Source organism: Chrysochloris asiatica, unplaced genomic scaffold (assembly GCF_000296735.1).
Source record: "Chrysochloris asiatica unplaced genomic scaffold, ChrAsi1.0 scaffold00105, whole genome shotgun sequence".
Taxonomy (NCBI): Eukaryota; Metazoa; Chordata; class Mammalia; order Afrosoricida; family Chrysochloridae; genus Chrysochloris; species Chrysochloris asiatica.
In genome coordinates, this window is record NW_006408623.1 from 1,357,749 (window position 1) to 1,429,837 (window position 72,089).

Here is a 72,089-nt window from a genome sequence, read left to right on the forward strand (position 1 = left end):
TGGAGAGGGAGACCCCACCATCTGACATCAGTTCTGGTACTTCCACCACAGATTGACCTTGGGGTCATGCCTGGCCCTGACCTCAGCCCTCCAGGGCTCTCTCTGGAATGTTCTGCATCCCTGTGGCTCCGCCTGAGGCTCTGTTCCCTCCCCGGGTCTTCTTGGAAACCCTTAGAGTTCAGTGACTCAGGATTGAGAAGCTGAGCTCAACTGAAGGGTCTGTTCTGACCAGCTGTGGGTCCTGGGCATGTCTCGATCCTTCTAAGCCTCAGCTTCAACACCTTTCATGGGAGTAACAGACCCAGCTGTGCCATGTTGAGGATCAAACAAGACCTTAGATGCTCTGGGCGGCGGGCCTGGTGCTCAGCCAGTGGCCAGTAAACAGCCAGCACTGCCCTGCTACCTGTCACTGTGGTGATCTCTCATCCGTCTCTGTGCTGACTACAGCCCCCACACCCCTTAAACTGCCTGCGGATGGCAAACACTAAACACTCTAGTAAGGATTATTTACCACTATGCAATTGTATCTATTCCCAAACCTTTTTATACCACTTGTTCTTGCTACTACTGTAAATGGATGAATTTTAAAAAGTCAACCCATTGCTGTTGAGGTGATTGCAGCTCATAACGACCCCACAAGACAGAGAAGAACTTCCCCATAGGGTTTCCAAGGTTGTTAAACTTCCTGGAAGCAGACTTGTTGTTGTTAAGTGCCATCAAGTCGATCCCAACCCATAGTGACCCTGTATAGGGTTTCCGAAGAGCAGCTGGTGAGCTTGAACCACCAACCTTGCAGTTCAAATGGCTTTGCAGTCAGGCGCATTAATCCACAGCGCCACCCCAGGACTCCAGAACCAGACTGCCACACCTAATATTCCTTCATGGCATTTTGTGACTATGCTTTAACTCTGGGTTCAAATCGCAGAGTGCTTTAACTAATGTGCCACCAGGGCACCTTTCGACGGCAAATGTGTATTACATAAGCCATAAGTTCTCGAACTTTAAAATGACAGACTCTCCCCAAGAGCCTTTGTTCGAGTGTTTTCTAGCTATTGGTATTTGCCATGTTAGGAATTAAAGCACAAATCCAGTGTTGATGGGGGCTGTGCTCTCTGGGAATCTCCTCATGTCCATCTCTGAGAACATGAACACCCTAGTGGGGATGACCAGAACATTCACTTTAGCTTGAAGATGCCCAGAAAGGGATTCCTGGATGGCCCCTGGAAGACTGGACCGTACACTAATGAGCTCAATGCACAGAGAGGGCTAATCTCAGAAAGGGAGGATGAGAGCTCTGGGAAGTCCTAACACCCTATGGGGGAGCGGCAGCAGACACACGTGAGGAACAGATGTGCCTGGTGATGAAGGCTCTGACAGTGCCACCCCCTCCCACCCCGCCCACCCCCGCTTCAGAGGCCAACACCAGAAACCAGGGTCCCTACATTGTGATGTGATTTACACAAGAAAGACGACCCAGAATTCCCACCAGCACACTCTTGCTCAGAGATAGAGGATTTGACCTGAGACCAAGGCAGACACACAAATGTTGGTTGTTTTCAGTAAAAACACAGCATCTAAAGAATGTGTAGGAGTAGAGTACCCCAGATTACTGACTGGCCCAATGAACTCAACAATCACAGACACTGGAGAACAGTGTTCACCCAGCCCCTGCTCTAGGGTCCAGCCCTAGACTTTGACCCCTCCCGTCCTCCTCCAGGTATTCATTCACAAGAATGGGTGAGAAGGCATACTTGCTGGATCCCAATGCTCTTATGGGGCTGTGTGACCTTAGGGAAGTTGCCTAACCTCTCTGAGCTCCAGTTTCCTCATCCGTAAATGGGAAGTTACACAGATGTCACATATCCTTGAGTTCTCAGCAGAAGTCCACTCACTGTTCTTACGATTGCGGAAGCTGCCCTGGTTACTAATGCCTCCAGCCCAGTGTCCCTAAAACATGTCCTGATCTGTCGTCCACCACATTCCCTGCCCTGTGCCCTTTCACCTTTCACCACCAAGTCCACCCTGGTCCTCCCCACCTCTGGGTTCTTCCATACAACACCAAATGAATGCCCCAAAGCTCTGCTCCCAGGCTTCCCATCGGATGCTCAGTAAATGCTCATGCTGGATGCCTGTTCATCAAGGAGGGTGTCCCCCCACCTTGCTCCTCTGGGTCCCACATGGTGCCCAGCCTGGCAGGGGTGAGGTCAACAAAGAACACAGCAGCTGCACATTCCCTTTGTCTGCATGGTCGGCCAGCTACCTGAGACCCCCACTTCTGTGGCCTTGCACCCACGTCGGCTCTTAGACAGCAGCCCAGAGCTGCCCACGGCCCTGTCTGCCCATCATCTACAACACTCTCTCTTTACGCCCATCACCTGAGCAGGTTTACAAAGGAAGAGGATGAGGATGGGGGTGATCATAGCAGGATGGCTGGACCAGGGGTCCAATCTGACAGACGAGATTCAGGAGGTTCAGCCAGGGCAGCCTGGGGCTGAGGACAGTGAGGTCTAAGCCATCACATGAGACTGGAGGATGCTCTAGGGAACAGAAGACCTTCTCTTGTTGAATGGTTCACAGGTTGCTCCCTTTGAAGTTTGTTTCAGCTGAACTTCAGAAACTCAAACCATCTGTGTGGCAGAGCTGGGTCTCCTGGGAAGCAGAGAAATTCTTCACAAGAAAGTAACTTGTCAGCACTCACAATCACTTCTATCCAGAACTGGAGACGCAGTCCTGTGTGAGGGGGCACTTGGCTCCCACTTAGAAACAAGATGATGGGCTTTAGGGAAACAACACAAGGGTGACTTGCAGCTCGGATTGGGAAGAGAGGTGCCTTTTTGCCTCACTCCTGCCCAGTTTCACCAATCACAGGGTCTTATCAGAATGGATTTGTCTAGAAGCCCAGCAGTCTGTCTGCCCCTTCAGATCTGCTGGGGCCACAAAGCTGGAGCTGCAAAGCACTGGCACGTGGGCACCCACTCCATCTGTCGGTGGCCCAACCTGCTCCCTGGAATATCCTCCTGGAGGTGCCTAATGTCAACCCTCAAAGACCTCCCGGTCAAAATTTCCAAACTCCAAATTTCCACCTTACTCTGGAAATGACAGTGGTGATCTAAGTGGGCCCAATGCCGTCACAGGGCCCGAGAAGACGTGAACGTGGAAGCAGAAAGAAGCAGGGAGAGACCTAAAGATGTGACATTGGGAAGGCAGAGGAGAGGCCACAAGTCAAGGAATGCTGGCCACGTCCTGAAGCTAGATTCCCCCCTAGAGACTACGGCAGAAATCAGCTGGGCTGACACCTTGGTTTTATGGCTAAGGAACTGATTTGGACTTCCAGGACCCGTAAGACAATGTTTGTACATTGTTTAAGCCTCTAACCACTTCACCCTCCCCCAACACCAAAAGCCCTGTTGCCCTTGAGTCTGTTCCAACTCACGGCGACCTCATGAGGTACACAACTGCTCACAAGGCTGTCTCCTTCACAAGGATTACCAGACTTTTCTTCTGTGGTACCGCTGGGTGGGTTCAAACTGTCAAGCTTCTGGTTAGTGACTAAGTGTGGACTGTGTTTTCTTTTACATCGTTAGGTTTGTGAGCCTCCTTGCAGTCAGCAGCCCATACCTCACAAGGATGGACTGCTGCTCTGGCCATGTGACCTCCACCCTATAGGACCCCCCTCTCAAGGATGCTCCACAGGGAACCATGGGTGGAGTTCTGGGGAATTGGATTCATCCCAGAGATGATGTCTAGGAATCTCGGCAGGATTGGCCTCACTTACTGGCAAGAGGCTGGCCCTGAGTGAGATTTCAAGATTGGCAGAAATGCCTCCCACACACTGCACCTGGTTGTGTGGCTCTTCCACCGAGCATGGCCTTTGCTTCCCAAGAAGGTCAAGACTTACCTAGCAAAGCACCATCATCTTCCCTGAGCTGGCTGCTGAGTGGGGTGGGCGGCCATACACCACAGGGCTTGGGAGAGTTTGGTGGTAGGGGTGGGTGCTGTCCTACCCCACCTCTCTTCCTCCTTACAGGCACAGGGGTTCTTGTTACCATACCTGGAACACCATCGGCCCCCAATATGTCACTGTGGAAGGCAATGCTGGGGAGCTGAGAAAGAAATGTCAAAGTCTCCCCCAAAGAAACGTGATTGTCCTTGCTCCCGTACTGTTGAACATGACCCTGTTTGGAACCCAGATGAGGCAGAGGTGGGGGGCAGTTTTCTTTTGTTATGAGGTCCTACCAGTGTGGTTGTTGTTGTTACATGCCATTGAGTCGGTTCTGACCTATAGCGACCCTGTATAGGGTTCCTGAGGAGCACCTGGTGAGCTTGAACTGCCGACCTTGCATTTCAAGCAGCTTTGCAGTCTGGCGCATTAACCCACAGCGCCACACCAGGACTCCTTAACCAGAGTGGGGATGGCACATCACTTACTTAGCCCCCCCCCCCCTTCGTGTCTGCTTCACTCATGCATGTGGCCTCCTGCCTGGTCCCTGGAGGCTATGGGTGAATGTCAGTGACCCCAGACACTCAGCATGCAGATGGCAGCCAGGCTAATGCTCACTGGCTGCCACTTGGGGTGGGGCAAGACTAGTGGAAGAAAGAGGTTATCTTAGGCTCAGGGATCTGAATCCCTGGACCAGCTTGGCTGGTGAGTGTCCCCTGGATTCTTGGGTTGGTCCCCAGTTCTAGAAAGAGACACACAGGTCTTGGAGTTCTGAGTTACACATGTAGTTGCCTCCTTGCTCAGGTGTCTTCTATCCCCTCCCCACCCAGTGTGTGTCTATCTGTCACACTCTTTTTGTAAGACACCTCTCAGAATTGATCAGGTTTAGGGCCCACCCACACGGAGGAGCAGTGGGACCTGCAGTACCTAAGCAAGTGCTGGGCCATCCCCTCCCCAACCTCCCAGCTCCAATGTGAAAACAATGCACCACGCCTGTGGGCCAGACTCACAGCCCCAAGTGCCTTCTGAGCCCTCCCTCTGACTGCCTGGTTACTCATAGAGTCCATAAGGAGGGATCGGTGTACATAGGTGAGACGTAAAAAACTTCTACCTGTCGCCTCACACACATCAGACCCCAGGTAGCGCTTTTATGGAAGAGGAAAACACCCAGTCTGTAGGCAAGAGTTATATGGATTCATATTTAATTATGTTAAATAGTAATAAAAGTACACAGAATCGTGGCGTGGCCCACTTAACATACCTCACACGACTAAGGGAGTACAGTTTACTACAGTCCCACGCACAGCTTCTGGGAACACAAAGTTGCGTCAATACCAAGTTGTGAGAAATGACCTGTTGAGCTTTGGTTTGGGAAGACAGGCAAGAGGAACGCTGCCTCACATGGCCCCCTTGTCAGAATCAAGTCTCTCGACAAACAGCCCTTCGAGAGAACCCGTGTCTGACGGCATTCATTGGCACAGAAGGGATAGGCCTGCGTGTATAAAAAGATCTGTATAATAAACCAAATAATATTGGAAAGAATACAATTCGGTAATACTTCTGTAAGAAGCAGAATTATAATCTCACATGTTATTCACATGCATAGGAGTGTGCAAGAAAGCCCCCTCGCGGTGCTTGTGGTTGGTGTAAAAGAGTAGAATATGTGCTTAAAATGACAAGTTAACGGGTAGGGACATTCAGCGATGAAAAGATCGTGTCTGGAGTGAAGGAGTCTCAACAGATACAGAACTGAACTGAAAGGGCCTCACTAAAAAACGTGCCCACATGTGCACACACATGCACACATCCCGAATATTGCAAATAAACACACACACTTCCACGTGAGGGCTCTCCCAAGCATCTTTGTGCTTTAGCCAGGAGTTCCCACTGGCTGTTGCTCCAGGGAATGACGACGTTGGGGGGGGGGAGGGGGAGAGTAGTGTCACTCAGGACATCACCCAGCCCTTCACACGCCTTCAAGTGGACTGCGCACCCCACCTCAGCTGCCCCATGGCTGGAGGGACTGTAAAGCCTCAAGCCTGGGAGCAGACGCGGGAAATACAGTTCAGCACGTAGACGTTTGCACTCTCTGACTTTGGTGTCCATGGCCTTGACCTGAGAGCTTTGGTTCATGGAAAGCCTCCCTCGACAACACTTGAGTACAAAGCTCTCTGGGGCTGTGTGCCAAATAGGTTTAAGTGTTCACATCACTTCCAACGAATGGCAAGACCTATGCCTGTCCATCGGCAAACCAAACTGCCAGGTGGCCTAGAAAGTTCCATGAAGCACAGCTCCTTCCACATCCAAACAGCCCTCGTTCCGCCGGAGCTGACCTCATGCCTCGCGTTTCTGGATCAGGATACAAGTATGCTGCAGTTTGGTAGTTGAGTGAGGACATTCAGCCACACCACGACGGAGAATGTGGATAAGAGACGTGTTCCAAGGGGTATGCTGGCCTGAAACCAGCCAGAACGAACCTGTGAAACCCACCCAATTCTTTGATGACCCTGTGCCTGTGCCAAGAGCTTCAGTTACTGGAGTTTCCATTAACAATTCCTGGGAATTGTTCTTTCTGGAACTGGCAGGCAAAATTTCTCTTCAGACTAGAAATGGAATTGAGAATACTTTTAAAGTGGAAGAAGAGCTCTGTGGCCAGTTAAATGCAGAGTGTGGTTTGTTTTAAACACATTCATTCCCCCGGGGTAAACACAGAAAGGCAACTTCAACACCCAGGGAGGGAAGGGGTTTGAGAGATGGACACACTTCCACCAACGGATTGACTTTTCCTCTCATTAAAGAGTGACATTAACAAGGCTGGATCTGAAGAGGCCAAAGGGCTAGCCCTGGAGTAAAAGGAAAATGATGAAAGCGTCTCTGCCCTCCACCCAAATGTGTCTGAGTTAAGCAAAGATGTGTTTCAAGAGTGCGTACAAAGTTTAAGTTCCTGGCACACTTCTAGGTACCACCTCTGGCTGCTTGATCAGATCCTAGAACCAGAAACCCCAGATGCGGCTCGCCCAAAGGCAGGCAAGGCTGCACCTTCTCAATACTTCCTTAGGTCTCCACACCAGCACCAGGTTGGCCAGAAGCATCCCACCCCGAGCTCCCTGCATTCTTGGGGAGCAGACAGACATGAGTTCTTGCAGAAGTGGGTTCCCAATGGCCTCATGAGGAGTCCGTTGCTGGGCTATTCAACATCTTGAAGGAATTCAATCCTAAAATGATTATAGTGAAACATGGCCATAGAGCGGGCAAGAAGCCTCGAGCCCTGGGGTTTTCACCTCAATGAGTAAACCGGTTCCCTGCAAAGGGAAACTTAAAAATAAGAGTGATAACTTTGTCGTCCTCTGGGACACAGGGTTGGCAGCAGGGATTCAGCCCTCATGTCTTTTTCCATGCAAACGCCTCATCGGCAAGGACCTGTGCCAGCCTAGTGTTGAACGGCCCATAGAAGTCTTGTAGTATCCTCTGGGTGGCGGGCCACATGGGCCCCAGGTTCCGGTCCTCAGGGCGCCGTGCATTTGAGGCGGGGCTCTTGGTCATCTGGGCTTCTTGCTTCTCACTCAAGGGCCCTGCAGTAAGAACAGAAGGTTGTGAGGCAGGCAGCAAGGTGAGAAGACACTGCAGAGACACCCTCTCTGTTGTGCTAAGACAGGAGTAGCCTTATGAAGAACGTGTCTGAGGTAAAAGTTTCTGAAGCTGGGTCCATTTCAGAGCAGCTGGAAGCAGAAGGAGAAAAGACAATCATCCAAGAATGGAGGAATCCTATCTCTAATTTTTAATGCAAGCCTTGGGGGAGCCCAGCCAGGATACAGTAACTCATATTTCACTGAGGCTGACCTTGATTTCATTTCCAACAGCCTTTAACGGGCCAAAGAGACCTGGGGATGCAGGCCACTGGTTCGAAACCACAACTGCTCCTCAGGAAAGCGGAAGCTCTCTGATGGTCTGGGAAACCCCAAAGAGCAGTCCCAGAAGGTTGTTGTTGTGAGTCGGAATCAAATGGATGGCACTGGGTTTTAATGGGCTGATGTTGATCATCAGCTGGCCCTCGGGCAACTGCGACACCTGCTGTGTACTGCCTGTTTAGACTTCAGACTAACCAGTCCCCAGGGTTCTGCCAGCTCTCTGTCTACTAAGAGGTGGCAGGTGCAAAGGCCCAGTGGTCAGGCCTTACTTCACTTTGCTCTGGGGCGGCTGAGGGAGGGAGGGGGAAAAAGAGGTTGTCCGGGACCCAGGAGACCCTTGGGTGGAGACCCTCAGCAAGGACGTAAGGAGAGGGACCAGGGAGCATCACCAGTTACCATACACTCTGTAACCTCATGACCCTGGAGTCACTACCTCCACCCACAGCCTCTGGGAAGGGACACAGCTGGCTCGGATCCTAGTTGACTCTGTGTCCACATGTCCCAGCCAATGGCACGGTCAGCAGCCTGGTCAGTCCCACAAACACCACTCAGGATGCTGGCGACTAGGGATTCAGGCTATGGGAAATTTCCTTAGCCCATCGGCTAAAACCCAACTACATGGCTCTAACGCCAGCGGTCCCCAACACCACCTAGACAGTGCAATGACTTGTCCACTCACTGCCCTGCCCTTCACTGGGAGCTTCTCCATCCTTCTACCCTGAGGTCTTGCAGAATCTCTGTGGCCACTCAGGATTCCACTCGGCTGTGCCCGTAGCCCTGAGGGGCTCACCTCTGTCTACGCCTCCACCTCCACCTCCGCCTCCCAGGGCTCTGCTGTCGGAGATGTGCCTTCCCCTCTCACTTCCCTGCAGCCTGATTTCACCCAGGAAGCCCACTTCTCCCTCCCCTGAGAAGCACATGCAGCTGAGACTTGAGAATCAGGTGCTGAACAGGTAAGCACAGGCTTACTTGTGCTTACTTATTAATCTATAGTGAGCGATTTCACGTGTTTTCACCACATTAAAGGCATCTTTCTGTCTCCCAATACCCCAGCACCTTCTTACAGAATCCAATCTTCTTTTCAAGTTGATAATCTCTAATAGTCCTGGTGTGGGATAAAGCACTGGCCCACAAGGTTGGAGGTTCAAACTCACCAGCTGCTCCTTGGAAGCCCTATACAGGGTTGCTATGAGTCAGAACCGACTCGGTGGCATTTAACAACAATCCCTGATCGAGCCCTGGTGGCGCTGTAGGATAAGCACTGAACTGCTAGCCACAGGATCAGCAGTTCAAACCTACCAGCTGCTCCATGGGAGAAAGACGAAGCTTCTGCTCCCACGAAGATTTACAGCCTCAGAAACCCTATACGGGGTCACCATGAGTCAGAACCGACTGGAAGGCACTGGGATTGGTTGGTATGGTGTGGGTGACAGGGACGGGGACAGTCTCACATGGGTTTCACCACATCTTTTTGGTCTTTGATGTGGTGAAAAATGTAAAACTGTTCACTATACATTGGTGAGTATCTTGCTGAATCGGCCTTTCAGTCCAGCCACTGTGTGCACAGCTCACACCAGACTCAGGGACCTCCTGAAGACCAGTGTCCACAGCCTCGCCCACTCCTGCCCACAGCATAGTACCCCTACCAAGATTCAGGAACTCGAAGACTCTGTGCATGGTGTACTTGACATTGGACGCGTGGTCCTCCAGGCGAAGGATGAGGAACTGCTCTTTATTGAAGATGCGGAACCAGTCCAGGAGATACACGGCGTACAGTCCAACCTGGAGCCTCACCTGGGACAAAGAAGGCAGAGGGATGACGTCAAGAATAAACCCAGTCCCTTGCACTGGAAGATGTTGTTTTCCCAAAAAATAATTGGGTATTTCATGATCAGACAATACAAAGGAGTTTGACTAGTGATCGGTTACTTTCAGGGAAGCGTTCTTGTTTTATCGTGCTGGCTTTGTGCAATATGTGGAGAAAGCGTTTGCACACATGGAACCTGTCGCCCCTGAGTCAACTCAGACTCCTGAAGGCTCCACGAGTGTCAGAGTAGAACTGTGCTCCACAGTTATCAAGTGCTTCCTAGGTGCCTCTGGGTAGACTCGAACCACTAACCTTTCAGTTAGTAACCAAGCACTTAACTTGAGCTACCTTGTTGTTGTTGTTAGGTGCCATCGAGTTGGTACCGACCCATAGCGACCTTATGCACAGCAGAATGAAACTTTGCCCAATCCTGGGGCAACCTCACTACTGTTGCCACGATTGAGTCCATCAATGCTGCCACTTGGCCAATCCATCTTGTTGGGGGGGTCGTCCATCCTCTTTTCCTCTGACCCTCCACGTTACCAAACATGATATCCTTCTCCAGTGACTGGTCCCTCCTGAAAATATGTCTGGAGTATGAGAGAACAAGTGTGGCCATCTTGGCCTCCAAGGAGCACTCTGGCTGCACTTCTTCCAAAATGGATCTATTGGTTCTTTTGGCAGCCCATGGCACTTTCAATATTCTCCTCCAACACCCTAACTCAAAAGCCTCAACTCTTCTATGGTCTTCCTTATTCACTGTCCAGCTTTCATATGTATATGAGGTTATTGAAAATACCATGGCTTGGGTCAGGCGCACCCAGTGGCATGTAATCCTCACAAAGACCCAGGAGGCAGCTCCACACCATGTTGGTATACCTTGGCCACACCAACAGAAACAACTGAAGTGGTCTCTGCAGCATCCCTGCCGGCCTCTTGGCACCCACTGCTACTCCTCTGGCCCCTGGAGCGCAAGAGACCATGAGGACACCCACCATTACCACTACCTCAGTCTCCACAGAGCCACCCACAACCAGAGTGTGCACTTCTGAACAGTAACTGGCTTCTCCATTCTACTTACACGGTACTCCCCCTTCTCTCTCAGGCCCAGGGCCAAGTACCCAGTAAGCTAGATAAGCACAGGCTTTCTTGTGCTTACTCACTAATCTCTAATGAATAAAGATTCTGCTCCTAGTTCTGGCTGGCATCTGTCTCTCTCCCAACCCCACAGTACCTTCTAATGGAACCAAAGCCTCTTTTCGTATTTATAATTTCTGGCAGGGACAGAGGACCCAGCCAACCAGGTAAGCACTGGCTTACTTGTGCTTACTAATCTGCCCTCCACAGTTTCATATGGGTTTCACCACATCTATGAGGTGGTGCCCAGGTCTACCTTGCTTACTGGATAGGAAGGTACTGTGGGGTTGGGAGAGAGAGAGAGACGTCGGCCAGATTTAGAAACAGAATCTTTGCTGTGGTCTACCAGAGACCTAGTGTGGCACTGTGGGTTAATGTGCCACACTGTAAAGCCATTTGAACTGCAAGGATGACTGTTCAGGCTCAACAGCTGCTCCTCGGGAACCCTATACAGGGTCGCTATGGGTCAGAATCGACTCTAGGGCACTTAACAACAACAACCAGAGATTAGTAAGTGCGAGTAAGCTTGTTCTGACCAACACTGCTGAGACCCCTCCTCCAGAGCCTCCACTCTCCCCACCTCTCCCCACACGGTCAAAGACTCTGCTCCACATGCCATTTCTAACCTCTCCGAATTCAGAGCTGCTCCCCTTGCTCAGGCCCCACCTCCAGTCTCTGCCCACACTGGCCCAGTCACAGCCTGTCCCGACTCCAAGCCTCCAGTGACTTTACACACAGAGTCCTGGGTCTGGCTGAACGAGCAACTCAGCCCTTTCCATGTGGGTCACCTCCCAGCTCCTAGCCTTCTATCTGTTTGCATACTCTTCCATCATATTATCTTCTCTTCTCAGCTCATCCTTAAAGGCAGGGAAGGGCCACTGCTTTGCTTTGGTCCCACCCAGCCCCAGGAGTTTCCTCTAATGCTCCATTAGCGATGAGACTATGAAACATGTGACAAAACACACGTACTTAAACGAACTAGTTTCACCTCTCACTATTCCTGCTCCATTTCATCATTTTTCTAACCACGTGGGAGGTTAAGGAGGAAGAAAAACCATTAGAGGAGATGTGCTACCTTCAAAATTCATTAGCTGCATCCAACCCACACTTCATAGCCTCACGCTAAAGAGAGAAGGAGCCCTAAAGAGAGAAGGAGCCTGTGCTGGTCGCAGAAACATGTCTGTGTGTTGCTGCCAATGCTAAGGAATCACTGACATGCATGGGGCAACCACTGGCCTGGCAGAACGTTCCCATGCCCTCTTTCCCTCTCGGGCTCATGACCTGGTGGGGGGACCAATGATGATGCTGCAAACTTGTTTTTGCAATTAGTTTGCTTGGATTTCAAATCATGTCACTTAATAATGCTCAGGAATTCCCTCGCTTTCTTTGCATAGAGTTTGATGAATGCTGGAGGATTCAACTAGAGCTTCAGTGCCCACAAAACTGTGATGTCAGGACCATCAGACCCTCCATCCACATCAGCCTCACCACTACACTCACATGGGACACATATGGAGACATGCAGGGACATTCAGGGGGCACCTGATGGCACACAGGAGATACAAGGGGGGCACAGGGAACACGTGGGAGACTCACACAGGACACACATGAGGACATGCAGTGGACATGCGAGGACATGCAGGGGGCACACAGGAGATACACAGGGGGCACAGGGAACACATGGGAGACACACACAGAACCCACACACGGAGGACACAGGGAACATGTGGGAGACTCACACAGGACACACATGGGGGACATGCAGGGGACACATGGGGACATGCAGGGGGTACCCGGATAGCACACAGGAGAAACACGGGGGACACAGGGAACACATGGGGACACAGAGGAGATACACAGGGGACACACATGCATCTACATTGAGAACAACCCAAGCACCCTCCCATGGGGTCCCAGGTCTGTCAGGATAAACTCTCTTCTTCAAGTTCATCCAGCTCCTGGGGATGGAACCCACTCACTGGCCCGTCCCTCACTCCTGTCTCCTCAGCCAGCACCGCACCTGCCACGTGGGTTGTGCTGCAGCCACACAAAATGCTTCCCTCTTACAAGCCTCACGACGCCTTCAGGCCTTGACAAGTGCTGCTCTCTTCACCTGGACACTGGCTGCCACCTCCCCTACCCCAGATTTCCCTGGTCAATTCATCCTCAGCACAGACAACACCTCCTCTGGGAAGGCCTCCCTGATGCACCGTCTCAGGTGGTCTCTGCTGCTAGCCGCAACTCCTGTGTTAAGTATACTCAACAGCCAAAACCACACCTGTCCTCCCATCACCCTGTAGCCCCAGAACATATACTGAAATCCCTGTGTGAATGAGCAAATCAACAATCAATCTCTAACCCTTACAACAACCTAGCAAAGCAGTATCATTACCCCCACTTCATGGCTGAGGAAATGGGGGTCTCAGAGAAACTGACAATGACCCAGAATCACCCAACGTCCCCCTTCCTGGGCACATTTCTGTGGTCATCTGTATCGACTGCGTCTTCTGCATCCTGCCCAAAGTTCACTCCCCCTTCCAGATAAGATGTCCTTGATAACAAGGAAGCCTAAGTAAAGCCTCTTGACCTTGAACTCCTGAGATATAGGACAAGAGGGCCCAGAAATCAGAATTAAACATGGGCCATTTATTAGTTGAAACCTTGTAACCGAAGTCTTGAAGAATGTTGAGGCCTATGACCCTCCTTCCTTGGGCAGGAAGACATGCCCAGGGCCAGAGTTGAGCACCTGCATCCTGGGACATGCCATTAAGAGAGACTACCCATAAAAATTCCATATTCTATGGGACTTGCCGTTAAGGAAGATCATCCATAAAAATTCTGTATTTTTACTTCCTAGTGAGATATTGCATAGTGGTTACGAATCGGGCTGCAAACCGCAAGGTCAGCAGTTCAAAACTACCAGCTGTTCCATGGGAGAAAGATGAGGCTTTCTGCTCCAGTAAAGATTTACAGCCTCAGAAACCCTGTACAGGGTCGCTATGAGTCGGAACCGACTCCACGGCACATCACCACCACAGTGAGATATTTGGAGTCCTGATGTGGCACTGTGGGATAAAGCACTAGACCCCAAGGTGTGTTTGAATTATGAGGTCTGCCATTCAAACTCACCAGCCACTCCTTGGAAACCCTACACAGGGTCGCTATGAGTTGGAACCGATTCTATGGCACTCAACAACAGTGAGATATTTTACAGGTTGGACTAGTTTACCTTGTGCCCTAGGCATAACTTTAAGGGTCAAACCTTCCACTGGGGAAAAGGAGAATGCCAGCCCCTGGGAGGAGTCTGAATTAAGAGTCCCGCATCTCAACATCTCGCAATAAGTTCTGTTTGCTCCTACCAGATTGTAGAAGAATTGATGCATTTGAATTATGGTGTTGGAGGAGAAAACTGAAAGTTCCACGGACTACCCAAAGAGCAAACACATCTGTGTTGGAAGAAGTGCAGTCAGTGTCCTCCTTAGAACCCAGGATGGCCAGACATGTCTCTCATAATGAACAGGAAAAGGTAATAACATTCATTGCCTTCTCCGCCCAGGAGTCAAACTAGAATGTTAATCAGGTTACTGAACGGAAGTAATGCTCTGGTTCCCTGCTGTCTTCAAACAGGTCTACAACCTAACCCCTCCCCGATTTTGACCCCATATAAGTCTACACTGCCCTATATTCGGGGCTCAGAATCTGGAGAAATTAGCTTCTCTGAGCTAGCTGGCTTAATAAAATCTGAAATCTGTTTCATCTCTCCGAGTTGCCTCGGTTTCTTCTACGAAGGATCAAAACTGCAGTGACACTCTGGAATCTAAAATTGCTGTAACAATACTTCAGACATATTATCAGAAGGGACCAGTCCCTGGAGAGGGACATCATGCTTGGTAAAGTGGAGGGTCAGTGAAAAAGAGGAAGGCCCCCAACCCAATTAGCATGGCCCCTCCTAAATGGACCATTTCCCAGAGACTCCCACCCATCCCTATGAATAAACATGATGTCTTTTGACTACCCAAATTTTTTGTTGTTGTTATTAAGTGCTGTTGGGTCGGATTGTACACATAGTAACCCTGTATAGGATTTCTGAGGGTTGTCTGGTGAGTCTGAACCACTGGCCTTGTGGTCCAGCGCATTGACCAGCAGTGCCACACCAGAACTCTCCTGATACTTTTTAAACCCCAGCAAAGTCTTTGTTTAGGGAGACAAGGTTAAGCGTTGCTTTAAGCCTTCCCTGTCTCTGCTTACAAGCCTCTTTCCTACACCTTTGCACCTACGGAAGTCCTACCTCCCCTGGCAATTCTTAAATCAGTAAGAGTCCTCGGTTGAAGCTAGAGAGTGAGCACTCCCTGTAACTCCCCAGTGTCCCTGGGGAGTCTCAAGCCTCCACCTGAAAAACTGTCTGTTCTTGTCTTGCCCATGTAGGCCACGCTGAGTGGCGCAGGGCTTGGGATGCTGCTCCAGGCAGGTGACAACATGGGAAGGCTCACTGGTACCTAATTCTGCAGAAGTATTTATAACAGTCACCCGCGATGGGGGGCAGGGGAGTGAGGACCAGGCAGAGGAAAAACCAGCCCCCAGGCCAACATGTGAGGAAGTTACCATTCACACCTTCTTACACAACAAAAGGAAACCCTACAGAGGTGGTGTGGTGCTAAGTGCAAGATTGGGGGTTCAAATCCACCAGTTGCTACTTGGAAACCCTACACAGGGTTACTATGAACCTGAACTGACTTGATGGCCCTTAACAACAACAACATGGGGTTGTTGTATGTCAGAACAGATTGGATAGCAATAGGTTTGGGTTTGAGTTTGTTTTGAGCAAAGGCAAGAAACTTACAGAGACATTCTTGAAGGGAAAATTAGAGAAAACATTATGGATAGTATCTTTCAACTGAGACTTGGTAGGTACTTTTTTTTTTTTTTTTAAAGTTTTTATTGTGAATTGAGTGATAAGTTTACAGGGGAGGACAGCAGCTTTACATTCATTCTATCATATTTCGTTTCATTGCAATGATTACAATCCCCTCCATGCATTATCATTCAACAGCATTTGCTTCCATTCCCTCTGGCGCTTTTTGAATGTACACCGAAGCACTCAGGAATATATAACCATTCAAACAACCAAATGGCATACCCTGCAAGCCTGCCCCCTGGCCATCAGCACACAGCCTCTCTCCCTCCTTGAGTCTAGAGTTCCCAGCTGCTCCATCTCTCCCCGTCACCATCTCTGCCCCCATCTCTGGCATCGCTGCTTCTCTGAATAAGGTACATTTTTTAAAGCCACAAAAACACTCCACCATTAGCTAGGATGTGCTTTATGCTATCTGAGAGGCGGGTGTCTTAGCAACTGCCAATTCTAATTGCCTGGTGTATTTCTCCAGTTGTACGAAATGGCAATTGTCCTCTAGGGCCCCCCCTCCCCCCCTTCTCCCTCCTGAGGACTAGGCAGCATTGTGATGGTGGGTGAGCAGAAGCGGGAACAAAGGAGGGAGGGAACCAGCTGAAATGGGCCATCTCTATTCCCATTTTTACATCTGTGAATATTTGGTTTTGCATTCACCACCTCTCAAAGCTGCATTTGCTTGCATTGATATGCTAAAATCCAGAGCCAGTTGCCACTAGCATAACAACCACCCAACAGTGGGTTAGGAGAGGGGTCCCTACCGGCATGGCATTGTTCAGGGTGTTGTTGTAGACGCAGGCACGTAGGGAGTAATCCAGCATGCAGTTCTCAAACAGCTGCAAGGCTTCGGCTACTTTCTCATGGAAGTCCTCTGCAGATTTATTGGAACTCGCAAAGTACAGATAGTCCGAGTACAACCTACAGAGGAGACAATAAATGGAGGCTTTTAGAAATCTACATGCAATTGCATTATCTAGTTTTCTTCATTGGTGGTGACTGTGTGCTGTTGAGTTGGGTCCGACTCATAATGCCCCTTTAAGGGATCAGAAAGCCCCATCGTTCTCCCTCAGAGTGGCTGGTAGATTCGAACTGCTGACCTTGGGGTTAGCAGCCTAACACATAACCACTACATTATCAGAGCTCCGGTTTACTTCATTAAAATGTGACTACTGCATTTGGTCACCTCCTGCCTCCCCATCCAGTCACTCTCCAGTGGCAGATTCCAACCCATCTCCAGGAATCCCAAACAGGCATCCAGACAGTGTTTTTAGTCTTTCAACAGCTGTTTTCACGGGCACAGTGAGCTTCCAAACAGCACCAGATCACAACAACGGGACAAAAGCAAAGAGAGGCCATGAAAGTTTTATGCATCTTCTGGTTTCTTTGTGTCTATTTGAGACAACACAACCAAGAGCATCTGTGACAATTCCACACAAATTTCCTGATCCTTTCCACAGATGTTCCAGTAAAAAATGACAATATATGCCTTCCTAGCCCTGCTGGAAGTGTGATGTGTACCCCCATCCCCCAACACGTGGGCAAAGACCTGTAGACTTCTCACACCTACTGAGTCAACCTCATTCATGGCCACCCCATGGGTATCGGAGTAGAACTGTGCTCCACAGGGTTTTCAATCATCACAAGTAAATCCACATAAACTTCAGAATGTGGTTCAGCTGAATGGTTCAGGAATCCTGAACAGGAAAATGTAGAAACAGTAACTGTCTCTTCCCCGCCAATACTATCAGGTTACTGAATGGGACCAACCCCCTAAGACCAGGAGACAAGCTAGACTGTTAATCAGGTTACTGAGCAGGACCAATTCCCACCCCCACCCTCCAAGCTAGAATGTTAATCAGGTCACCACCTAACAGGACCAATCCCCCTCGTTTCCCTCTGTCCTCAAATAGGTCAGCACCTTAGCCCCTCCCCGAGTCTGACCCCATATAAGCCTGTGTTGCCCTCCATTCAGTGCTCAGAATCTGGAGAAATTAGCTCCTCGGAGCCAGCTAGCTTAAAAAAATCTGAAACGCTGCTTCACCTCTCCGAGTGGCCTCGGTTTCTTCAACCACAGATCAACAGCTGCAGTGACACTCCCAGGCCTAGGGTGCCTAGGGGATGTCCCACTGGGCATTCCCTCAGACAGGTACCTGCCCTGGTCTCACCTGTTTCTAACCAATCCTACTGATGTTGCCTCTCAGTTCCGGGAAGTCTGTTGATGGGAAGTAACAAAGCTGCTCAATTAATAAGCAGTGTGAGCCCAGTTCTTAGGAGGAACTACAGTTCTTTTACATAGAAAGACTGCTAAGTGAACAGCCCAAGTCTTCCACACTGAGGCCCATCTTTGTGCTAACAAGGCTTGTCAGTTTGTGTCTCACAAGTAAGACAAAAATATCTGGGCTTGCCTCCATGTTAAAGACAGAAGAATTTCCAGAAGATTCCATGGGTTCTGTGCAGTTCTTCCCAAGAATGCATGTCCAAGAAAAAAAATCGGGAGCTGTCTTAAGTTACAAATAGCTAAGCCCACCCTCACCATGGGTGAGACTATTTTTATCTATTTGGGGTACACTGAAATTACCCTTTCCAGAGAGTACAAGCCCCACAAACATCTCCAGCTACTCTGGGTCTGTCCACAGAACTGCCTGCGGGGTGTGGGGTTCCCGAGAACTCACGTTCATGCCAGGATGAACATGTGCCTGCAGTCCTGTTGGCAAACCTATCAGGTTCTCTGTGAGCAAATATCTGAACCAGGACGCTAATTAGTGATCACCACCAAAGATATCAGGAGATGTGGCACTGTGATTTAATTTAATGTGGCGCTGGACTGCAAGGCCGATGGTTCAAGCTCAACAGCCACTCCTCAGAAATCCTATACAGGGTCCCTACGGGTCAGAACTGACTCGATGACACTTAACAACAACACCAAAGATACCAGCATCCACCCTCTGCCCCTCGCCCCAGGTCCAGCACCATGACAAAGACTATAGCCAATGAGGCCAGGTTTCCCAGGGAGACAGAAGGAGGACCTGAGTCCAACAGCACTCAGCTTTCAGGGGAGCCATAAGGCTCACAGAATGTCTCTAATACACCTTTCTATAATCCCTGCCCTCACCCCACCCCCACTTTTCTCTGGGGGGCAAGGAGCAGATTCATTAACATCACTCAGAAAACAGAAACTCTACCACAAATAAGTATCCAAATAGACCTCCAAAAGATGGAAAAGTCAACCAAGTTAAAATGTAAAGAAATAAAACCTCAACATCCACATGTTTGTCTTTAAAATCAACTGTAAAAAAAGAAAACAGGATGAAATACTGGAATGTGAAAGAGGCCAACATGAAAAATACACAACATGTTTTGTTCATCAGGAATCATCCAGAACTGCAGGCAGTCTCAGGATGCATTATCAAAGGTATGGCACGGAGAATGTGGGAGGATATTGCTGTGCTCCAAGCAGGCAGGTCACAGGAGCTGTTGCTTGGGAAGTAGACTCAGTGGGAAGGTCGAAAAGAATTCTGGGAGCTGGAGGACAGGCCAGTGGACAGAAGACCCAGAAAGACTTTGGTTTGAAGGGAGGTACATTTCTCAGCCAGGGTAGTCTAACATGAAGTAAGCGATCAGGGTGGCTGAGGCAGCATGGACTAGGCAGAGGGATAGGGAGCCCTAAGGTGGAGTGAGGTTCAGGTGACTCTGACACCCTCCCAGCTCTCTTCCTCTCCAAACACCTGCACAGATGGGTGGCACATTCGACTAAGGCTATTTCCAATGGCAATTCTAAATATAAGTCCAAACACACTCTGGGCCTTTTGTGCTGTAGTTAATTTCAGAGACTGCTGATATGTGGCCGTGAGGGCGGGCCATGCTCACAGAGGGACCGCCAGGCTGTGTCTCCTTCAGAATGCAGAAGTCCCAGTTATAACCCTGCTGGGAGGGGGCATGGAGTCTCGGAAAGAGACTGTGTCTCTCCCTATGAGGACAAAGGAGTGGCCGGTGGTGAACCTCAAAGCCACATGACACGAAATCCAGATGGTGTTCTAACGAGCTGAATTATGGTTGTGTCCAAGTCCCATACCTGTGAAGGACCTTATTTAGAAATAGGGTCTTTGTATATGTTAGCAAATTCAGATGAGCTCATACGGGATTTCTTTTTAGTGTTGGGTGCTGTCGAGTCAATTCTGGCTCATATCAACCCTACGTGGTGGAGTACAACTGCCCCATAGGATTTTCTACACTGATCTTTACAGGAGTAGATAAACAGGCCATTCTCATACAGAACAGCTGGTGGGTTTGAACCACAGACATTCTGGTTAGCAGACAAGCAGTGCATCACTAGGACTCCTATGTTCTTACTACCAGTCCCTGTGAATGTGACCTTGTTTGGAAATAGGGTCTTTGGAGATGTTAAGATGAGATTATACAGGATTGGGGTGGGGAGTGTTTCACTCCAAGTCCTGATGTCCTTGTAAGAAGAGACGCAGAACCAGAGAATGGCATGATGCAGCTACCATCCAAGGAACACCCAGGACCCACTACCAACCAGCAGAGGTTGACAGAGACAAAGGCTTCTTCCCTAGAGTGATAGTAAAACAGCCCTGCTGACGCCTAGATTTCAGACCTCTAGTCTCCACAACTAGGATAGAATGGATTTCTGTCCTTTTCAGTCAACCAATTTGTGGTATTCTGGAAAATCATATAGTTACTCCAAGACAACTACTGAATGAACCACTTTCCCTCTCCTAATTTACTGACATTTAGTAAGGGGTATACACTAGCAGCCAGATTAGTAAATCATCACTATGAAAAGCTACTAGTCTAAGGGCTCCTTATGTGATAAATAACTCTTGTGGGCGGCCTGGTCCATCTTCAGGACTGAGGGGAGGCTTGGGGGGCAGCAGGCTAACATAACAAAAGGAGCTCAGTGGAGGGGAAAAACTAGTTTGACCAGCTAGGAACTTTAAAATAAGAACACATCAAGGAAATAGGGGAAGTTCATGGGGAGGGGGTGGAAACTAACTTTAAATGAGAATTCTTCCAGCAAGGACTTGTAGGTGACCTTGGGGCAAACTGCAAATTCCATGTACCCAGTAAAAGGGGAACTGAGGGTAGGGTTTTTTAGAGACAGGGAAATAAAACTGTTTGTGGGCCAACCATGTAGTGCCACTGCCCGTGTCTGCTGGGTCTGATGCCTGATTTTGCAAATTGAATAAACAGGCCTCACTCTTACTAAAAGGAGTACAGATTGGATTTCTTGAGCATTTGTGGGTAAGCACCTGTGATAACCCATCGGTGATCTCATACAGGATAACGCAGTCTTCCCCAGTTCCCCATCCAAAGTCCCTTGGGGAAAGGTTCAAGTCAGGGGTTTATACTGATCCGCTAGTGCCTAAGACAGGCCAAGGCAGTGTCCGGGCGGGGTACTGTCAAAGTTTCTCACACTTAGAAGTCGAGATGGCCAGACTTCGTCTCCCATATTTTGGACCAGTCCCTGGAACAGGACAGCATGTTTGGTCAGAGAAAAAGAGGGAGGCCCCCAACAAGATGGATCAGCACAGTGACTGCAGCGCTGGGCTCAAGTGTAACAGCAAATGTGAGGATGATGCAGGACCGGATTGGAACCAACCCAACAGCACCTAACAACACTTGAAGTGGGAAATCCTTGGGTGATGCACGTAGTTAACATGCTCACCTGCTGCTAACCATAAGACTGGTAGTTCAAATCCACCCAGAGACACCTTGGAAGAAACACCTGGAAATACTTCTGAAAAAGCCAGCATTGAAAACCTTCCAGAGCACAGTTCTCCTCAGACACACATAGGGTCTCCATGAGTTACAGTTGACTCCAAGGCAATGGGTTTTGACTGTGAGCTGGGTTCCTCGGGGTACCTCACAGTTCAGTCTCCTGTGACCCTCTCCATTTCCATCTGAGCTGGACACAAGTGTCTACTCAGGGTTGACCATCCTTGGTACTCATGCCAAGTACTGTGGCCATTTTCTCATCTTGTCTTCACAGCTACCCTCTGTTTGCACGCTGTTTCTACCTCATCTTCAACCGGTATCTAGACAGGTTAAGGGGCTTGTCTGAGGTCACTCGGCCCATGAGGCTTCAAGGCTGGGGCCCTAAGAACCCAGGTCTGCCTGACCCCACACTCCACTGACCAGACAGTACATGGTCCCCACCTCACAGGACAGTTAGAGAAGGAGCCACACAATGACTAAAGTCAATGATCAGAGTTGGGGACTAGCCACCCGGGCTGGATTTTTTTCTTTTCCTTTTTCTGTAGGTGTGTTTTATTGTTTTAGGTGCAGTGTGATTCTGAGCCAGGTCAGTTCTGTCAAAGGATTAGTTCATGGGTTACAGAAGACTGACAAACAGCGAGCTATATAGAACGGCAGACCCACACTTAGGGCCAACAGGAGACTTCACTGTCCGCAAGGTAGGTGCAGACCACCAGTAGACAGTTAGGATCTGAAATCAAGCTGAACCACACTGCCTGGGCGGCAGTGGCTCCGTGGTAGAATTCTCGCCTTCCACGTGGGAGACCTGGATCCGACTTCCAGCTAGTGCTCCACATGCGTGGCCACTGCCTGTCTATCAATGGAGGCTTGCATGTGGTTCTGAAGAGGAAGCTTCCAGGCTACGAGAGACTAGAAAGACAGGCCTGGTGATGCACTTCTGAAGACAGATCATGAGTCCGGTTCACAAGTGATCATGGGAATGGCGTTTTGTTCTATTGTGCATGTCGAGTCAGAAATCAACTCAACAACAGCTAACAGTAACAACCACAATACACTGCGTGATCTTTTATTATTTGGATAAGCTATCTTATTGGTTATTGCAATAGCTCATTGTACCAGAATTACATCAGTTCTTAACTGGAGTCTTGGTGAGACACTATAAGTCCTGGGCAGCTAACCATAAGGTTGGTAGTTTAAATCCACCAGCAGCTCCTCAGAAACCCTATACAGCATGGCTGTGAGTTGAATCCGACTCAGCTACACTTAACACTAACAATAGGAACAGTTCTTAAATAATGTCTCCCTGAGTCTTCCCCTCCATGTCCCAATAGTTCAGCGAGAACTCTCCTCCTAGCTGGCTGTCTCCATCTTTTGTCTTATGTTTATTCATGCCATTTTTAAATTGAAAGACAATTCATAAGGTATAAAAATGATCATTTAAATTGTGCCCCGCAGGGAGCTTTCATATATTCAAAGTTGTGCATACATCAGGACTATCTTACTGCTCTGTTGGTTTGCCACATGTCACTTCCCAGAGGGGCCCACGTCAGATGTCACTAAGGCCACAGGCTCAAAAGGTCCTCAAAATACAAGTTTCCAGCTTGGGTTCAACACAGAAGGATGCAGGACCTCGGTGTTTCTGAACTAGACAATGATTCCAGTTACCGCTCCATGCACACAGCTTTCCAGAGATCCCAGGCTGACCACCTCCCAGACAATGCCAGCCCCACCTCCCCTGGGCTCCAAGTGCTCAATGCCATGGGGGCAGTGCTTTCTTTTCAACCAGGAGTCCCCGAGGGGTGGGGCCCACTCATCCAGTTCCATCCCCTGGTGATCCATCCCCATCTGGACTCCAGGGAGGGTTTCATAAACAAGGCAACAAACGAAAGCCCAAGCTGTTGACCTCATTAGTCTCCGTCTGCCAACCTCCACGTCCAAATCAGTAATCAATAGCTGCTTGACCTCTGAAGCGTGTCATCAATAATGATTATGTCCCCAGTCACAGTGACTCACAGACATGAATGTCTCCCTTGGAGGAGCCGAGGAGAAGGACTGGCTACCCAGCTGATCAGAAGAAGCGTCTGGGTTGTCTTTGGTCAGAGCAGGTAGTGAGTGAGGTTTACATCTCTCAGACATAGCAGTCATATTTGGGTCTCATTGTTGTTAAGTGCCATCAAGTCAGTTCCTACTCATAGTGACCCTGTATAGGGTTTCCGAGGAGCAGCTGATGAGTTTGAACCGCCAACTTCGTGGTTCTAACTGACCTGTGGTCCAGTGCTTTAGCCCATTGCACAACCCCAGGACTCCCGTTTGGATCTAGAAATGCCTACATGGTGCAGAGCCTTCCAGCACTTTTCCTGTTGACTGGGGCATTTGGGTGAGGTCCTCTCCTCCCCATTGGGCCCTTGAACAAAAGGCGTGTTCTGAGTTTACCAATCATGGCCCTTGGTCAACGCTCATGCAATTTTGCAGAGCCTCCTACAGCAACACCACGCATCCCTGGCTCCTACAAGCCCGTCACTGCTTACACGGTACTCTAACATGAAGAACAAGTGACCCAAAGGTGAGAACATCAGGTGTACAGAGCCTTCACAGGAGCCCAAGATGAAAGGAGCCCAGGGCCCATGGTTGCTGGACTGCTAGCTGAAACATTGGCACTTCATACCTGCCAGCCCTCTGCTCCCACAAAGATTTCGAGCTTTGGAAGCCCTATGAAGCAGCTCAACTGTGTCCTATAGGGTCACTCTGAGTCCGAATCGACAGCAGTGGAGAAGGTTATGGGTGGCAGGGGATCAGGATGAGGGGCCCTCATTGTAGGCAACTGGCACTACACACCAGGTGTTCAGGTCTGAACTGTGACCCCAGATGATACGCCGATGTTCTGACCTGCAAACATGACCTTGTTTAGAAACAGGGTCTTTGAAGATGTTGTCAGCTCACGTGACTGCGGTGGGTGGGTCCTAATCCAATCCGAGCAGACACAGACAGAAGGTGGCCATGTGTAGACAAAGGCAGAGATGCAACGATGCTACTCAGGGAACAAGAGAGACAAGAGCACCCTGCCCTCATCTCTAAGGAGCACAGACTGCTGAAACCTTGAACTCCCAACGTGGGAGATGAGACGTTCCTGTCACTGAGTCACCCACATGGTGGATTTAGTTAGGGCAGCCCTGGGACACCAGACACCAGACTGGTTAGTATGTGACATGGGCTGTCAACTGCCCCCTCCCCCAGCACAGCCAGCTTCCTGGGACTAACAGTCCCGGTGCTCTGCCTGGCCAGCCTGAGGTCCATGCTAAGTGCCCTGCAATCTCTCTTTTTACCCAGTTGTTCCTCTCGCGGAGAGCCGGCCATTCCAAACAGTCCTGTGGGGATGTACTGCCAAGACCTTTATAAACATTGTCCCAACCAACAATAAACACCATCCTACACACCGGAAGACTCAGTGTGCTGGATTTTCCCAGCAGTAACAAGATGGGCTCTCTTCGAAAGGTTACCCTTAACATCAGCACCAGCTGTCCTGGGCCAAGGTTGAGGGTCCCTGCCCCTGGTGGCTCCGGCCCAGTTCTATTAAAGTGACCCCACACCACTCTCAAGCAGTCCTGGTGTGGCACTGTGGGTTAATGCGCTGGACTGCAAGGCCGGTTTGAACCACAAGGTTGGCAATTCAAGCTCACCAGTTGCTCCTCGGAAACCATACACAGGGTTGCTATGGGTCAGAACTGACTCGATGGCAGTTAACAACAACAACAATCTCAGAGCCATAGGAAGATGTCAGTGATACCAAACAGGGGCCTCTGAGACACGCATTGAATTCACCAGGAAATGAACAAAAGCTTGGAGGTCACCCTCTAGCCAGCAATGTGCAATTCTTAATCATCCGAAGCCACAAGAGAGAAATGGGGAATGAGAGACCCATTCGTGCCTGTTGACACCCTTGGTGGTTCCAAGGATCTTTATCTTTCATCCAGCAGGAAGGTGTTCTGGTTTCCTTTTGGGATCATTGATATTTATGCCTAATCTACCCGTGCTGAGGAACAGCCAGAATTGTTAGTATCTGTGCAAGTCTATAACAGGGGGAAGTTATCACAAGGCTTTCAGGGTACTGGACTCCCCTTCTTGTCTGAGAATTGGGATCTTTGGAATGAAACTGGGCCTTCTACAGGCTGGAAGTTGAGCTGTTAGCAGAAGGGCCAGGAGAGATTCCGATCTCAAGTCAATGACACAAGCTCGGTTCAGCTCCCTCCTGTCCATGCTGGATGCCAGGGGCGCCATCTTGGTCTCTGATGTGAAGAGGGAGAAGGGAAGCTCAGATGGGTCATGGCTTATTGTTGCTCTTGTGTTCTGTAGAGTCAATTCTGACCCATTGTGACCCTGTTTAAGTTTTCTGAGGAGTGACTAGAGGATTTGAACCTCTGACCTTGTAGTTAGCAGCCCAGTGCTTATCTTACAGCACTACGCCAGGGTCCAGGCTTAGACATTTGAAAAACCAGGGGTTCTGACTGCTCACCAAAGTGGGGACTCCTCTGCTGCCAGCTCACAGTCCAGTCCTAGGTTACAAACACTTCCCAGGGCAGCCTGCGTCCCAACACAGTCATGGAAGATGCCTCAACTGACGACGGCTCTGAAGGGTAGTGCCAGCTTAAAGCTCTCTGTGGGGTGGGAATCACAGCCAACACTGCCCCCCACAATCTGTCGTGTCCTGCTTGCCCCTCACAGGGTTCATCAACACTCCCCATAATTCCCCTGTGCACACATTCTCCATCTCAGTCGGCTTCTATCAGCCTGTTAAGCTCCATCCAGTTGGATCTGACTCAGCAACCCTGTATAGGGTTTCTGAGGTGCAGCTGGTGAGCATGAACTGCCAATCTTGCAGCCCAGCACATTAACCCACAGCGCCACTTCAGGACTCCAAAGAGTGAGGCCAGTGGCTATGCACAGGCACAAAGAACCTACAGCACCCAGTATTCCCAGGTGGTCTCTAACCAGGCCCAACCCTGCTTAGCTTAGAGAGCAGACAAAATCAGCCTGTTGTTATTGTTGAGTTTCGTCAAGTTAATTCCAACACAGAGCAACTCTATAGGGTTTCCGAGGAGAAGCTGCTGAGCTTAAACCACCGACCTTGCAACTCAAGCTAACCTTGCAGTTTAGCGCATTAACCCACAGCGCCACACCAGGACTCCAATGAGATCAGTCTAGGTAGGGGTGAAACTTAACTTCACCCAGACATGAGAGAGAGCGAAGCCCAGTCTAGTTGCTTCTTAACAGGTGACTTCACCAGGTGACTCCTGATGGGCCACATGACTCCTCAGCCCCAGGAGGTCATGGCTCGTAAACCAGCCACTGCAGCAGCCGGCACAGAGTGTGCAAATGAGGCGCTGCCCAGAAAGGCCTGGAGCCAGATCCTGGGTTGGCATCTCACAGCCTGGCCCTGGACCCTCAAGGGCACAGGATGAAAAGGACGGAGTAGGCTTTCCAAGATGGCATCACATCTAGCACAGGAAGTGTGCTCCAAAAATACTGGCCAAGTGACTAAGCAAATAATAAATTCGATTATGATTTGCAACTACAGAGATCTGGAATCATTAGTTATTGTTGTTAAGTGCTGTCGAGTTGGTTCTGACACATAGTGACCCCTTTATAGGGTTTCCAAGGAGCAGCTGTTGAGTTAGAACCAACAACCTTGAGTTCAAGCCAACCTTTCAGTCCAGTTTTTATCCTACAGAGTCATTACAACATAATATGGAGTCCTTGTGTGGCGCTGTAGGATAAGCATTGGACCAAAAGTCTAGTCTAGACTAGTCCAGTCCAATGATGGTGGTGGCGGTTGTGTGCTGTGGAGTCGGTTCTGACTCATAGCAACCCTGTCGAAGGTTTCCGAGGCTGTAAATCTTTATGGGAGCAGAAAGCCTCATCTTTCTCCCACGGAACGGCTGGTAGGTTCGAAGTGCCGACCTTAAGGCTAGCAGCCCAACTCGTAACCACTACGAGTCTAGTCTAAACTAGTCAAGTCTAGAGATTATATCACAATGTTGCCAAGTATTGTTGTGTTGTTTCCAACTCATAATGACACGATTTAGGCTTTCTGAGGAGCAATTGGTGAGTTTGAACTGCCGCCCTTGGGTTTAAATAGACTTTGCGGTCCTGCATGTACCCTACAATGCCGCATTACTTACCTGATACCTTCCCCTTGTTTCTGTATAAACTGTTCTATATATTAGGCCATTCATTCTCACACAGAAGAGGAAGGAGTTTGTGGCGCAGCAGTTTAAGGGTTGGGCTGCTAACTCCAACATCAGAGGTTCAAACCTACAATTTGCTCGTTGGAAGAAAGCTGAGGCTGGCTGCGCCGGTAAAGAATGAGTGTCCTGGAAACCCTAGGGACTGGTTGGACTCTGTCCTGTACGGTTGGTATGGGTCACAATCAATTGACAGCAATAGGTTTGGGCACTGGAAAAGGCAATGAGACCATTTGACCAAAATCGGGGGGTGGGAGACAGGCAGTCTGTGCCCCGAGTCTGTGTCCCTATTACCCTTGGCTCATTAGCAGCCCCTCACCGCCACACACTCATCCACAGAAGGGGATCGGTGAAACCAGGCTTCTTGTCCAACCGTTTCCATGTCGGAATGACCAACTGCTGCTAAGCAGATTCATTTCATTAGAGCCTCGTCTGTTCATGGTTTATAGTCATAAATAGATTAACTATTTAACCAGTCCAGTGGGTTGTTTTGGGGGGAAGGGGAATCAAAAAACATTTATATAAAGTGGAGGAAGAAAACAGCCACTCAGGCTCCAAGACTCAGGGGGTTGGGGTCAAGATCTTGTCATTCTTAATGGAACTGTATTTGTTCTCCCTTCCTCCTGACTCAACATCATAAAGTGTGGACGCAAATGTTCCCAAGACACCTGTGCACTGAAGAGTAACACACAGAACCTAAGCCAAAATATAGGCCCTGTGAAGTCCCAACAGACAGAGCCCCAGAGCCCACGCCACATGTCCCCTGAATGAAATAGGGAGGCCGCTAAACTGGAGGGGTCAGCGCATGCCAGTCGTTCCTCCCCATTTAATGGGGGCTGTAATTGCTTGTGAATTAAAAGGCAGACTATCAACCAGCTCACAGATGAAGAGGCAGGAGGCTAATGCGAGAAGCGTTTGAAAATCATCTTCTCCACTGAAGAATCGGATTAAATGAAGAAACATTATGCTCATAATTGTCAGCTTCTTTTTAATTAACTGGACCAATTTAGCGTAGACATATTTAACCGTGATACAGAATTGTTATCACCTCCTGCACAGAGACTCACACCATGAATCTTTGGCCCCTTGGCCCATAGGAACTATCCCATCCAGTTCTCCCCATCATTCCTCTGTTCTCCTCCAAAAGAAAAATCAATCAATGGACTTATCTTTGGATGCTTATTTTTCCAGACACTTAAAAGCAATGCTTGTGATTTTGCTTATAATTCCGATGAGGCAGTTGTGGTTCAGCGTAGAAGTCTCACCTTCCATATGGAGACTAGATTTAATCACCGACCAATGAACTTCAAGGGCAGCCGCTACTCGTCTGTCAGTAAAGTCTTACGTGTAGCTATGATGCTGAACAGATTTCAGCAGAACTTCCAGATAAGACTAGAAAGAAAGGGCTGGATATCTATGTCTGAAAGCCAGTCTGTGAATATCACTATGGATCACAATGGCTTGATGCCACCATGCCTGGGGTCGGCATGAGTCAGGTGCTGACTCAGTGGTACAACACAAGGGTGAGTCAAAAAGTGTCCATACTCTGGCTGTATAATTTATTTTAATCAACTTTTAGAAAAGACAAATTCATCATTTTTTGACCTAATCTCCTTGCTTTTCAATATACTTTGTCCATCTGTTAACAAGCTTTTATATTCCTTTATTTTAAAATGTTTAGGCTGAGCTACGAGCCACGAATGCACCACTGTCTTCACTTCTTCATGAGAGGTGAAACTTCATCCTCATAAAGCTGCTTTCAGGGGACCAAATAGGAGAGGGTCTGATGGAGTGAGATCAGGACTATAGGGAGGATGCTCTAACACCTCAGAGTACAGTTTTTGCAGAGTGTCCACAGTGTGAGCCAAGGTGTGGGGACATGCAATGGAATTCATCTGTATTGAATCCAGTGTTTAAGCTTCAGCTCTTCAGTGAGCATTTCATGTAATGAGCACTGTTGGTTGTTGAACCTTTTTTCCTGATAGTATTCCAATACTAGTCCTTAAGAATCCCAGAAACTTGTAAGCATCAATCTTTCAGCTGATGGTTGACTTTTGAACTTTTTCTTGGTCGGCGATTGAGGATGCTTCCATCCCATATTCTGCCATTTACTCTCAGGCTCATAGTGATGAATCCATGTCTCATCACCAGTAATGATTTTTTTTTTCAAGAAATTTTTGCCTTCCTTTGGGTTGTTGTTGTTGTTGTTATGTGCCGTGGAGTCGGTTCCTAATCATAGCGACCCTATACAGGGTTTCCGAGGCTGTACATCTTTATGGGAGCAGAAAGCCTCATCTTTCTCCCGCGGGACAGCTGGTAGTTTCGAACTGCTGACCTTGCAGTTCACAGCCCGATTTGTAACCACTACGCTACCAGACTTCAGTCCTAATTTTGTTTGTAGATGTCCAAATGCTTCTGCCTATGCTCTTTCGTGAGATGTTTCGGTCCCCATCTCACACAAACTGCTCGAAATGCAAGTCTGTTATGAATTATTTCATAGACAGAGCCATGGCTGACTTACAAATGATTTGCCACAGAATCCATGGTCACACAGCTACTCACGTGCGAATTCGTTGTTGTCATCAACCATGGCTTTGGATGGATGTCTTAATATATAACTGGAGTTTGGGTAATTTTTGACTCACCCTCATAAGAACAATTCCAACATCTTCAGCGTCTCACATTTGATTACTTACTGAAATAATGGCTAGATATGAATCTAGAATTAGAAATAATTGGTCAGTTGTTTGCGGGTTTATTGTTTTGTTTTGTTTTTTTTCTTTCCTTCTCCAGGCCAAGTAGTTCAAGGACAAGAACAGTTTGGTCCAATCCAGCTGGCAGTGAATAGTCAGGGAATCTCCCATTTGTAAAAGTTCAAGATCAGGGATGACTGCTGAGGACAGATGGCCTGCATGTGGTTATAGGATTTGGAACATGGGCTTGGAGTGTTGGTTTCTTCAAGAATGATCTAAACACACAAGATTTATCATCTTATCTGTCTGGGATAGGGAACAAGCCAGCCATTTCAGACAGGCCATGAGTCATGGGCTTCAGAAAGAAATTCCCATTGTTACATATTTTTACGTGTTTAGAAAAATTGATGAAGCAAGGCTGCTGTCGGTAGCACACACAGAAAATTTGCACATAAAACACACGTTCCGCTGTGTGTGGAGGCCAGCTGCTGGCAGCAAAGCGTGTTTCCAGAAGGCCCAGGGAGGGGAGCAGAGAGAACGTGTTAGTAGGTGGCATCTAAGACGGCACCCAATGATCATACTTCCTGGCATTCACGCTATGCCATCCTCTCCCTTGGAGCACGAGCTGGACCTGGCGACTTGTTTGCAACCAATAAGACTTGACAAAGGTGATAAGATGTCACGTTATGATTCCTGATTTGTTAGCAGACTCTCTCCCTCTCTGCTATTGATGACACACACTGCCATGCTGTCAAGGTGCCAGGAACTCAGAGAAGATGCCATCCCACAGACCACAAAGAGCGGAACCTCGAGTCCCAACAGTCCTTGAGAAACTGAATTCGGCCATCAACCACATGGGAGTGGAGTGGAATCTCCCAGCTTCTGCTAAGACATCAGCCCTCCCTGGCCAACATCTGCCCTGTAGTCTTTAAGAGACCCTGAAGGACTCAGCTACCCTGACACACAGAAACCGTGAAAGGATGTGTATGATTTTCAAAGCTGTTTGGGTTTATCTGTGACACATCAATCAACAACAAATATAGCAGGCACCCCATGACTGGGCTGTTGTTGGCTGACACCACGTCGGTAGGACACACGGTAACCTCGTGTATAACAGAACCAAACACTGCTCTGTCCTGCATCATCCTCACAATTACTGGCCTTGTGCCAATCCTGGTGGGGTGCTGTAGGATCAGCCCTGGACTGCTAGTCACAAGGTTGACAGTTCAAACCCACCAGCTACTCTTTGGAAACCCTATAGACTCCATAAACTGTATAGCTGTTTTTTTAAAAAAGGAAAACTCCTGGTGACCACTGGAGATATCATGTCACCAACGAAGAGTCTTCATACAAGATGGCAGTCGTGGCTCAGTCATGTGAACCTGCACAGTCCCCACTGCCCGCCAGGATCAAAGTCCCCCTTCACAGTGCTCATGTCCCCCAGGGGTAAGAACAGAACTTCAGGAATAGGAAGACACATTTGAAGAACCTGGATCTGTTCCTCAGCAAGAGAGCACGTCTCTCCTTCTTCTCTTCTCAACTGGGTTCTTCTGCTTGGCCCACAATCCTTTGCTTTCTTGACAAACCAGCTCATCCTATGATACCCAGCTGGCACTGTCTTCTCCAGGACAACATTCCTGGACCTTCCGCCAGGAGCCCCACAACACATTCCCTCTTCAGCAACCCCTCTCTCCCCTTGCTGAATCTGTGGTAACAAAACCAAATCATGGCCATTTCCCCCAGCACAGGCTGAAATGTGAGTGCCCACCTCACGCAGTCCAGAGACAAACCAGTTGTAGTTGACCCAGAGAGCTACAAATGGCGTCGATGGCCCTTTTTGCTGGCTTTCTGAAGTGGAAGCCAGCCTGACCTTCCTCCTTTCTCAGGAGGAAGACCCCGGGAGGTGTGACAGAAAGATGTTCCTGAGAGAATGTTCCAGCCTTGTGAACTTCAGCTAAGTGCAGTTTGGTTGGCGTGGGGCGGGTGGTGGTGGTGGTGGCAAAACAGCTATGAAAAAACACCTCAGTGGACAGTGAGGGGACAGCAGTCACTGGCCTTACCTTCCAGGAGGACAGTTAAGTAACCCTGGTTTGTGTCAGCGGTCCTCTATCTGAGAGAGACCAGCTGCTCTGTGAGGAGGCGGCCAAACACCAGGTAGCCTTCTGGTGCTGTCTGGGAACACCGGAAGGAAGGAAGACATAGAGAACAGAGTGAAACCATACACGTGACGGAGTTACTCAGTGGGGTCTAGTCTGAGAATTCCAAAATGGGGTGCACAGTGACATAAATCCAGCCACGAGGGGACAGCACTACTTTAAAACAGGTCATTTGGGATCAACAGTGTTCAATGAAAGAAGCCAGGCCTAAGATCTGACACACATTTTCTCTCACTCTTACACCTCTATTTAACAAATTCATCTGCACAGAAAACTCATCTGGAAGAAAAGACATCAAAATATAAATAATAGTTAAATCAGAGTGACAGATTACAGGTTTTTTTTTTTTTTTTTAAATACAAGGTGGGGGGTGGGTCTCAGAAAGTTTATGGAAAAGCGAAATGAAAAAATAATGGAATTCATCCACAAACTTTTCTTTTGCAGTTTTCCTCTGTATGAACTAAAATTTCCACAACAATCACGTTTTATTTTTATAAGTGGAAGACATCTGAGGAAGGAACGAGGGCAGCGAGGAATTAAACCCAAAGGAAAAAGATACAAAAGGTCTGGCCCTGTCTTGTGTATCAGAAAGGCTCACAAAGGTTTAGACTCAGTCTGTGGGGCAGAAACAGAACTAGTGTGGACAACACTCCCAAAAGCCAGACCTGAACTAGAAGGAAGGAAGAATTTTCCCACAGAGCTGGGCCTAGAACAGACTGGAGCCCATACCTTATGTGATGAGAGCTGGGGGTCTAGGGGCCAATTAAAATGATTTTCCCAAGATTCTGTTGTCCTGCAGGCAGGCATCATTAATAACTCCAGCATCACTCCAAAATACCCAGGTTACTTCATTCAATACCGTACTCTCTTGGCCTCATCCACACGAGGGGACGTCCAAAGATTCATGGGAAAATCCCATTATCTTTCCATTTCATTCTTCTATGAACTTTCTGAAGCTGCCTCATATTGGGCAAGCCCTGATCTTTAAGACAAAGCATCTCTTTCTTTTTTCTCCCATGGTGGGTTCTCCATAACAGCTTGAGAATCACAAGCGTGGCTGACAGGATTCCAAGTGCTAATGAAGTGGGTATTCTAGGAGTTAAACCAGTGGGACAATCCCCATCACCACCACCACCACCACCCACAAACCCAGAGTGTCTCCTAAGTCCTGACAGTACCCAAAGACCCCTCTCATAACCCAGGTCAGACCCTCAAGAAGGTGCGAAAGGCATGACGGTCAGAATGTCTAAGGAAACGCCCACAATTTGTTTAAACACAGCTAGGGTTGCCCCAAGAATAATATTAACATAAGAAATAGCGGTAACATTGCACGTTAAATTCATTTATTTAAAAAAGAGGCAAAATCTTGTGATGAGAATAAGAGATTACTCTTCAAATTGTCTTTTCCCGAGATAAGAATAAACTTTGAAAACACTCTGATGGGTAACTAAGAGAAACTTTTCAATTTTCCTGGAATCTACATTTCTGGCTTTCGTAGAAGTTGGGGTAACCCACACAGGCCATTGCCCTTAAGGGTCCTTTGGAAAATTGATCCTGGAAAAATCTGGTTCCCCAAACCCACCTTTGAGTCAAAACAATGGTCCAAGACCATTGCTCACTGAAAGAATTCAGTCAGTTCCAGAAAAACAGACTCCAAGCATCTAGAAAGAGGTCTGTTCAGGGTAAATTGGGAATGATTTTCATTGTTGTTCAAGGCAATGCTAGATGAGAGTCTTCCTTAACCACGTTGTTGATGTTCAGTGCAATCTAGTCAGTTCTGACTCATAGCAATAGTATTTCCGATGCTGTAAATCTTTACGGGAATAGAAAGCCTCATCTTTCTCCCACAGAGATGCTGGTGGGCTCCAACTGCTAGTGTTGTGGTTAGAAGTCCAGTGCTTATCCTACAAAGCCACAGAGCTCCAGGTCCGGACTAGCTCCTCACTGAATCCTTGCAACAACCAAGTGAGGGAGTATTTTTATCCCCAGTTTACAGATGAGAAAACTAACATCTTCTCCAACCTAATACCTGGTGTGTGATGACGTTCCACATAGGATTGGTGAGTTGAAATCAGGTAGCTGTTGAATTGGTACATGGAGCCAAGAGACCCACGCCCCTGCCTGCCTCACATCCAAGGCGGGAAGAACATGATGCTTTGCTTACTTGAAGCTTAGTGCCCTGGAGTCCCAATTCTATGGGTATATTTCCAGCCTCTCCCCATTTGTGTGTGGGTGAGATGCAAGGATTCATCCTGACCACAGATTTGTTTATCAGTTCTATTCGGAGGCTTTTTTCCATGGCAATACCAAGAAGATCTGGGAAGTGTTTCAGAATTCTCTCATCCATGGACACTCCAATAGAGAGCTTACCTCAATTTGCAAACTGTGTATTCAATAAACTTCAATCGACTTTTATTACAGGCTTAATATGATTTTTGTTTAGACAGTATGAGCCCACTTAGAAGAAATATCGAGAACAGGCAAATGCCTAGAGTTTAATAGTGGCTATCAGTGGCAGGGAAGAGTGGGCATTCTTGTTAAAGGGGTACTCACTGAGGACCTGTCTGGGGGAATGAAACACATGTGTAAATGGCTGCACAGCATGGTGAATGTAACTGTAACACCCCTGTATTGCACGCTTAAAGGTGGTTAACATGTGCGTCAAGACAAAAGAAAAAAGAGGGCTTGGAGACTGTGGTTGAGATTTGGAAAACTGTTTTCTGTAGATCTCACACGGAAATTCCTACTGTAGATTTGCACACTGGAGTCCTGGTGTGGTGCTGTAGGATAAAGAACTGGACCGCAAGGTCAGTTTGAATTCTAAGGTCGATGGTTCAAACTCCGGCCTTGTATGAAAAGCCAATCAAATAGATAGGAAGTCTCCTTGGGCCTGGGGCCTGCTTCCAATCTATTGGACACTCAGGCAAAGCCTGCTGCTTTCTGCTGGGTCTGGACCCTGCATCTGGCTCATCACCTGACCTCTGGGTCTTTGGATGCAGCCAGAGGCCTGCTCCACTGCCTGCCAATCCTGGAAGTTGTCAGCATCCTGCCACGTTACCCACCTGATCTGTCAATCCTGCTTGGTTCATCAGCCCTGCAGCCTGACATCTGATCCTCAAACTTGGACTTATTCACCTAGACAACTGTGTGAGCTATTTCTTCGATATAAGCATCCCTTTATGTTTACATTGATGAGCTTCTCTAGGGAGCCCAGCCTAAGACACAGATTTTACCACAATGATTTATTTTTTCTATTTTAATCTCCTTTTCCTTGGAGAATATCCAAGCTGGATCTAGAAGGAGTCACACATGTCAAGGCACAAACCTTCACACTCTGCCAAGCTCACCAGCATCTTACAATACACAGCAAGATGTACATTTCACCACTTCAGGAACAACGGGATACGTGTTACTGGGGAAACTCACAGCGGGAAGGGACTCTTGTTTTTATGCTTCCTGGTGTGGCGCTGTGGGTTAATGCGCTGGACTGCAAAGCTGGTTTGAACCACAAGGTTCGAGTTTGCCAGCTGCTCCTCAGAAATCCTATTTGGGTCGCTATGAGTGGAACTGATTCAACAGCAATAAATACGTTAGTTCAGAAGGAAATATGTGAGGCAATTTGTTGGGGGATTAAAAAAAAAGAGTCGAAGACACATCACTGTCTTGTCTTCTCCACCCAAGGACACTCACCTCTCCACCGGGTCCCTGAGCATGACAATCAGCTTGGCGTGGGGCTGGAAGGCGTGGATGAAGTCCTGGACCAGAAAAGGCGGCTCTCCGTCAGTGCTGTTTTCATAGAAGAAGGTCCAGGCGTTGTTATCCCACATGGTGGACGCGCTGGCCTCCCCTAGAGATGGAAACACCACCCATGAGTAATGGCTTGGGTGCTAGCTCCACCAAGGGCCTGGGAGTAAAGTGTCCCAGGAGTTACAGAGGCTAGCTCCCAGGATGCCTTCTCTTAAAGAGCAGTGGCCCCGAATGTGTCATCCAACACTGGCAGATGGGACTCCAGAATAGGGGGCTGAAGACCACCTGCTGCCACAGAGACACACCCCAAACACCTCTGTCTCGAAGTCAAAGTGATCTTTGCCATATGTGACCTTCACCCCCCACTCCAATGCCCTGGGTGTCCACAAAAGCTTTCCAGCACTGGGCTGCCGGTTTCATAATGGTTCACGGTGCGCAGCTATGAAGCATTTTAAGGGCCCATCAAGAATGCGTTAGATGGTTTTCTTCAGAATTAGGGGCAAAGGTTAAGTCAACCATCCTCAGGAGGACTTGGGACATATCCTGCTTGGGTCTTTTTTTGAAACCCTAACAGTCCCTGAGTTACAGAACCACTCTGAAGCAAGGTAAGACAGAAGGGCTTACACACACCCACCCCCCACCCCACACACCACACACCACCAACTGGTCTACCCCCGACGTATCACTCTACATGGGCTCCTGCCCCATCACCCTGCACACAGCTGGCACTCAATCAGTGCTGGCTGGTAGACCAGGAACTTGGTTCTGGCCCGTTTACCAGGATGTGTGTGACCGATGGATTTCCATTGCAGAAGATCACCCATTAAAACTGTATTTTTACTTCCCAGTGAGATGTTTGGAGTCCTGGTATAGCGCTGTGGGATAATGCGCTGGGCTGCAAGGTTGGTTTGAAGCACAAGGCTGGCAGTTCAAGCTCACCAGCACTCCTCTGAAACCCTATACAGGGTCACTCTGAGTCAGAACCAACTTGATGGCACTGAACGACAACGTGACTGGTGGATGGAAACTTTAAACAACATCGGGGACAGGGGAGAGGCCAAGACACAGATAATTTCACAACACACAACTTTCTCAGACAACTACACCAATTCCTTTTTTTTTTTTTAATCTCCAGAGATTTAGAAAGAAAGACAAATCCATCCATCAACTACACACTGTTTACCTGGCATTCTACACAATGCAACACCTCAAAGTCCCTTATTCAGGGAAAATTGAGCCAAAAGACTGAGAGTCTTTGGTCAGTGATCAGGGCATGAGAACAATGCAGGGAGTTAGCAGGTCTTATTTACTCTGTTGGATGCAATCACACCCAGGTGAGCATTTCTGCTCTGGTCTTTGTAACAAAAGAGACACCCTAGGATACAGAAAAGACAATTTAATCAGAAGTCTTTTGAAAGTTCTACTCACAAAGAGTAAGGGAATATCAAAGACAAGTATCTATAAGAAAATTGGCATACGTTCTGTCAAATCTGGAAAAATAACTGATTCTACAACCAGAGAAGGATTTTCTAGTGCTCTATCCCTTATCTCTCCACCTTTCCCATCCACCCACTCATCATCCATTTCTTCCAACTATCCATCCTTCCATCTATCTATCCACCCATCCATCTACCCACACATCCATCCATCCACCCACCAATCCACCCACTCACCAATCCACCCACCCACCTATCCACCCATCCATCTACCCACACATCCATCCATCCACCCACCAATCCACCCACCCACCAATCCACCCACCCACCTATCCATCCATCCATCCACCCATCCATCTACCACACATCCATCCATCCACTCACCAATCCACCCACCCACCTGTCCATCCATCCATCCACCCATCCATCTACCCACACATCCATCCATCCACCCACCAATCGACCCACCCACCTATCCATCTATCCATCCACCCACCCATCCAACCATCCATCCATCCATCCACCCACCCACCCATTCATCCACCAATCCACCCACCAACCCATCCATCTATTCACCCATCCACCTACCCACCCATCCATCTATCTATCCACCCAGTTCCTATTTGGCATCTATTACGTGTCAAGCATTATGCTTGGCACTGGAGATATCTGAGTGAAACAAGATAGATGTGGACCTTCCCTCCTTGAACCTCACAGTCAAGGTGAAGACAGAAGATGCAATGAGTAATCTCAGCACTGCTTGAGAGCACTGTCACAGGGCAGGGTGCCATGAGGGCAGAATCAGGGGTCTCTCAGCACGTCTGAAGCCCCAGCCCCATGGAGCCCAAGGTGATTAAGAACATCACACCTCTCCAGAGCATCTAACCCAGAGGAAGAGGATCAGAGTGAATTGCTGATGCATGCGTACAGAACAGATCTGGTCCAGCAATCCCATTCTCCAGAGCTCAAGAACACCAAGACTGGTTTGTTACATAGCGCACACCTGCCTGGTGGCACAGGCAGGGACAGATCCCAGGTCCCCATAGGTCTCTCCACACTACCTATCCCATCATGAAGCCACCATTAAAGCTCACCAGAATCTCTGTTCCCTACTCCCCACTGCCATCAAGTCAATTCCAAGTCATAGGAACCCTAGAAGACGAAGTAGAAACACTCCATAGGGTTTCCAAGGCTGCAAATATATGAAGGCAGACTCCACATCTTTCTCCCGAGGAGTGGCTGGTGGACTCGACCTGCTGTCTGCTCAGTTAATACCCAGTGCTTGACCCACTGCACCACCATGACCCATTAAAACCTATTACCTAGATATAAACAAAGTCATTTAGTCTTTATCCTTCTACTTTTCAATCTGCTGCTGGTGGCGGTGACTTGGAGTTGATTTCAACTCAGAGCAACCCCATGTAACAGGGCAGAAATGCCCCATCGGGTTTTTTCTAGGCAGCACCCTTTACAAAAGAAGCCTTGGTGACATGATGGTTAAAGCGCTCAACTGTGAACCAAAACATTGGAGGTTTGAACCCACCCGTCGCCCCTCAGGAGAAAGATGTGACAATCGGCTTCTTATGATGGCAACTTTGGAAACCCTTGGGGCAGTGCTAGGGCGTCCAATAGGACCACTGTGAGTCAGCCCTGACTCAACGGCAGGGGCTGGGAGATGGCACCTTTACCAAACAGGTCATTCTCCAGCAGAGCTAGAGTGGGGTCCAACCACCAGGCTTTCAGTTAGCTGCTGAAATTTATTTATTCATTAAACTGAGGAACTGAACTAAAGCTTGCCCCGTTTCATTCCTTATCAGGTCTCCATTTCCTGGTCCTTCCATGGGTATTTTTAGCTTTCTTACAGAACGTTCAATTTTCTGAGCGGCACATGGATGGGAGTCACAGTAAATACTAGACTTAGGGGTGGGGGCTTGGATCCCCAAAGCTGCAAGAGGGTAACAAGTAGCCAGGTCACACCAGGGGTGAAAGCATGACCTCATCTGGCTCCTAGTGACCTAATCAATCAATCTAGACTTAATCAGGTGTGTAAGTCTGTCCCCTTGGATATAAGCATTAAGAGTAGAAAGCCATCCTTCCAGTGACTGACTACAACCGATCTCAGTCAGTAATTGGCTCATTTAATTGTGTGCTCAAATTCCAAGGCCACTAGAAGAACTAGATGGTGTCTGGGTGCCACTCTGCACTGTCCGGAAAAGGAGCACATTAGAAGGTCCTGGACAGAATAGTAGAAAAATGTAGGCCAGAACTCAAAATCAAGAAAAGGACCAGACTTACTGGTTAGATGGAAACTGGTGGAACCGGAAAGACCATGGCCCCTAGTCAGCCTTCAGGTCTGGGACTGAACTCACTGAACTCACTGAACGCACACCTGTGGCTCAATTTTCAGCCAAACAATAGATCTCTAAGAGGAACAGTAACAGTAGGAAGGTACACAGGTCCACATTCCTTAGAATAATCAGTCACTTGAGATCAAATGAGCGGCATTTACCCAAGGGCAGAGTTCAGAAGGGTTAGGAAAGGAGGAGGGATGGAAACAGGAAACAGGGAGGAAGTGGGCTACGTGATGTTACATTGTGGGGTCTGCAATCAATGATATGAAATGAGATGTGCATGGATCACTGAATGGAAAAATAATCGTTTGTCAACCAATTCACAATATAGTAAATGAATCAATATAAATAAAAACTCTACACATCTAAAACATGAAAAAGGGCAACTAATTTAAGCAAAATACAATTTCATTTCTCTTTCAGCAGGAAATAACTGAATAAACATCTTCTCTTAAGTTGAGTCCAGTGAAAGAGTGACTATATATGTCTTTACCTAATACTGGTGTACTTAAAAAACAAAATAATTAATTGCACACCAAACAACTTCATTTTGAATGTCGAAGACTTTAGGTGGATAAGGGCTAGGCTTTTTAAATGGCAATTTGTCATAGATGATGTCTTTGGGCTGGGCCTTTCCAAAAGTATCCTCTGATCCCAACTGCTAGGGTTTACAAAAGCCACAAGTAGCCAACAGATGACTAATCAGTGAATTGGCATTTCTGATCCCCCATCCAAGCTTACTCACATCATCAGATCGTGAAAAGTCAAGAATGAGTACTTAAGTTCAAGAAAAGCAGGAGTGCTCAAACAAATGACAACTTAAATAAACCTCCCTATTCACTGTGCTTGAATCTCCACGCAATTAGGAAATTGACTAAGCGTTACTGCTTTACAGAAACCGTACCACTGATGTGAATGGTTTGTGTAGGGATGAGACTGACAGCCACCTGGGGACGTGGGCACCTGACAAGTCTGCAGCAGTCATGGAAATGTTCTGCAGGTGAAGCGAAGCTGGGCCCAGCCCGGATGGAGGGAGCTAGCAGGAGCCATACCAATAAGGATTTTATTCATCTTGCTCTGGTCCTTCCCGGAGCTTGTCTGCAGTCCTTGATGAATCTGGTGTGCAGCCAAGTCAAACAGGTCCAGGTAATCTTCCACAGGGTAACGGTCCCTAAGTCCATCTCGCAGGCGGACGATGCCTAGGAGAACCGAGAAGCAGGAGTTACTGAAGACCAAGGTATCACCACTCAGGTAGTGACTTCCTGTGAATCAGTAGTTACCTCTCACCCCAAGAAGTTCCTCAAGTTCCCCCAAGGTGTCAGTACATTGAGATAGGCAGAGCAATAAATATCCTGAAGTCTTCAACATCCATCCCATGCCCAATTCCCTACAAACCCTCTTTCCCCTGCCTCCTCTGGAGATGGTCTTTAGAGGACACACAGTCCCTCTGCCTCCTATATATCCGATATACATTAAACTTTGTTTGTTTTACCATACCCCTATCTCTGAGTAATAGGCTTCCTTCCTGGCAGGGAGCATGGACCACTATTTTGGTGTGGTGCTGTAGAATCAGCACTGGGCTGCTAACCACAAGGTTGGCAGTTCAAACCCATCAGTGGCTTCCCAGAAGCCCTATATTGGTTCACTATGAGTTGGAACTAACTTGTCAACAAGTGGGCTGACAGCAGCCAATCAGGGGACAGCAGTCCAGGATTCTTTCTCCCTCATCAGAGTTCACCTGCATCTTGTTGTTGTTGTTGTTGTTATGTGCCGTGGAGTTGGTTCCAACTCATAAGCCCTGTACAGGGTTTCCGAGGCTATAAATCTTTATGGGAGCAGAAAGCCTCATCTTTCTCCTGCAGAACAGCTGGGAGTTTCGAACTGCTGACCCTGAAGTTAGCAGCCCGATTCATAACCACTATGCTACCAGAGCTCCGATCTTCTTGAAGTTCCATGAAAAAGCTGCCCACTTGTCCAGTCAGTAAGGGGACTGGACCATCTTCTGGCCAGAGGGTTGAGTTGAACTCACTAGTTATTTTGATATCTGCTAGGTAGAGCCAAAGTGTATGTTTTGCCTTAAAAAATGGGTAAAATTTACCCTCAAGCTTATTAAAAGGATAAACTGGAGGCTCAAAGATGGTCCAGGTTGCACGGCGGTGACCGGAAGGTTAAATTCAGAGGCACACCCTGCCCCCCTCCTCCATGCCCTCGGGAAATGGTTTTTCATTAAGGGAAAGGAAAAAACCTTCAAGGGGCGAGTCCTCTATGGCAGGAGAGGGTGTTCAAGAGCATCTGGCAAAGAGAGTCCTGGCCTGACAGCCGGGGAACCACAAAAGCACCATTACAATGCCCATCCCTCCAGGAGGGGTGCCAAGTGGATCAAACATCCATCATTTGGGGCCGGTCTACATTATCTTCTCCTCAGGAATTTTAAGACGTTCAAAGCCACCTGAGACCTTCTCCTGGGAAAATGCCCTCAGGCCTGCCTTTGGCCAGTGCTGACCATTTGTCATCTCAGTCTGCGTGACCAAATGTCTCCTGGCAGAAGGGAAAGGTCATGGAGACGGGGGTGGGGCAGAACTGGCCTGCAAGGAGGGAACCCAGGGACAGGGTACTAGGAGCAGGGTCTCCCAGAATGACCAACTTTTGGTTTGTACACCCACCCTGTGAAGTAGACATGGCAGAACAAAAAGCAGAAAAGCTTTCTAGGCCCAAGGTAAAGCCACCCGAATGCTCATGGTCTCCTGAATGAGGGAGGCTGAGGGAGGTAGGGAGCTGAAACAGCCATGAACGCCAGTTTTTCCCCCCATCCTCTCTCTTCCCAGGTGGAGGCAGACACCCTCAAACAAAAACACCTCTTGAAGCCCACCCACCTGACACTGGGCACTCCCTCCACTGGACTGGTATTATGTACCAGGGCACTCTGGGGTAAGAAGGGCAGCCAATTTCTGTGCTTTGCCCTGCACACAGCTGGCACTCAATAAACACTCACTGGTGCATGGGAACTGGGGTTCTAGCCCCTATTGGATCTCTCCCTACAGAACCTTTACTTTCACCAACTACTTGTGGGGCCTTTAAAACTTTGACATGGGACTAATTGTAACTGTCACAATTGTAAAGGTAGAAGTTTTGTAACAAAAATGGGGGAGTAGTTAATCTTACAGTCCAGAAACAGAGGGCCCTAGGACCATCAAGGAGAAGAGCACAAGCAGAATGAGAGACCTTATCCAGAGAAGCAGTGACACCAGAGATGGTGCAAGGAGAGAGGGAGCAGCTGAGGACTCTGGACTCATGGAAACAGAAAGCTGTGTGCTGGCGGCCAGGAAGCAAGCTTGCAAAATGTACCCCTTGGTTGTTTAAATTATTATACATTTCTGAGTATTTTTGTGGACATCCCCTGCCCCCACCCCAAAAAAAACCACGACAAAAAACAGAGGGAATGGAAGCAAATACTGTTGAATGATGATACACGGAGGAGATTGTAATCATTGCAATGAAACTATGGAGTAAAGCCAATGTTCTCCCATGTAAACGATCACTCAATTCACAATAAAAACTAAAAAAAAAAAAAAAATGTTACCACTGGGCCAACTGGGTAAGGGGTGTAAAGGTCACAGTACAATGGTCTCAAAATTAAAAGTTAAAACAAAAACCAAAGAACATCTTGACATGGAACCATGGAATCTCTTGGTCTCTGGGGTACTTTATCTGCCTGGCCCCTCCCAGAGCATCAGCCTGGCACACAGTGACCTCTCACCCCCAGGACCTTCCAAGAGCTGGAAGAATGGGGTGATGGGAAGCTCGGCATCCCTCACTCACCGAACCGCTTCCTGGTCCACCAGTGTGGCTCCTTGATGGCAGAGAACTTCACCTCGGGGTGCAGCCGGAGACGGTCATAGAGGTCGGTGGTGCCACACTTGGGCTGCCCGATGATGTAGAAGTGAGGCAGACAGCGCAGACGGAAGTGCTTGCCCTGGGCATGCGACAGGTGACCCCAGAAAGCCTTGCGCAGGGCATCGAAGGTGGAGCGGAACCTTCTCGAGTAGAGTACGTAGGAATTGGTCAGGTACGGGTCGGTGGTGTTCCTGCCAGAGAACTCCTCATACCAGCAGGGGCTTTTACTGTTTGGGAGAAACTTACTGGGGATTACTGAGAACATCTGTAACAAAAAAAGACAGCAAAGGGGAAGGAAATGAGCAACCACGTGCTAACCTCAATATGATTGCTGTTGTTGTTGTTAAGTGCCGTCGAGTCGGTTCCGACCCATAGCAACCCTGTACAGGGTTTCCGAGGCTGTAAATCTTTACGGGAGCAGAAAGCCTCATCTTTCTCCCGCGGAGCGGCTGGTAGTTTCGAACCGCTGACCTTAAGGTTCGCAGCCCGATTCGTAACCACTACGCCACCAGGGTTCATATATATATATGAGAAAGCCTCATCTTTCTCCCGCGGAGCGGCTGGTAGTTTCGAACCGCTGACCTTAAGGTTCGCAGCCCGATATTTAGTACCGTGTTCAAACCCATAATACCATTTGATTAAATCCTAGACAAAGCAATCATAAGAGCTTGATGGCTCCATATGATAAGCACTGGACTACAAACCACAAGATTCCCAGTTCAAGCCTGCCAGCTGTCCTGCAGGAAAAAGAGGAGACTTTCTGCTTCCTCGAAGCTTTAAAAAGCCTTGGAAACCCTATACAGGGTTGCTATGAGTCAGACTAGATGACACTTAACAACAGCAAATCAATAACAGTCAGTCACTCTTCCGTTTTCTCAAAATCAAAACAAATCTTGGAGAGAACAAAGATTAAAAAATGAGTCAAAATCTATTGGGCTATTGATTTGGATGAAGAATGTGTGAATGGTTGCATGACTTGAATACTATTGATGATGTTACTGAACTGGACCTGGAAAATTTGTTGAGATTGTGTGTGTTGTGTTAGGTCTGTTTTCCATCCCACAAGGAGTTAACCTTACACACACATCTAATTAAATGAAACAGCTGGAATCTTTTTACATGTTGGAGATTTAAATGGGCTATTAGAGACAAAATACTAATTAGGACAGAATAGAAATAAGAAATCAAATGGAACCCAATTTTACAACTATCACAACGATGATCCACAAAAGCACCGCTAACCACCACGACCATCTTTCAAGCAAACAGGCATGAATGCAGTTATGAGAAGGTAGTCCTTAAATATGTCTAGCTGTGCCCTGCAGCCATCGAGCCTGCTCCCTGGCCTGGTATAACATGAACACTCTCCCTGCACACTCTGATTTGTAAGACTGTTCAATTACCCTTGTTACACTTGAGAAATGTTTTGGTCCCCAGAGATGGTGATTAAAAAGGAAGCGTCCATTCTTTACAAGTAAATCAATACGGAGAGATGAACACGAGGCTACTACTCACGTGTAACTCCTGCTTCTTGAGGTCTTCCACATCTGGGAGCTGCCTGGTTGTGAACTCAATCCTGGCTGTGATGCTGCTGATGATTAGTCTAATGCTTGGGTAGTCCTTCACAGACGAGATGTTACTCATAGAGGACTGAAGGTGGTGCTCTTTCAGATCCCCGGGGCCTTCGCTGTCCAGCATGCCGGCGCTGCTGGGGAAGCCGCCATAATGGAAAGGCGATGGGATCAGGAGTTCTTGGTGGACCCCAGAAAGGATGTAGGATGCCATCACCAAGGTCATGATCAGCAGCGCGAACACCAGGCTACATCGTTTCCCTTTCTTGAAGCGTGAGAACCCGCCCCAGCTCTCATTCCCTTCTGTCTTCACTTCTAGAACAGCAAGCAAGTTCATCTGCTTACTGTCCACGCGGAACAGAATCTTGTTTTCTCCTTGGCACGCAGGGCACACCTGGCGGCTGGGGTAGGGGCCTCCTCGGCAGCCCACCCGCTGTGTGTGCGCCTCGTCGGGTAACAACTCTATGCAGCAATTAATACAGTGCTTCATGTTAGTGTCCTCTGACTGCTGGCTTAGCGGGCCATGGGCAAGCCCTCAGAGAAGTCCAGATGCCTACAAATGGCACTGGGAAACTTTATAGACGTCTTGTGATTACAGAAGATGGCCGTAAGGCACAAGCAACAGAAAGAAATGAAAACCTAGGTAGACACCAAAGCACTGGACAATGAGGAAATTCCTCCTTTAGTTCAGCTCTGGAAGACAACACAAAGATGGGATCCCCGATGATCATGTTCTAGAAAGGTCACTGGCATAAGCAAGGTCAGGAGCGATTGTGCCTGCTCTTCAGGTTTTTCCAATGGCACAAAAGAATGTGCCAGAAAGGTCACTGGAAGGCATGGAGGCACACAAAGGGCTGGGAGAGATCATTGTTCTCCCAAGGACCAGTAGGCTGATGTCCACCCATGAAGATGCCGTGCAGACTTTGACCTTCTTTTACATCCGGATGCTTTTGAAATGTTTACTCTTCATTGGGAGCAAAACGCTTCAAATGTCAGATGATCTGAACACAAACAAAGGAAATTTTATGACATCAGACGTCAACACAGCAATAACCCATGGACCACCTTCCACTTCCCCTCCCACCAAGTGGTCAGCCACACCTGCTCCTTACCACCAAGTCGTAGGAAAGCATATAAAGGGTAAAGTGAGAGATTCTGGGACCTTGGTGCTCAGCTTTGGGGTGCTAATTCAGATATGACCCAAACACCAGAAACCCACCCAAAGCCTCATAGTTTGCACAATCACACCCAACCCCTTTTAAACTCACAAACGAGGCACTGTAGAATGAGCACTCAACTGCAAGGTCAGCGGTTCAAGCCTACCAGTCACTCCTCGGAAACCCTATACAGGGTCACTATGAGTCGGAACCAACTCGACAGCACTTAACAACAACAACTTTGATCATCCATTTAGGAAGGAAGAGTTCCTGAAAATTGAGCAACAATAAATGATTCTCTCCTTCACTAGAGCGGATCATACAAAAATCCACTTGACTTTAAGTTATTAAGTAGTTAAGTCCAATGTGAAACATTCCTCTGAGTACCATCATGCTCCAGACCCCAAAATTACTTTTCATTTTCAACATCCTAGGGAAAACACGGCTCTTAAAAACCCATTAATCGACACTGACCACCTAAGACAGGCAGCGTCCCTTAAACAATCAATAAATAAGGAGGATTCAGATGCAGACTGTGCAGACCCGGTCAGGAGGCCAAGCCCCTGTGGGCCCAAGTGTTGTTGACCGTCCAAACCATAGGCTCTGAGGATCAGACTCTAGCTACCTAGTAGACATAACAAACTGTCCCTCATCTGATTATTCAGTAATGCTTGTTAGTAATCTCATACATGAGCCCTGGATATCCACAGACAAATGTATAAAAACCTTCCCTAAAAGCCGAGACTGTAAATTCCAAAAAGGCAAGTCCCCCCCATCCAAAAAAAAAAAAAGCTAAAGAGGATAGAGAGAAACACTGTAAACTGATGATATATGGAGGGGATAATAATCAATGTAATGAAACAAGCTATATGAATGGTTGAATGTGAAGCAGATGATGTGCCCTGTAAACTTTCACTCAATCCAAAATAAACACATTTAATTAAAAAAAAAAAAACCATTAATCGAATCCTGTGGTTAGAAAATGTATTGCTGCCCAAAAGATGCTTGTAGTCTAGTATAGACGCTGTAAAGAGAACATTGGACCAGCAAGGAGACCAACTTTAGTGTGATCCACGGTAGGTAGGCCATCATGAGACAGCTGTGTGATGTTTGACACTGTAACCTTTCTGAGCTGTGTCCTCATCAGCAAAACTAGAATGTAGGGGTACCTCCTTTGTACATTTGCAAGGCCTACATTAGTAAACGTGTAAAGAATTCACATAACCCTTGATCAAGGACTTCACACAGTTCCTGGAAATTTTCCATTATCATTTCATTCCATTTTTTCTATGAACTTTTTGAAGCCTTCTCATATGTATGACCACAAAAAGGGTATGTATCATTAACCATAATAACATCATCAACGACTACAATCATTTTTAACTATTAGTGAGTGCCAAGAATATTTGGAATAAAATCAAAGGTGGTTGATCCAACATCATATTACTTTTCTTCATTGCTTAAGAATTACCCAAGGGATGTAGACACACCCCACTCTCTACACACACACACACACACACACTTCAAACAACCCTTATCTTCCCAGAGAATGTGGTTTTCACTAAGTCTGCACCAATGCCTCCTCATGTTGACTAACAGACTGGACCCAAACCAAGCTCACTAGTAAACAGACTCATTTCCTTTGGAGAGAAATGTTCAAGTTTCTCACAATATGTTGGCCGAGAAGAGCGAAGTAGTATTTCCCATAATGTCTTCCATAACATCTGTTTGTTGTAGTTACGGTTTGGAGAAAAGCTGGGATACACCAACCCCCACGGGTTTCTTTACAGCAGAATTTTTTCAGGATAAAGAGCCCTGGTAGCACAGTGGTTAAGTACTCAGCTGCTAACTGAAAGGTTGTTGGTTCGAACCCACTAGTCGCTCTGCGGGAGAAAGTTGAAATAGTCTGTTTCTTTAGAGATTTACAGCCTCACTGTCCTACAAGATAGAGTCCTGGTGTGGCGCTGCAGGTTCATGTGCTGGCTGGACTGCAAGGTGGGTTTGAACTGCAAGTTGGCAGTTCAAGCTCACCTGCCACTCCTCGAAAGCCCAATACAGGGTCACTATGGGTAACATAGTGGTTATGAATCGGGCTGCTAACCTCAAGGTCAGCAGTTCGAAACTACCAGCTGTTCCACAGGAAAAGGTGAGGCTTTCTGCTCCTGAAAAGATTTACAGCCTCGGAAAGTCTGTACAGGGTCGCTGTGAGTCAGAACCGACTCCACGGCACATACCCACCATGGGTCAGAACCAACTTGACAGTACTTAACAACAACAATAGGGTTGATATCTTGTGAGAAAAATTTCTGCTCCAGCAAAGATTTAAACACCCCGTGTAAGGTTGCTCTCAACAGCACTTAACAACATAAGGTTCATGTGGATCGGAATTGATCAGTGGCAGCAGATTTGGTTGTTTGTGTGTGTGTTTGTTTTTTAAGAACTGAGCTATGAGTAAGTGAAAGAGTCTTAGAAGAGCGAAGGAATAGGGGAGTGTGGGAAGAAAGTTCTAGAAGGTCAGGCCAACAGCTCAGGCTTCATCCCCCCCACAGTGTCCCTCCCACTCTCATCAGCATCCCTTAGGGTAAGGGCAGTTGGAGGGACAAGTCAGGGACCTTCAGGTCAAACTGCTTCAAACTTGCTGGAACACCCTTGACCCATCACTTGGTATAAACAATTCTTCCAAAGCAAAGAAACAAAAGGGCAAGGCCCCCTACTTGGAATCTCTATCACCCAAGCCAAGAAAAGATTTTTTTACACGTCAAAGACAAGGGCAAACTGAGGTTAAATATGAGACTCCAACCAGGATCACTGTGGGGGGTGAGTTCACACCCTCAGATCTTTCTGACCTCATTAGATTTTTAAAAGAAAACATGAGACTTTGAAGCTACAAGACAAAAATGTACGGGATCAGAACCCAATGGGCAGGCAAAAAATTCCTAAACAAGGACAAAGATGTCTTATTTCAAGCAAAATCAGTAAACCTGGGCTAGCAGGGGGAGCTAAGAGTGTCAACAAGAGTGGCAAGGCTATAGGATCTTCCACGGGGTCGGATGTGGGAGCCAGACCCTCTAGCTAAAACCAGAGCAGAGAATTGGAGAGGTGATTTGAGATACTATGGAGAACCCTCCTCTAAGACTGAAACTCAAAGGGAACACATGAGCCAGCATGTAAGCTTGCTGGTGACCACATTGGTCTACTGGTGAATGGAAGAGAGGGAAAGGCAGCAATGAAGAACTGGGCTGAGTTCAACCATATTCTATAGACTCCCATTGACTTGGAGATGAGAGAGAGAAGAGGAAGGGCTGGTTTGTCCAAATTGTGGTGAGACCTGGGGACACCTGAGCCTATGGACAAGGACATAGCCACAGAGGGCTAGAGCTGAGAGTGAAGCATCCAACTGATAGGAAGTGAGGGGAGACTCACAAGGAACACCCAACCTTGCAGATAGTACCCATTTGACCTAGCCTTGATGACTTAATAATCAGAACTCGACTAGAGGAAGATTTTTATTTTATTTTTTTAATTTTTTGGATAAAGGAAATGAGGGTAAATTGCTACAATTTGATGAACTTACCTATACTCATGGAGGTTGTTGTTGTTGTTGTTAAGTGCCTTCGAGTATGGAGGTAGTAGCTCAAAATACCAACAGAGAGGGAAGAAGTCTCCACATCAAGTATCAATCCTATCCCCTCGGTACACAGGGTAGATAGAGACGGGCAACTTAGACACTGGCTACTTAAAATGACGGGGCAATAAAGGCATGAAGTGACTGGCTTACAAGGTTTCAAGGGGGAGTTTAGTTTAAGAGTGTGTGGAGGAAGAAAGAGTCCCCACTGAATAGTTTTCATCTTGTCTAGATGGGTCTGGCTAAAAGAGATGGGGATAAGATTCTTATGATTCAATAGTGAGTAATTGTTACCGTGACTAATTGCGACTGTCACAATTGTAAAGATAGAAGTTTTGTAATAAATGGGGGAGTAGTTAATCTTACAGTCCAGATACAGAGGACCCTAGGACCCTCAAGGGAGAAGAGCACAAACGGAATGCAAGACCTTATCCAGAAAAGCAGCAACACCAGAGATGGAGGCAGAGATGGGGACATGGAGAGAGGGAGCAGCTGAGGACTCTAGATTCATGGGAAGAGAGGGACTGAGAGCTGGCGGCCAGGAGGCAGACTTGCAGAATGTGCCCTTTGGTGGTGTAAATTATTATATATGCCTGAGTGTTTAAAAAAATAAAATAACTGAAGTGAATAGAGAGAAATAGTGTTAACTGATGGTACATGCAAAGGATTATAATCATTGTAATGAAACAAGGTGTATGATTTGTGGAATGTGAAATTGATGATCTGCCCTGTAAAAGAAAAAAAAAAGATGCTGTGGAGAACCACAGATACCAGTTTCTCGTCTTCTACAATTCATTCATACATTCATTCAACAAGGATCCTTTGAACACCAACAGGGGACCAGGCCCTGCTTCAGATGCAGAGCAGATCCAGGTGTATAGGGCCTGAAGAGGGCCCCCAGGTGTATGGGGATGGGAGCGGACTGAAGGTGACTGGTGGTACTGGATCCAGGTGTGCCCTGAACCCAATGATCGGCATCCTTGCAGGAAGAAGGAGATGTGGAGACACAAAGGTGCTCGGAGGGAAAGCGACCACCCAAAGACAAAAGCAAAGATCAGGCGGATTCTTCTACAAGTCAAGAAACGCCTTGAATTGTCAGCAGCCCTGCTGGTTGGCCAGGAGAATCAGCCTCTGTCAAGACCTTGTTGGGACTTGCAGCCTTCAGAGCTGTGAGAGTCCATTCCTAATGTTGCAAACCATCCAGTTTAAGTGATTCTGTAACACAGCCCTGGGAACTGCATGCCTGCCCGGTAAAGCTATGAAATAACAAACCTCAGGGAATCAAAGCCAGATGGTTGTGACTGTACCAAAGTTAAGAGAACCCTATCAGGATCTCATCTTCCCCCTTTCATCACCACAAACGATCCCAACAACAAGCCTTCAGAAACCTGACCCTCAAATGGTCCTTCCTGAAAAAAAATAAGCCACTTGTGTGCCTTGTATTTCATCCGGCTGGAATGCCCACATCTTGGTGCCGATGGACTCAGGTGAGAAAGGACCGTTGGCACGCCCATGCAGATGGCCTTCTCAGGTGTACATTTCGGTGGGATTGCTTCCCCACCTGGGCTCCATGCTCTGCCCTACAGACACAACCATAGTCCTGGGAACCAGGTCCCACTGGATGAGATCAGAAACGGTTCCCAAAATAGAAAACATTCAATTATGAGCCCTAGCTCAAGTGCCCTCTATTAACCTCTGTACCCCAAGCATCATTAGCAAGCAATTTATAACAAAATTGTAATTGAGAGACCCAGAAATACCACTTTAGATTAAGTAATTGAATGCCTCCTCTGAGTAAGATCAATACTGGGTGTCTAATTTCATCCTAGAAAGAGGGGATTAAATTATTGTAGCTATAAAGCTGATATCGCAGGAGAAAGATGTATAAAACCTCAAAAGAAGTCGGGGTGGATTTAAATAAATAGCTGCATTTAGGCAGAACATTTACATCTACCCTCTGAGGGGGAGAGAGGCAAAAATAGCTAATTACATTATTTTACTGTTATGTTTTAAAAGACGTAAAATCCAGTGGGTCTTAATTAACCTTTACTAAGACACAACGCCTTCTTCTGATTATTATGTCTGCTGGCATTTCTCTTCAAGCTATGTATGATATGGAAATACATCCTCCCCCCCCAAAGGAATATTAATCAACAAGTGGAAAACAGCATCGTTTGCATTCAGCTCAGATATCATGATTGTTGGTGAGACTGAGGGAAAAATAACTAATGAAATTAGAGAGAATTCTACAAATAACCAAAAAGCAGTTTAAATCGTATACCTGGAGTTTTATGCTTTTGATCATATCCCATCCAAGAAGAGAAAAACTACATACACAGAATCAAGCTGCATCCCTCGATTTTCCAGGAGAGGTCTGCGGTATTGTGGAACCACCCGTGAACACAGTCACTAGGCCAGGAGTCCAAGGTCCTTCCTATCCACCAAGTGACCTTAGATAGGTCACTAAAATGACCAGGGCCTCAATATGTCCAGCAGTCCCTGAGTGGTACAAACAGTAAAGTTCAGCTTCTAGTCCAAAGATTGGAGGTTCAAATCTTCCCAGGAGGGCTGTGGAAGAAAGGCCTGGTCATCTGGGGGGCTGGAAGGGGGTCAACTGCTGAAAGCCCTATGGAGCGCAGGTCTATTTTGAGTCAGAAACAACTCAGGAGTAACTAGTTTAAAAGAATTCCTTGTGGATAACAGATTCCATACAGCAGTACGGTTAAAAGTCGGGGTGCTGGAGTTGGACTACCCATGTTTGACCTTGAGCAAGTCACTCAGCCCTTCTGTTCCCTTTTCTTGCATGTAGATTGGGAAGAATCATATATGTTGTCAATGAGGTGAGCAGCACATCAACCAATTCATGCTCAGAAAAGATGATCTGTAGGAAGTGCTAAGTTAATGTTATTAAGTACCAGTTCTGACTTATAGCGACCCTGTATAGGGTTTCCAAGGAGCGGCTGGTGGGTTTGAATCACCAACCTTGCAGTTAGCAGTCCTGTGCTTATCCTGAAGCACCACACCAGTGCTCCTAGAAAGTATTAGATGTTGTTATAGACATGTTAAAGGAGCTCTGGTAGCATAGTGGTTACAAATCGGGCTGCAAACCGCAAGGTCAGCGGTTCGAAACTACCAGGTGTTGTGTGGGAGAAAGATGAGGCTTTCTACTCCTGTAAAGATTTACAGCCTCGGAAACCCTGTACAGGGTCGCTATGAGTCGGAACTGACTCCACGGCACATAACAACAACAACAACAACAATAGGCATGTTAAGGAGCACTGGTGGGAGTAGGCTATGGTTGTTAAGTGCCGTCGAGTCAGGTCTGACTCATAGCAATCCTGTACAGGGTTTCTGAGGAGTGGCTGGTGAGCTTGAACCGCCGACATTATGGCTCAAACTCACCTTGCGGTCCAGCACATTATCTTGCAGAGCCACACCAGGACTCCAGGTTAAGTAATGGGCTGTCCTGGTGTGGTGCTGTGGGATGATGCACTAGACAGCAAGGTCGGTCAGAACCACAAGGTCAGTGGTTCAAACTCACCAGCCGCTCCTTGGAAACCCTATACTGGGTCACTATGAGTTAGAACCGGCTTGACAGCACTTAACAATATTATAATTTAGATTACATCATTGATCAATTCCACTTTTCTATCTCTCTCTGTGGTCATGATTTTCGCCAAGGGATTTCGCAGCTCCTCCAATTTAAAAAGTAGGAATACAGGCCTTCCCCAGGGCACAAACAAGATCTGTTCCTAACTGTGTCCTTAAGAACTTGTAAGTAGATAGAAACAAGTACACAATTCTTACTTAGCTTTACTTGGTCGTTGCTGTTGTTCCATAGTGTCAAATTGGTTCTGACTCATAATGACCCTGTATAGGGTTTCCCAGGCTGCAAATCTTTACAGCAGCAGAAAACCTCATCTTTCTCCTACAGAGCGGCTGGTGGATTCGAACTGCAGACCTTGCGGTTGGCAGTCCAGCACATATCCCACGAAGCCACCAGGGTTCCCAGCCTGACTTTAGTTCAAGAAAAGGAGCCCTAGCGATATGTAAGATTAATTGTTGGGCTACTAACTGCAAGGTTGGCAGTTCGAACCTGCCAGGTGCTCTGTGGGAAAAAGATGTTGCAGTCTGCTCCCATAAAGGTTTACAGCCTTGGGAACTCTAGGGGACAGTTCTACTTTGTCCTACAGGGTCGTATTGAGTCAGAACTGACTCGATGGCAGGGAATTTGATTTTAGAGCCAGAAAAGACTTCAAGCCTTCTCAATGATTTAAAAACAACAAACGCAGCTAGCAAGAGAGATTGTGATGAAGATTATGCTGGGGTGGTGTGGCGCTGTAGGATCAGCACTGGATGGTTAACCACAAGGTTGGCAGTTCAAACCCACAAACTGCTCCTTGGAAACCGTCTTCAGGGTCACTATGAGTGAGAAGTGACTCAAAGGCCCTTGACAATAACAACAAAGATGGCTTTAATTATTTCAAAAGTGAAGGCAAATTTACGGAACAACAGAAGGAAGGCAAGGGGACCACTTACAACCTGGGGATTACCTGTGTATTTCTTCATCCTCTGACTTGAGTTGTGACTTGCTTTGGCCGACAGGAGGAGATGGGAGTGACATGGTGTCAGTCGAAACCCAGGTTAGGACATGCTGTGTGTGCTGCCGATGGAAAGGAGTGAAAAAGAGAAACATGCTAACACCAGATATCCAATTGGTCCATCACAGTGCTATTCTGAAATCTACCAAGGAGCTTCATGACATGCCCAAGAATAGAGAGATCACATGACTGCTGCCGATGCTTCTGGGTTTCATTCTGTAACCGGGGAAATCATCCTTCCTCTCCACATGGATAATTATGATAGCATCCACATGCCACTGATACAAACACAGCAGAACTTGCCACATCAGACTCAGATTCCATAATAGCAGACTGCAGGTAAATGGTATCCCTGGTCCTCTAGCATCTTTGCCATTGGCATTGCCATGGAAACACAACACCTTGTCCAAAAGGATGAGAGATTCCCGAAGCAGAGCCACCTGGCTGAGAACACCTGGATCAGCAGACACCAGGCATCTGAGTTTCCTAGAGATGTCATGACAAAATATCACAAACTGGGTAGTTTATAAGAACAGAAATGTGTTTTCTCATGGGAGCAGGATGTCAGTCATGCTGATTCCTTCTGAGGCATTGTGGGAGAATCTGTTCCCAGTTTCTGGTCACTTGAGGCTTGTAGCTCTAACATCCGTTTCTGTCTGTCTCTCTTCATTTTCTTCTCTTATAAGAGCATGGGTCATCCAAGATCCGGACTCCCCCTACTATAATATGTTGTTGTTGGTAAGTGCCATTGAGTCAGTTCTGACTCATAATGACCCTGTATAGGGTTTCCGAGGAGTAGCTGGTGAGCTTGAACTGTGGACTTTGTGGTTCAAACCGACCTTGCGGTCCAGTGCACTAAACATAACACTCTTAGGGTTGCTATAAGTCCGAATCGACTTGACAGCAATGGTTTGCCTTGATTATTCAATAAAAGCTAACTAGTAAATTCTTCTACAGGATACAAGCAATAGGTGTCATTAAATTAAACTATATGAATAAGGTGAATCGTGCAAATTCTGGCCAAAGCAATGCATCCAAAGATCTATGAATAAATGCTTTTTCTTTCAAAAATCCCAAAGCATATATCCCATAACAGTGCTGGAACTCCAGATGGAAGCTGTTCTAAATTCAAGACACAACTGTCCCAAATGTCACACATCTGGTTATTTTCTGGCAAAATGCGTGTTCAGGACAGCCACAGCTGTTGTGTTTGATTGTCTGGACAGCTGACTCCTGCATCCCCCACTTCCTGATGAGGAGGTCTTCCTGCTCACCTCTGTTGGAGAGTTACCATAATTCCTTCCTTGTTTTCTCTCCTTGAGCCAGCCCTTCCTGTAACTCTCTTCCTGGTGGCTTCCGTGCCAGATTTCCTTTTTCCTGGTGGCTGGGACACCTTCATGTTTACTTCCATACCATCCGGGCTTTGTCTAAAACAATGATTCTCACACTCAGGCAAGATCTTCCCAGGAGGCCCAAATGTGTGTCAGGAGAAACTCGGGCATCCTTTTAAAAGTTATTTTTAAGGCATTCCTGACTTCATTGCTTTCATCATCGACATTTCTTCCGTTCATAACAACTACCTTACGTGCTTAGTCAATTAGGAGCTCTGGGGGTGCAGTGTTAAGAGCTTGGCTGCTAGCCAAAAGGCTAGTGGTTCGAACCCACCGAAGAAACGACCAAGCCATCTGCTGTCATAAAGATTGTTGTTGTTAAGTTCCAACTCATAGCAACCCTGTATAGCAGGGGTGGGGGACTCCGGGTCTTACCAAGGCAACTGTAGCTCCAGTTAACACATTATGTTGTTGTTGTGAAGTGCCATCGAGTCAATTCTGACCCATAGCGACCCTGTATAGGGTTTCCAAGGAGTGACTGGTGAGCTTGAACCATTGACCTTGCAGTTCAAACAGCTTTGTAGTGTGATGCACTAGCCCTCAGTGCCACACCAGGACTTACTATAGCAGGCTAATTTTTAAGTTGATAATTTTGTATGGCCCGTGAATGATGTTAGAAATTTCCAAATGGCCCTTGGCACACACACAAAAAAAGTTCCCCACCCTGATATATAGAGTTTCCATAATCGGCTGGTGGGTTTGAACTGCTGAATTTTCAGTTAGCAGTCCAATGTTTATCCTACAGCACTACACTAGGACTCCTATAAAGATTTGTTACTGTTGTTGTTGTTAAGTGTCACCGAGTAAGTTCCAACTCATAGCGACCTTGTACAGGGTTTTTAAGGAGCGGCTGGTGAGCCTGAACCATCAACCTTGCAGTTCAGCGCATTAACCCACAGCACCACCAGAAAACCCCATGAGGCAGTTCTCCTCCGTCACCTGGAGTCACTATCAACTGGAATCAGAATCAACTTGCCAGCATTTAACAACACAATGCAAAGTAGATTCTCAGCTATAACTCTTACAATAATCTATTCTTATTGAGCAGGAATTTCAACTGAGACCCAACCTTCACCAGAACGATGCTCATTTGCTCAGTGGATCCAGGACAAAGCAAAACAAGGGTCAAGTGTGGCTTTGGAGTCGCGCAGACCTGTGTTTCAATTGGCGTTTCGGTCTGACTTTATGACCTCAGCTGACTGACTTACCCATTCTGCGACTCAGTTTCTTCATCTATGAAATGGGATTAAAACTGTTTCCCATGGTGGAGGTGAAGAAGAAATGAGGCAATATACATAAAATGCACATGGCACACCTCAATAAGTGGGACATATTATTGATTTGGGGGTAGAATAATAAATGGACAGAAAAATAAATGAGTAGAATAATAAATGGATTTGGGGGTAGAATAATAAATCCCCTGCCAGAAAAATGAATAAATCTGTCTCAGAAGTTCAACCAGAATGTTCCTAAGACTCGAGGATGGAGAGACTTCATCTCACATACTGTGAACATGTTACCAGGAAGGACCAGTCCCTGGAGAAGGACATCATGCTTGGTAAAGTAGAGGATCTGTGAGAAAGAGGAAGACTCTCAAGGAGACGGAGTGACACATCGGCTGCAACAGTGGGCTCAAAGACAACAATTGTGAGGATGGTGTAGGACCAGGCAGTGTTTTGTCCTGTTGTACACAGGGCCGTTAGGAGCCGGAACTGACTGGTGCGGCACTATAGGATCAGCCCTCTATACTGCAAGGTCAGCAGTTCAAACTCACTCAAAGAGGCCACTCCTCAGAAACCCTGTAGAGGGTCGCTGTGAGTCAGAACCGACGCAACGACACTTAACAACAACATTATTTGTATTATAACGGTTGAGGCCATAGGGCCCTTACTTTCAACTCTAGGGGTAGGCGTCCAATTTAACAGTCTACACTGGCTTGAAGTCCTGAGTGAGAAGAGGCAGCAAGCAGTAAGGGGCAGACACAGGACCACAGGAAGACACCAGGTATAAAGGCAGAGCTGCCTCAGTAGCCAGGAGACATAGCTCTGCTTCCCCAGGAAGAGCTGAGCCCTATCAAAATGACTGTGTCCACCCTCAAATGATCTCCCTGCTAACCAAGGGGGGATTCCTATTCCAGAAAGGTGCCGGTCCTCTGGGTAATTCAAACACTTCTATGCAAACAGAAGGAGAGAGGCAGAAGAAAGGAATGCAGAGGAGTGGCTGAGGGACTGGCTGCAATAATTCACAACAGGAAAAACCTGGGAAATCCAAGAAATGATGGGGGGTCCAGGCCACACCCATCACTGCAGGCCCCCAGGTAGGAACCTCCTCACCCTGCGTTTACAGCTGAGGAGTGGAGGCCTGATGCAGATAAAAGGGTGAAGGTTAAGAGACTGCCTGCACCTCACACAAAGGAGGAGCTGACCCTTGGAGAACCAGCAACTCAACCACGCTTGGGCATCTCCCCATCCAGAGCAGCTCCGCAGTCTCACAAGGACACCGGGCAAGTGGCTGAAGGGACACGCAGGAAAGAGACCAGCACACCAGTACCTCCCCTTGTTCATGAGCCAGCCCGGGACCCTGGGTCCAAGCTGTATCAATTGAGACTGACCTCGTCACTCAGACTTGTCAGAACTACTTCCAGAAGTACCAGGCCAGGAGGAGAAGGTGTTAGGAACAGGAGTGCGTGAAGGCAGGTCTGGTGCTAAGTGTGGGTGGGAGAAGGAAGGGCAGAGAGTGAGGAGAGGGGAAAGGGCCTGGGGGCAGCCAATTGAGGTCAAAGCAGAGCAATGAGAAGAATGGAGAGAGACCACCACAGTGCACGCAGACAGCCCGCAGCCCCTCCTGTGTTCCTACAATGGTCAAGGGGAAGGCCTGTGAGCTCCAGCCTCATAGCAGGCCTACAGAAGGCCTTGCCAACAGGACACCAGGCTCTGGGGTGACCCCTGTGTGACCCTGGACAAATCACCTCACCTCCCTGGGTCTCTGTTTGCTGTATGTTGATACAGGAAGACCCCACAGTTCAGTCCTTAAGTACCACAATAGAGCAAATATCACAGTAAAGTGAGTCACACGTGCACACATAAGGTGTACTGACACTCCACTGCAGTCTATGACGTTTCAACACATAGCAACCTTGGATAGCAGGGGTGGGGACCGTCCAGCCCACGAACCGTATAAAGCCCACAAAATGACTTAGTCTGGCCCTGCCAAGGCAACCACAATTCCAGCCATCACATTGTGTTGTTAACTGCCTTCGAGTTGGTTCTGACTCATAGCGACCCTGTATAGGGTTTCCAAGGAGCCACTGGTGAGCTTGAACAGCGTATCTTGTGGTTAAAACCGACTTGTTGTTGTTGTGGATGTGCCGTGGAGTCGGTTCCGACTCCTAGTGACCCTGCACAGGGTTTCTGAGGCTGTAAATCTTTACATGAGCAGGAAGCCTCATCTTTCTCCCACGGAATGGGTGTGAGATTAGCAGCCCGATTCGTAACCACTATGCTACCAGAGCTCCTTAAAACCAACTTAGGGGTGAATTAAATGTCTGACCAATTAATTTTTACGCTGATCATTTTGAGAAGCCCGCAAATGAAGTCACACATTTGGCAGAAAAAAGATTCCCCACCCCTACTGTAGAAGGTTTCTGAGGCTTTTTAAATGTTCGCAGGAGCAGAAAGTCTCATCTTTCTCCCACAGGGTGGCTGACGGGCTTGACCCACGGACATTGTGGTCTAAAGTCCAGCTCTTACCATATGAGCCACTGCACTGCCATGAAATGTGCAACAGAAATATGAAAAAGTCCATAAAGTGGGGAGAATGACCAACAGACGTAACTCAGGGCCGCGTTGCCGGAAACCCTCAGTGTATAAAACTCGGAGCATCTGTGAATCGCGATCAGATGAAGCAGGCCTGTGTGGCAGACATTCCAGCCCAACACTCACGGCGTCTGACTGCAGGAGCTTCCATCATCTGTTTGCTTTGCCAGGCCCAAGTTTGCCACGACAAGCCTGTGTGACACTTGCTTTGTGCTGGACAATCTGGACAAGTGACCAGACAGTGACCAACCTGCAACAACACTCACATTTTCTCCTTGGGCAGCAGTCTGTCCACACCAAGTGTCCGGTGTATAGAATGTGCTACCTCTGCAGTGCCTTCAAAGATGAAGCAGTCCAGCCCAGGCCTACTGGAACATTCCATTCAAGTCAGAACAATGTCTCTAGAGGCTCCAGGAAACAAGCCCAGCCCATCCAAATTGTCTATTTCATTTCATAGACACCCCCAACACCCACTGTGGGACCCCTTCAAATACACAGACCCTAGAAGCCCCAGCTCTGATCCAATCAGCCAAAAGCACATACTACCAACAGTGAGGACTCATGGGCCCACCATCTAGATGTTCCACAGTGCTGGGAGCAGGGCAGGGGAGTCTTCTAAATATTCTCTGTGATACATGCCTTACTCTCCAACAGGGAGATCTACCTCAGCTCCTTGGCATGTGCCCACCCAGACAATAAGCGAATCACTGTTAGATGCCTCAAGTCTCCCTGAAGTGGACACATGAATCAGGTTGCTTAGCAAAGTGGCCAGGTAGACAATCGGCTTCACCCACTTTCACGCTGCACTGTCCCTCAATACTTGCAGGGTACACAAAAGACCCCTAAAGTCTTCGATCCACAACCAGCAACTTTCTCTTTCTGAAACCATGTGGACGATAGGCTATTTATGAACACTCATTTTATTATTGCCAGAAGAAATTTAAATCTGTGTAGAGACTAGATTTTCCAGCAATCTTGAGTATCTACTGACTATGGTTTTCCAGCGGAGTCCTGGTCTGACGCTGTGGGTTAATGTGCTGGACTGCAAGGTCGGTTTAAACCACAAGGTCGGTGGTTCAAGCTCACCAGCCGCTCCTTGGAAACCCTGTACAGGGTCGCTATGGGTCGGAACCAACTTGATGGCACTCAACAAAAGGCTCTGGGCAGCAAAGGGACGAGAGTCATAGAACTGTCAAGTATTTCCAGGGCATAATGGTCAGCCTGTTTGGGGACGTTTGAAATGAAAACCAAAATACTGCTCTTGGTACAGACTGGGACACAGACTTCAAAATGTGGGCACAGTTTCGGGTTGTAAATGACACCAGCAATGGCGAAAGGGGTGGTAAACAGCCGTATTCCATCTGTGTCCAAGTACTCGGTCAGCAGGGTAAGCATAGGTAGATTTGTGCTTACTCACTAATCTGTAATGAACCATTCCACATTGTATTCACCACACTGTATTCGCCACACTGCATTCACCACACTGCATTCGCCACACTGCATTCACCACACTGCATTCGCCACACTGCATTCGCAACAGCAAAGATGCTGCCTCTACTTGTGACTGGCGTCTGTCTCTCTCCCAACCCCACAGTATCTTCCCACAGAAGCAAAGCCTCCTTTTACAGCCACAATCCCTGACAGGGTTGTGTTCCTAGTAAGAAGGTAAGCAGGGGCTTACTCATGCTTACTCATCTGTTGTAAACAGTATGATCTACACAGATTTAAATGTCTTCAGAAACCCATGTGAAATTGTTCATGACAGATGTAAGCACAAGTAAGCCCCCTCTTGATGACGACCATCTGAGATCAGTGCTGTCATCCCCAAGTTCCATGTGGACAATGGAAGCACAGAGCTAGCCAGCAGCAGGGGTCTATTTAGTTGCAAAATCTGCCATCTTTCTCGGGCACCACGTGTTCTGTAAAAGCTGCTACAGACAGCCCTGGGGAGAAAGCTGTGAGGGGGCAGGGCACAAGGTGAGCATCACCCAGCCTGCTGGGCACCTGTTTCCCAGGTGAGGAGGCGAAGCTGGCGTCCAGTGACTTCCTGCAAGATTGGTCAGGGTAGGTGCTCAGTAGATAATTACTGAATGAATGAGCGAAGGAATGAACTCCAGAAAGCATCTCTAGTTCCCAGCAGATCCACTTACAGCAAGAAGCGTGAGAGGTGCTAACATCCACGGAGCGCCTCCTCCAGTCCAAGAGCCAGGGTGTTAGCAGCGAGTACTTAACCACTGTGCACCAGGGCTCCTTCAATGCTGAATCCGACCCAAACCTACTGCTGCGAGTCAATCCTGATTCATAGCAACCCTGTAAGGCAGAGAACTGCCTCATAGGACTTCCAAGGCTGTGGGTTTGAATCATCAACGTTTCGGTTCGCTGCTGGATGCTTTAACCACGGCACCACCAGAGATCCTGTAAGCATTGAAGTCATTGTTTAGTGTTGTCAAGTCGATTCCAAGTCATAGAACCCTGTACAGAGTGAGTTTCCAAGGAGCGACTAATGGATTTGAACCAATGACCTTGTGGTTAGCAGTCCAGTGCTTACCCTACAGTGCCACACCTCTCAAGAGGGTGCCCTGCCCTCTTCCAAGATACAGTCCAGCAGGGCTGTGACACCCAAACCAAGGCCTCCTCAACCCACTTGATGAGCCGTGCGAACCTCTTCTCAAAGTAGAGGTGGAAGGCTCGCCGGTACTGCCAGAGGTTGATGAGCTCAGGGACCTCCAATGCTTCTCTGGTGGTGCATGCTCTCAAGGGTTCAAGCCTTTGCACGATCTACCTTTAACTGGCAGAAAAGGTTTTGTCAAACCGGGATCAGTTTGGCTCTTGTGTAGGTGGACCACAAAGGCAATGGGGAGATTCTAGCCACTCTCCAACAACTCTTCCTTCCTTACCACAAAAGATAAAGGGGCTGCCAGCATGAAGCTTAGCAGGTAGAGCAGGTAGGCTTAGCTCACACTGGAAGCCAGGACTCCCCTGCCACCTCCATGTGACTCCGAGAAGGATAGGCTATAGAACTGCAGAAGCCCAGCCAGATGTTCTCCAGGACGGACAGACGAGAAAGATCCAGCGCTACCTAACTCCCTCTTTCACAACCAAGTGGGAACAAGGATGCTACAGCTGGACCATAGCTACTCGTCCATCTGCAGCATCTGGTAACACCACAAAGGAACAGCTGTGTCCTCCCAGCCAGATGGTCCTGCTGATCTAAAGAGTTCCCAACATTGTTTTCTTTCCAAAGGTAAGCACAAGAATTGTGTTCATCCTTGAATGAGAACCACCTGGAAACACTTCTTTGGAATGTGTTTCTTTTTGATCGAAAGAGCCAACAACGGAACTAAATGACAATATCTTCCTGGGGCAGGTGTGATAAAGGTTCAACAGGAAGTCTCCAGCATCACACTCATCTGGGGCCATTCCCAGGTCTGGCAAGAAGCAAAGACACCAACCCCACCACCACCTAGCAGCACTCACCCGACTGGGGCTGCATTGTTGTTGTTGTTAAGTGCCGTTGAGTCGGTTCTGACCCATAGCGACCCTGTACAGGGTTTCCGAGGGTGTCAATCTTTACGGGAGTAGAAAGCCTCATCTTTCTCCCATGGAGCAGCTGGTAGTTTCGAACCGCTGACCTTAAGGTTCGCAGCCCGATTCGTAATCACTATGCTACCAGAACTCCTTGCCTTTGAACAAAGCACTGTATTTCTAAGTCTCAGTTTGCTCAACTGTAGAATGGGAATAATGGCAGTACACACTACAGAGTCTGCCAGAATGAACAAATCTGTCTTGTACAACCAGAATGCTCCATAGAAGCCAAGATGGTGACACTTCATCTCATGTACTCTGGGCAGGTTCTCAGGTAGGACCTGGAGACGGCATCATGCTTGGTAAAGGAGAGGGTCAGCGAAAAAGAGGAAGACCCCAACAATAAGGACTGACACAGTGGCTGCAACCATTGGCTCAGACAAAACAAGAGTAAGGAGGCACAAAGCCGGGTACATTTGGCTCTGTTGTGCACAGGGTCGCTATGAAACGGAATTGACTTGACAGAGCCTAGTTCTACCACTGTAGAAAGCTATTGGGGTGAAATGGGATGATGCATTTCAGAAGCTCAATAACCAGCAGCCACCATCTCATTTTCTTGTCCATCGCTTTCTTCTCTGCAATCAGAGGCTCACAGTTCAGTGCCCAGCTCAGCCACGGGACCTCTGCCTGGAGTGTGAAGATCCAGTGGGTCTGGATGGGCAGCAGGGTATTAAGAGACAAAAAGAAGCAAAGTTGCAAAGGACTGTGGGGAGAGCAGGCAGGAGATGAACCGCACGCAGAAGCATGGAGAGTCACAAAGACGCTAGTCTCCAAGGACACCCAAACAAGACTGTTTTCTTGGTGGAAGGAGAGGCCAAGAAAAGAAACTCATTATAAAGTGGTCATTTCAGACCTCTTTTCTCCTTTTAGACTTTTAGAAAACAGACCCAGTTTACGATAACCTCACTTGGCTCTGGATTCCAGATTCCCACCCTCTGTAAAATAGGCCAAACAAGTACTTATTTATAGACGTGTGACCCAAGACACTGAGCGTTGGTCAGTGCGGCTGATCAAGAGGGAAACCTTTCTTTTTATTCATCATTAAGGGCAGGCATTTTCTAAAGGTCCTTGGCAGCCTATGATTTTTTCAAACAAACCTCTCCAAGTTTCTATATTTGAAGCTGGTGACGTGAGCAGTCAATAAACATTATAACAATAATATGTCCTCCAGGAATACCCAGGCCTCTAGCACAGATACGGCCGTGCTTAAAATACACTGCTTGTGCCCACCTTGTCAGTGAATGGAGAACGCTGCTAACCCAGGATGACAGAAAGCCTCCCTGTGCAACGCAGTCTCTGAGTGGTGCACGTCACATGTTTGGCTCTAACAGAATGATCGGTACCTCAGAAGAAAGGCCTGGCAAACTACGTCTGAAAAACCAGCCCCTGAAAACCCTATAAAAGACAGGGTTAGTAGAAGTCAGGGTCAATGAGACAGCAAGTGGTGAGGCCAAGCAGGTAAATGGGCGAAATCGAGGATATAAAATGGTGCAGCTGGGCTTCAAGGGAGGCTTTGTGTCCTTTGTTCCATGTAAACAAATTTTGTTTTGTTTTGTTTTAATGAAAAATTTTTGTTAAAAAAAAGAACAAGTGGGTCTTGGCTCAGGGACAATTGTCTCCCACAAAGCAAGTGATCTGTGATATGAGGAATGAGTAACCTCTTGGAATTAGCCACAGCAGAATGGAATCTTTTTCATAATGATCTGGATAGCACACGGGCCTCATTATGAAGGTTGGGACTCGAATGCAGAGAGCAGACTTCCTCATGGGCTTAAAAAAAAAAACGGCCCTAAGTTTGAAAAAACAAAATGTTCTTTAAAATAGTCCTTGTAGCTGACTTTCTACCAAGAAGCACTCTGGTTTCTGTTTCAGGAAAAAAAATATTTGGTGGAAGCACAACATTGTTCAGAAATAAGCAAATAAGGGCTCTCAACACAATTCCAACGTGGACGCGATATTGTCCCGTCCTTTACAAAGCAGCACCGAGCACTGGATAAGGAGTCCAGGGGACTTCACAGTGCACAACACACACCACACCACACCAGCTATACACCTGAGGTCCTGCAGCCTCCGGCACCTTTCTCCCAACATTGTCAAAGAATTAAAGGAGACACAAAACAGGACCCTGTGCCTGTCTGCCCCTCTTCCCATCTTCAGCCTACTCTGTCTCTGTGCCTGTGTTTCATGTTTCAGCCTAGCTGTTCATTCATGTCTCAGCCAGGGAATCCTTCCTTGAGCCCCATCCTTCTCCCTCAGAGCCGGTTCCACTTCTGGGGGTTGCAAACAGTTAACTTGCTAGGCTACTAACAGAACGTTTCGAGGTTTAAGTCCATCACCTCAGAAGAGAGACCTGGCTGGAAACTTGTTGTTCAGTGCCATGAAGTCAGTTTCAACTCATAACGACTCTGTATAAGGTTCCCGAGAGTGGCTGCTGGGTTTGAACTACCGACCTTGTAGTTCGCAGCTGCTGATCCTGAAGTGCCACACCAGGGCTCCAGGCAATCTGCTTCCCAAAAAAATCAGCCACTGAAAACCTAAGGGAACAATTCTCAGACGCCTCTGGGTCACCAGGAGTGGAAGTCGTACCTTTGTGTGAACTTGTTAGAAGACACCTGGCTTGACAATAAACTTCCTAAAGACAAGAGAGGGTCTTTGTTCCTTTTGACAAATATGGCATGGAGCGAGAGGATGAGAAAGCATCGTGCTGAGTGAAATAGGTCAGTCACAAAAGGACAAGTACAGTCTGATTCCACTGGTATGAAATAGCTAGAATAGAAAGTGTACACAGATCAAAGAAAGTGTACATAGATCAAAGCTGATTAGTGGTTACCAGGGGGCAGGGGAAGCGGCAGACGAGACAGGAAGGCAACTCACTGCTTAGTGGACACTGAATCTCTGGATGCTGATGGATGTAAGGAATAGAATTAGTTATGTGCCGCACGATGTCCGTTTGGGCAACATCCAACCCCACATTTGTCTGTGGTCCCAATCTCCATATACCCTATTATATTAAAAAAATCTAAGGTACATATTGTTGTTAAGAGCCGTTAAATTGGTCCCCACCCATAGCAACCCTGTAAAGGATTTCTCAGGAGCGGATGGTAGGTTTGAACCACCGACCTTGCAGTTCAAACAGACCGTGCGGTCCAGTACTTATCTTACAATGTCACACCGGGACTCCTAAGTACCCATGGTACCGTGGAGTCAGTTCCAACTCCTAGTGACCCTGTACAGGGTTTCCAAGGCTGTAAATCTTTATGGAAGCAGAAAGCCTCATCTTTCTCCCATGGAACAGCTGGTAGTTTTGAACTGCCGACCTTCAGGTTAGCAGCCTGATTAGTAACCACTATGCTAAACAGGTACTACTTCACACGTGCATCTCAACATGATGATGATTATTATTACTGTATTGTAGGGATGGAATCCTGCTGTGGTATTATGGGTTAATGCATCAGACTGCAAAGTCGGCAGTTCAAGCTCACCAGCTGCTCCCTGGAAACCCTATACAGGGTCACCATGGGTCAGAATCGACTTGATGGCACTTAACAACAACAATTGTAGGGACACAAACTGAATGTTCCAAAATGCCCTATCTCTTATCCCTTGTACCGGCTCCAGCTACCTAGGAAGGAGCAGACAGCAGCGCCCCTCCCTCCCCTGCCCCCGCAACCACACCCTCTCCTGCTATCCATACTGAAACTTCTAATTCTGGTCCTTTAGTTATGTGATGCTAAGAAGGAAACCCCTCCCTGGGTGGGCTCAAAACTCTTTGTTCTCTAGGAAGGGGGCAAGTAGCCCAGCACCTAGTGATTTTACTTCTCCCAGTTCCACAGACCACCCTTAACTATTCGACAGAATCATTTCACACGCATGCATAATGTTGTCATCAGTCCTGGATGGGCATTTTAATATAGCCCGAGTGCATATAATTTTTGACTCACCCTTGTATTATTATGCTGAAGATGTTTTGTTGTATCTAGAAATGTTTTTTTTTTTAATGGTTTTGATACATAGAAAGGAACACTCTATATACCATGTACAAGACAGACATTTACTAATAAGTAACATGAGATACCGGTGTGGCACTGTGGGCTAATGCAATGGACTGCAAAGTCGGCTTTTGAACCACAAGGTTGGCAGTTCAAGCTCACCAGCCACTCCTCTGAAACCCTATACTGGGTTGCTATGGATCAGAACCGACTGGACAGCACTTAACAACAACGTGAGATATGAACTGTACCGAACTGTTCCAACTTACGTACAAATTTGACTTAGGAATGGAGCTAGCATCTGATTAATTTCACAAAACATATTGTCAACAATAATCAACACATGATTGAAATGTGATTAAATGGTACATGTATAGAATGTTGAAATGACAAGTGCTTTGTTACAGGTATAAAAAATAATAAAATAGAAACGAGGCAAATGGCAGGCAACACATATAAAAATATAGCACAGTAAGGAAAGGATTCCCAATGCTACATTTTTTTCCATTTACAATAAATTCAAATAAAAACCCCGTTGCCATCAAGTGGACTCCGATTCATAGGCACCCCAAAGGACAGAGTAAATCTGCCCCCCAATATTTCCAAGGTTGGAATCTTTACAGAATCAGACTGCCTCCTTCTCTCACACCATAGCTAGAGAGTTTGAACCATCGGCACCACCATCCTTTACAATCGGTGTTGTTGTCAGTTGCCTAGTCTAGTCTGACTTACAGTAACCCTATGTGCCACAATGTAAAATTCTTCAGGTTTTGCAATCCTGACTTCTGGGAGTCATTTCCCAAGGACCCTGGCAGCTGCTGCCAGAGCTCTGTGGCTGCACAGCTCGGGGCTTCCTGAGCCCTGAGGGTCCCGACAACCACAGAGAGCCGCCCACACCCTCTCCCCCTTCACCGGAGCTCAGCTGGGAGCACAGACAGAACTTGGAGTTTCCCTTTACTGTGTCTCAATCACCCCAACCTCAGGCATCCTCCCTGACCTTTTCAAGATCAGCTTTCCTCCTTAGAAAACTAAGTGATAGGATTCTGATCTGCGGCCAGAAGTTTTGTTTGTTTGAGTTTTCACTGTTTGCTCTTTGTCACTGTTGCTGTTTGTCACCCTTCCTTGGTTCCTGTAACCCTTTCAGGCACACTTTGGAATACACACAGCCTAGGGAATTGTCCAGCCGGGTCTCAGAAGCCCAGCTCCTGATCTTCTCTTTATATTGTATTCATCCAGTCCCAGAAAGATTTCACCAAAAAACTTAAACAATTGAGAGTCACATCCTGGTGTGGCGCTGTAGGATAAGCACTGAATGCTAACCTCAAGGTCAGTGGTTCAAACCCACCACCTCTCCTCGGTACCCTATATGGGTTGGAACCAACACGACTGCACTGAACAGCAAACATCCTAATGACCTTTCTCGGTGCTTTTTCTTTTTTTGTTGTTTCTTGCTTTTTTGCTTGGTTTGCTTTTTAACGTTTTGGATCCGTTGGCCATTTTCTCCACTCTCCTGTACCATTGCTGAACAGAAAGAAATTTGGTGAAAAGTGTGCACAAAAGGTAAACTATGAATCACCGAGGTGATTCAACGAGCTCCTCCCTTTAATTAATATTAGAGGATTTACTAAATTTTTTATGGAGGAGAAGGGACTTCTGATGTAATGCTGTAGAATCAACACTGGACTTTGAGCCATAAGGTCAGCAGTTCAAACCCACCAGCTGCTCCTTGGAAACCCTATACAGGGTCATTCACTGAAAACTAACTCGACGGCCTTAACAACACCAACAACATGGAGAAGAGGGTCATCGAAGAAGAGGAAGACCCCCAGCGAGATGGGCTGGCACCGGGACTGTAACTGTGGACTCAAACAAAACCACTGTGAGGATGGACGAGGGCTGGACAGTGTTTCCTGCTTCTGTTCATGGAATCGCCATGAGTGGGATCGCAGTTGACAGCACCTCACACCAATGAGCGGGAAACCAGATGTTTGGATTAAACGAGAATTCACTGCATCCCACAGTGTTGGGGTTGGAAGGGTCTTGAGTATCAACTAGTTGTCGTCCAGTGGGTAAAGCTAACCAGAGCAGCTGTTGTCAGTGCCAACTCCTGGTGACCCCAAGTGTGCAGAGCAGAGCTACTCTCCATAGAGTTTTCAAGGTTGTAATTTTCCAAAAGCAGATCGCCAGGTCTGTCTTTCAAGGCACCTCTGGGTGGATTTGAACTGCCAACCTTTTGGTTAGTTGTTGGTTCTGACTCATAGCAGCCCTGTATAGGGTTTCCGAGGAGCAGCTGGTGGGTTTGAACTATCAACCTTGTGGTTCACAGTCAAATGCTGGTCCTACAGTGCTACATCAAGTCTTTTTGGTTAGTAACCAAGTGCTTAACTATTTGTGCCACACTGGGAGAAAAATGAGGGGACAGAAATGGGAAGAAAGAGATTACTCTCAGTCAAGCATCTTAGTGAACCCAAAGCTGTCTGCCAGGCTCGGTTCTATGATTTGCTTCTGTGTTTATCTCTGAGCCTTACCCTCTCTTCCTCTTCTGACACTTGTGGAAAGAAACATTTACAACTGTCTGCAAAGTAAACTGTCTTTTTTCTACATGTTTATTGGCTGGGATGATTTTCACCACCTGATGACCATTTATAACATAGCAGGACCATCTTAGGTTGATTCTGTTTTTCTGAGGTTTTCGCAGTCTTTATGAAGTTGTAAGGAAATGGTTAAATCCTCAGTTATTATCCCAAAGGTTGATGGTTTGAATTCACCCAAAGGAAAAGCCTGTTGTCTCAACTTATCAGGAGCAAAGAAAACACTAGTCTGCAGGATACAGAGTCCACATGAACCACAGCGTCAACTATATCGAGATCAGAAGAACTAGATGGTGCCTAGCTACCACAACTGATTGTTCAGACCATCAACACAATATATGGTCCTGGAGAAAATGTAAAACAAAACTCAAATTCTTTAAAAACGCCATATTTAGCCAGTAGGTACTAGAGGAATTGCTGGGAGTGTTATCCTGAGAGAACAATTGCCTCAGCAAATAAACTATCACTTGTCAGTATTGTGCCTGTAGCGTAGTGGTTATGAATCAGGCTGCGAACCGCAAGGTCAGCAGTTCGAAACTACCAGCTGCTCCATGGGAGAAAGACGAAGCGTTCTGCTCCCATAAAGATTTACAGCCTCGGAAACCCTGTACAGGGTCACTATGAGTCAAGACCGACTCCACGGCACACAGCCACCACCATATAAACTCAAACCATCAACATTTACCTTAAAGTAAAGATGAAACGGTGGGAGTGGAGTAGGGTACACAGGGAAGCTAGATTAATGGAAACGGAACAACCAGAAGGGAAATGAGATCATTGACACATTGTGGGAAATGTAACCAATGTCACTAAACAATATATATCAAAATTACTGAATGGGAACTTAATTTGCTTTGTAAACTTTCACCAGAAACAATAAAATATTATAATTAAAGAAGAAGAAGAGCACACCTATCAGACTGTTTTTTAAAGGTCAAGCTGGGAAAACTCAATGAAGTAATTCTACTTTGAAACACAGGGTCTTCAGGACTTGGAATCAGGCAACTGGTTTGGTGGGGGTTTTTTTGTTCCTTTTGTTTTGCAGTTTTAAAACCTTCAACATAATCAATGTTGTTGTTGTTAAGTATCACCAAATGGTTCCAACTCATAGCAACCCTATATAAGGTCTCCAAGGAGCAGCTGGTGGGTTTGAACTGCCAACCTTATGGTTCGAATTCCAGTGTTGATCCTACAGTGCCACACCAATGGGATAGCCCAGAGCAGTATGACAGGACTCACTTTGTAATGTAAAAAAGAGGGGATGGGGCTTTCATCTAGGAAAGGGCATCCCCTTCCTGTTCCATGAATCAGCTTCCCCAGAAGGGTGGGTTCAACAAAGACATCTCCATTCTCTTGGGTCTCCTCTCCACCTACCACCAAGCCCACAGCTGTCTGAGCCTAGCAAGGCCGTTGAGGACAACAGGATTTGTGTTACAGACTCAGCTTCCTCCGTACCCCCCAGCACCCCCCGCCAGAAACTGCCAGGGTCTCAACCACCAACAGGAAGCTTTCTAAGCAGAGAAGGAACTGTCCAGACATCTCAGAGTGTCACTGACCACGTGTTCCCATCGCCAGAGTGACAAGGCAATGGTGCCCACAGGCACCACCCCGCATCCTGCACTCCTACCCCAAGATAAGATTAATGGACCCGGACTCAGGCAAGCAGAAATCTTCCTGTCCCTTTAAAAGGATCTCTGAGGGTCACAAAGCAGAACTGGCAAACATTGTTCAAAGGTAGCATGAAGTTCTTTGATATTTATCTTCCAAGGCTATCTTTTCTCAGAAGTTTACATCCCATAATTCAATCAAGCCTG

The 72,089-nt window shown here is 47.5% G+C and overlaps 1 protein-coding gene across 1 annotated transcript; it reads right to left on the reverse strand.

Annotated features, from left to right (window-relative positions):
- Window positions 1-7,321: 7,321 nt before the first annotated feature.
- On the reverse strand, window positions 7,322-46,121 carry CHST15 (carbohydrate (N-acetylgalactosamine 4-sulfate 6-O) sulfotransferase 15). The gene is made up of 7 exons (XM_006867464.1): window positions 45,466-46,121; window positions 43,876-44,215; window positions 41,109-41,255; window positions 36,213-36,369; window positions 16,460-16,616; window positions 9,495-9,642; window positions 7,322-7,512 (listed from the first exon to the last, which is right to left on the reverse strand). The coding sequence occupies exons 1-7, from the start codon at window positions 46,009-46,011 to the stop codon at window positions 7,322-7,324; spliced, it is 1,686 nt and encodes a 561-aa protein (XP_006867526.1). The 5' UTR covers window positions 46,012-46,121.
- Between the last annotated feature and the right edge of the window lie 25,968 nt (window positions 46,122-72,089).

Coding starts and splice junctions, on each gene's coding strand:
- CHST15 (XM_006867464.1), bottom strand. CDS start 46,011: ATGAAGCACTGTATTAATTGCTGCATAGAGTTGTTACCCGACGAGGCG. Junction 41,256..43,875: donor GTGGACCAGGAAGCGGTTCG/GTGAGTGAGGGA, acceptor CGGTTCTCCTAG/GCATCGTCCGCCTGCGAGAT. Junction 7,513..9,494: donor CTTCGAGTTCCTGAATCTTG/GTAGGGGTACTA, acceptor TTCTTACTGCAG/GGCCCTTGAGTGAGAAGCAA.